The sequence below is a fragment of the Aegilops tauschii genome, chromosome 3 (assembly GCF_002575655.3).
Source record: "Aegilops tauschii subsp. strangulata cultivar AL8/78 chromosome 3, Aet v6.0, whole genome shotgun sequence".
Taxonomy (NCBI): Eukaryota; Viridiplantae; Streptophyta; class Magnoliopsida; order Poales; family Poaceae; genus Aegilops; species Aegilops tauschii.
In genome coordinates, this window is record NC_053037.3 from 564,560,290 (window position 1) to 564,632,378 (window position 72,089).

The window sequence follows — 72,089 nt, forward strand, 5'->3', positions numbered from 1 at the left end:
GTAGCTCTTGCGTTATCCGTCTGCTTGAGAAGCAGCTATTGAATATGAGGGTCCTGCACCCAGCCCATCGATGGTCCATCGTCGTCTGCTCCGCCGGCATCTTCATCTTCATGATCATGCCCTTCGTCTGCTCCCGCATCTTCCTCATCATCATGTCCGGCATCTTCTACATGATGACTGTGTACAGCATCACCGTCATGATCATGTCCTGGAGATTCTTCGTCTTCTCGCCCGCCCGAGCCGCGGTGGTTGTCTTGCTGCCCATCCTCATTTCTTGCCCGACCCCCATGGACGACTTCATAGTCATCTTCATCACCTTGCCACCGATAGCCATCCATGAAACCACGCAAGAGCAGGTGGTCCCACACCTGCCCGGAATCCGGGTCCGCAATAAGGCTCTTCAGCTTGCATCTTCGACACGGACATCTTATCTCCGTCTCGTTCTTTTCAAGCATCTCGGCCTTCGCGGAGCTCAAAACCTATTCACGATGCCTTCGGTCATCGTGCAGACCATGGTCGCCTGCGGGGTAGAGAAAAACGATATTTTAGAACCAAGAAAAAATTTGGCATGACTTTCCCTAAAAATAGGACCAAAAAGAATGCATAGTGCCAAAATTCTCGCCGAAACGGAAATGAATCAACATTCCGGCAAAATATTGGCAACTATCGCATTTCAAATACCAGTACCTGCAAACACAAACATATATGCAACACCACAAACATATACAACACCACAAACATACATAGATCTAGCTAGGCCATAAAAAGTGCATGTGCACGTTGTTCGAGAGGGAGAACAACATAAAGATAGCTTCCCCCTTACTTACCTATCAAAAAAGGTAATTTAACAACTTAATTTGGATGAATTTATGGTGCAAATGAGGTGAGGAGGAGGAGGCAGCCGAGACAAGCTTGGAGTAGGAGGTGGAGAGAATGAAGTGGGTAAAGTGAGTGGGTAGGTGTGGCTGTCCAAAATATCTAGCTCGTCCCAGGTTACTAATGGCGCACCACCACCTAATGCGCCATTAGTAACCCTGGTTACTAATGGCGCACCTGCTGGTGGTGCACCATTAGTAGTTTTGCAAAAAAAATATCTAGCTCGTCCCAGGTTAAACTAGTAATGGCGCACTGTTCCCTGGTGCGCCATTAGTAGTTTTGCAAAAGAATAAAAAATAAAAAAAATTAGTAGTGGCGCACTATCTGGCTGGTGCGCCATTAGTATGTTTGAAAAAAAAATTTGTTACTAATGGCGCACCGTGTGGCTAGTGCGCCATTAGTGTCTTTCACACTAATGGCGCACCAACACATGGTGCGCCACTGCTATATAGCAATGGCGCACCACGTGTCTGGTGCGCCATTAGTGGCCATTCCATCTATAGCCCTTTTCCTAGTAGTGTTAGGACGATCTCTAAGCAAAAAAGGAAATAGCTTCAATTTAACAATATCATTGTCCACATCTTTCTTCTTTTGCATATCACATAAATCAACGAAGCTATTTAGATGGGAAGCGGCATCTTCACTAGGAAGGCCGGCGAATTGATCTTTCATGGCAAGATTCAATAAAGCAGTATTGATTTCACAAGATTCAGTATCGGTAAGTGGAGCAATCCGAGTGCTAAGAAAATGATTGTTGTTGGTATTGGTACAGTCACACAATTTAGTATTATCTTGAGCCATCATGAGAAGCAAGCAATCCACCACACGAGCAAACAAGAAGCAAGCAAAGAAAAAGAGGCGAACGGAAAGAGAGGTCGAATTAAACGGCAAGGGTGAAGTGGGGGAGAGGAAAACGAGAGGCAAATGGCAAATAATATAATGCGGCAGATAAGGGTTTGTGATGGGTACTTGGTATGTTGACTTTTGCGTAGACTCCCTGGCAACGGCGCCAGAAATCCTTCTTGCTACCTCTTGACCACTGCGTTGGTTTTCCCTTGAAGAGGAAAGGGTGATGCAGTAAAGCAGCGTAAGTATTTCCCTTAGTTTTTGAGAACCAAGGTATCAATCCAGTAGGACGCCACGCACGAGTCCCTCGCACCTACACAAACAAATAAAATCCTCGCAACCAACGCAATAAAGGGGTTGTCAATCCCTTCACGGTCACTTACGAAAGTGAGATCTGATAGATATGATAAGATAATATTTTTTCTATTTTTATGATAAAGATGCAAAGTAAAATAAAAGGCAATAAAAATAGCTAAGTGTTGGAAGATTAGTATGATGGAAAATAGACCCGGGGGCCATAGGTTTCACTAGTGGCTTCTCTCGAGAGCATAAGTATTACGGTGGGTGAACAAATTACAGTTGAGCAATTGATAGAATTGAGTATAGTTATGAGAATATCTAGGTATGATCATCTATATAGGCATCACGTCCGCGACAAGTAGACCGACTCCTGCCTGCATCTACTACTATTACTCCACACATCGACCGCTATCCAACATGCATCTAGAGTATTAAGTTCAAAAGAACAGAGTAACGCTTTAAGTAAGATGACATGATGTAGAGGGATAAACTCATGAATTATGATATAAACCCCATCTTGTTATCCTTGATGGCAACAATACAATACGTGCCTTGCTGCCCCTGCTGTCACTGGGAAAGGACATCGCAAGATTGAACCCAAAGCTAAGCACTTCTCCCATTGCAAGAAAGATAAATCTAGTAGGCCAAACCAAACTGATAATTCGAAGAGACTTGCAAAGATAACCAATCATACATAAAATAATTCAGAGAAGATTCAAATATTGTTCATAGATAAACTTGATCATAAACCCACAATTCATCGGTCTCAAAAAACACAACGCAAAAGAAGATTACATCGAATAGATCTCCACGAGAATCGTGGAGAACTTTGTATTGAGAACCAAAGAGAGAGAAGAAGCCATCTAGCTAATAACTATGGACCTGAAGGTCTGAGGTAAACTACTCATACATCATCGGAGAGGCTATGGTGTTGATGTAGGAGCCCTCCGTGATCAATTCCCCCTCCGGCGGAGCTCCGAAAAAGGCCCGAAGATGGGATCTCACGAGTATAGAAGGTTGCGGCGGTGGAATTAGGTTTTTGGCTCCGTATATGGTAGTTTGGGGTACGTAGGTATATATAGGAGGAAGAAGTACGTCGGTGGAGCAACATGGGCCCCACGAGGGTGGAGGGCGCGCCCAGGGGGGTAGGCGCCCCCTACCTCGTGCTCTCCTGATTGCTTTCTTGACATAGGGTCCAAGTCCTCTGGATCACGTTTGTTCCAAAAATCACGTTCCCGAAGGTTTCATTCCGTTTGGACTCCGTTTGATATTCTTTTTCTGCGAAACTCTGAAATAGGCAAAAAACAACAATTCTGGGCTGGGCCTCCGGTTAATAGGTTAGTCCCAAAATAATATAAAAGTGTATAATAAATCCCATTAAACATCCAAAACAGAATATAATATAGCATGGAACAACAAAAAATTATAGATACGTTAGAGACATATCACGTCTCTCTGTTCCTTCCCGTCCTTTCTTTTGGTTCACAGGATGTGCGGGCATTTCTGCTGAGCTATTTGGGGGAAAGGAAACATGCCGACGCCCCAACCCTGGCAAACCAAGGTTGCCGGGGGCTGCAGATCCAGAGATCTGACCACGGCAAGCCAAGGTTGCCGGGGGGGGCTGCAGAGTCCGATAAGTCTTTCATCCCCCACTCTACACTTCCGTATGGAACTTGAACGTACGAAGCTTCGCTCACTCTTATACCGCCGTGCTCCCTCTTTCCCGTGCCCAAGAACCTTTCTTTGGGCCGGAACTTGGTTGTAGTGCGATGGAAAGGGAAAAAACCAAGGGCCTAAACCTACTTTGCCCCTACCTCCGCCAAGGGCGTGAGTGTAATCGGGCTATAGAGCAGGAGGATGGCAAGGTCTGTTGCCGGGTAACGATGTTTATTTTAAGATAACAAGGATTCGATCCTTGGTGTGGGCCTCGCTCGTGCACAAAAGAACCCGGCAAACACCCCTTTTCTTCATTAATACGTTGTTAACAAGTACAATTCATACGGAGTGTGAGCTTGAGCAAGGGGATTACAAGGTTTAAATCTGACAAATGCTCGCGGGCTTAAAAACTAAAAAAAGATAAGATGCCCGTAATCCCTTTATTGTCCCCTCTCCTCAGGAAGCGGATCGGGATGACAGGGGGCAAAAGGAGCGCCTAGGCGAGGTACGAGCAGCAAAAGACACCAAGAGAACGTCCCCGCGGCCGCCCAGAAGAAGGCTGGTGACGACGGTGCCGGGGAAGAGGCCGAAAGACGAGGCAGCGTGCCGGCAATACGTGACGAAAGCGTCGACGCCATCGTACTCTGACTTGACGGCCCGCCACCCGCCTTCTTCGTATTCTCAAGTGTGGCACCCCGGCTCAGAGAAACCGGAACGCCCCGTATTCTAGCCCAGAGATCGAGGAGAAGTCTTCTGGAATACGGCACTGCTTAGCATAGAACAAATCAACTCTCTATTACAATCTATGTGGGTACAAGGGGATTACATCGGCACGGCGACACTACGCCTGCCACGCTTGCTCTATGCAAGCAGCGGAGCAACTTGACGCAGCGGAACAGCGACAACGGTGATGAACTCCACTCCGCAGGGACTCTGGCTGGAACGCTTATCCTAGCTTGCAAACAAAGGATCCACGGCAAACAAGCAATCAAATCTGGCATGACCTGCAAACTGGCATGACACGCTAGGTCAGTACATTGAATGTACTTGCAAGCTCACATCAACCAAAGCAATCAAGACAGACAACAACATGGCAATTACAGGTTAACAAGGATTAACATAATACTATCAGATCAATCATAGCATGAACAAGATGATACAACTAGAAGAATACGAGCATGGCATGAACATATGAACATGATAATACTAGCATGCAACATGATAACGCTATCATGCACCAACTGACTCTGCTCGGGTTACCTCGTAACCATCACCTGCACAAGCTTACCATCACGGACATCACACTATCATCTTAGGATCCAATCAAGCTTGGTATTAAAAATACCCTAGTAATCCTTCATGACCACAAGGAGCTTGACTTTTACCCTTGACTCTCGCATAACACCACAAATATCCACAACTCGGTATCCACGATACCATAGTGATCCTCTCACGATCACATAAATATCAACCAACTTCTTTCATCATCGAACCGGGGTTGTTATTAAGCAAATTATTATTATTACTGTTGACCCATAGTGTGACCAACTACGAACTAGGACCTTATCCGCGGGCACGGCTATCGATAGATTAAACACACACTCTGCAGAGGTTAGTACACTGTACCCACACCAGGGAACCCATGGCCTCGCACTCCCATTCGGGTGGACCAATGGCGTTCCGACAAAACCGATCTACTGCCATGACACTCTCCCGGCCACTCCGACCAACTCCCCTTTGGGCTAAGTCCTGGGTGGCCCCGTGCCTACCAAAGGCACCAACGACCACCGTCGTGGCAAAACGGTCCCAAACGGGGACAAGGCTTATGCCGTCCTACCTGATCAGGGTAGCGCCCGCGCATAATCTTCCCTCGATGGAGGCACCGGCGAGAGGCATGACAATAGACCCAGCTAGGACCTTCCCACAAAGGTAAGCGTGGTTGCACTGGTCAGCTCGATATGGTGGCACCATGACTCAGCCAACAGTTGTTCAAGTACAATTTAATCCGGTTAAACTTGAATGCAATATGCCGAGTCATGATAAAATAACATGATGCATTTACAATGCATGAGCATGATATCAACATAATCATGGGGATGCAACATAATCAATGAGCATAACAACAACATTTAATCATTTATCCAGATGAGCCTGGCATACTGACGAGCATGAATATCACAACTAGAACACTACCCATAGCATAACATGACTACTAGCATCAACAATAAATACCATGCAATAACACCTCAATAACATTATCGAGTAAACACTAAATCAACTAACAACAAAGGAACAATGCATAACAACGGTACTCGGTAACTGACGACAGTCATGCACCGAAGAACATGACCAAACCAACATGTACTACTATCTAGCATGACCAATATGAAAGTAATACTAGTAGGTAGAACATGATAACAGAGTGCAACAAAATATATGACGGTAACCACCGATCCATAAGCATAACCGAAATAACGACAGCAGTAGTAAAACGAACAGATAGTTATTAAAGATTCAAGTTGAAAACTAATGCTACTGCATGGCTATCATGCAAATGGTGGTTGTGGCTTGCCTGGGGTGAAGGAGGCTCCAGGAAGAAGTGCGGTGAAGCCGCGGAAAGATTCGCCGGAAAAGATTCTCTCTCGGAGGGGGCTGATTAGGGGCAAGGGCAAAATGGTCATTTCTAGTATGTCAAACAAAAATTTCAGGCTCGAAGAGATGAAGATGTGGGCGTTGGATTCACCTCAATCGGAGTTACGGGTAAAAAGTTGTGAAGAGATGAAGATCAGGGACTTTTCTGCAAAAATATCATCACAAACAAGTCCCTGAGTGGATAAGGCGGAAGCGCTTTTGAGAAAATACGCTTTCCAGAGAGGAAAGCGCATTCCTCACCTAAGCCTCAAGGAAATATGCCTTTGGAAAGGGAGAACGCATTCACACGAATGCGCTTCCACTTATCCACGTCAGCGTGGGCTGGGCCGGCCAGCTGGGTCGCTTATAGGTGGGGCCCGCGCTGCTTCTCTCTCCTCCCTTCTCCTTCTTCCTCTCCTCCCGACGCCGCACGCAGAGCAGAGGTGGGGCAGAGCGCTCCGACGACGATGGCCGGCGGCACGGGCCATCTCAGGCGGCGCCCGACCTAGCAGCATGACCAGGGGACCAAGGCGGTCCCGTCCAGGTAGGTTTCAGCCACCGTCGAGCTTGGAGAAGGGAGGGGCACTGGCCGGGGCGGACGGAGGGCTCGGCCAACTCCGGGCACGGTGCCCCGACCACGGAGAGAGAGCGGAGAGCTACGGGAAAGGAACTAGGGTGGGAGTGGAGGCTCTGGGTGGTGCTGGAACGGTGAGAATGACTCGGGCACGACCGAATATAAGAGGAGGAGGCCGGCGGCCATGGCCTCGATGGAGGTCAGAGAGGGGCTCTCGTTCTTCGGCAAGTACCAGGCATGACCAGAGGAGGGTGGGGAGGCTGGTGATGAGGAAAGGAGGGGCTCGGGGTGGCTATATATAGCCGAGCGGCGAGGGGGTGAGGTGGCACGTGCGCGGCTGCGTGTCCGTGTTCCGGCGACGGGCACGCGCGGCCAAGGGTCACGGGGAGGGGTGGCAAGGCAATGAGGGAGGACGCGGACAAGGCACAGAGGTCACGGACCAGGCAGAGCTCGGGGACAAGGGAAGGAAGAGGACACAGAGGTGGAAGACGATGCGGTCATGGGCGCGCTCTGTTTCTCGACGGGGATGGGTCGCCGGGGAAGCAAACGGAGGGGGCAATGGCTCCAGAGGAACGGCGACAATGCGGGAAACATGCTAGACATGCACGGGCGAGCGAACGGGATGACCACAAGCCGTGCCCGAGCAAAACGACGCTCTGGACGCGACCAATGCTGCTAGAGCGCGTGCAAACGACGTGGTCACCACTGTGCCCGGCAAGGAGGGGACGCAAGAGACTGCCGCGAGTTGCCTAGTGATGAGTCCTTGCATCATATAAGCTGAGGGAGGTGATGGATCGACAAAAGAAGCTCTGGAGCTGAGTTAGTCTTCGATTAAAGCTTGCTGTATCAAACTTTATCAAGCCACTGTGCTCAACAGAGAACTGATTGGGTCAAATGGTGTTGTCTGGGATGATTAGGGTATGAAGGACTATGATCCTGGAAAGTTTGAAAGGAAATGGACCAAGATTTACTAGAGTTGCTTCACAACTGCTTAAATGGGTCCAGAATCAAAATGATGAAGTGGAACTCACTAGGAGTAACCACTTGAGCTGAAATTTGGCAAGGATAGATGATTTGGGCATAAGAGACTGCCATAAAAATTTCATGCCATTTGGCCAAGCCAAAATGGTACTTCCTTCATAGTTATCCTCTTTGTCCAGAAAATTGGGAAAAATCCTGAGGGAAAATGGCTAGATGAAATGAGCCCATATTTTGTGGAGCTGGGTTATATAGATAGGACAAGGCCTAGAAAAACTTTCAGACATAATGGAGCAAGATAAAATATACTTGCGTCATTAACTGAAAATTTGGACAAAACCAACGAATTGATGCTCATCTCACATGGATGCATTGCATGAGCTCAAGTCTTGAGGAGGGCTTTGATTTGATAAAATGAAAGACCATGCAAAAATTCAACTCAATTGGATTATCCTAGCTAGTACTTCCTTCACAACCAATTCCCTCAGACAGGAACTTTGAAAAATTGCTCAGGAATATTTACTAGGCAAATGAGGTTGCATTTTGTCAGGTGGCAATGATATGGACAAGAAAAGGTGTCCAAGGGGTTTGAGGTCAACTGGGCAAAGATCAATGGCACTTGCTTCACAAACTGCCATTCAGGACAGAATAGGAAAGGAATTAATTGAGCATGACACTACTAGGGAAAACCTTATACACAGCATCTTAGCAGTAGCGCTGGACAAAAAATTCGCTACTGCTACTTAGTAGCAGCGCCCGAAAATAAACCGCGCTACTGCTATAACTTTAGCAGTAGCGCCTACTAGCAAAAAGCGCTGCTGCTATGTTTGAACTGGGCGCACATGCCTAGCCCAACTTAGCAGTAGCGCGTATCCCCGTCCGGCGTTACTGCTATTCTCCTTAGCTGTAGCGCTTTTCTCGCACACGCGCTACTACTAACCCTACCTTATCCTCCCCCGCGGCCGACCCTTCTCTCACTCACTCTCCCTCTCAGTCACTCTCGCCCGCGCCGATACCCGTCGTCTGCCGCCGCCGCCGCCGTCGTCCGTCCTCCGCCGAGGTACTCCCTCCTCCTCCCACCGCGCCCTCCTCCCTCCGCCTCCGGCCGCCCCTCCTCCCTCCTCCTCCGGCCGCCCCTCCTCCCTCCTCCCTCCTTCGCCGGCAGCCCTCCTCCCACCGCCCCTCCCTCCTCCTCCTCCGGCCGGCCCCTCCCCCTCCTCCTCCGGACTCCCCCTCCCCCTCCTCTCTCCTCCCTCCCTCCCTTGTCTCTGTTCTTGCAAATTGTAGGTAATTTAAATGTAGATAATTAGTAAGTGTTTAAAATAATTAGTAAGTAAATTAATAAACTAGTTGAACTAGTTGAATTAATAGAACTAATGTATTTTTAGTAAGAAAATTAATATAACTAGTTGAACTACTTTATTTTTAGAAAGAACTAGTTTTTTTCTATTTATAGTAAGTTTATATTTAGTAAGAACTAGTTGAATTAATAGAACTAGTTGAACATGTCATATTTGTTGTTATTTTTTTATTTTAGTAAGAACTAGTTTATATTTAGTAAGAACTAGTTTATATTTAGTAAGAACTAGTTTATATTTAGTAAGTACTAGTCGAATTAACAGAATTAATAGGGTCTTTGCTTTTGCAGAAATCAAGGAGCCCCTCCATCATCCCCGCCGTCGTCCCCGTCACCGACCCCCTCCGACCTCGAGGTGAGACCAGCCAAATCTCCATGTCAATATGAGTCCTATAAGATATATATGATGTAGATAAAAACATGTATATCCTGTGTTGCTCAAATAGGATATGTGGTTGCCCAAGTGGTCGGTCATGTTCAGGTTACACCTCCGAGTGGCCTATGTTTTGCCGGAGTGTTGACTAATTTCCGTTCCGGCAAATTTCAGGCGCTCGATATGTCCTTTTTTAGCAAAGGTCATGCCGGATTTTTCCGTGAATTGTGGTATGACTTGTGCTAGAATATGTAGGAAATATCGAGTGGCCTGGATTTTCTCGAAAAATAATGATCTAATTTAGGTTTTTTAGTACATATATTTAATTGTACAAGTTTAATCTTTGAATTATGAACGTAGGAAATGTCGTACTCGGATGATGAAAGTCTCCCGGGGGAGTGCGGCTGGTGCCACGACGATCGAGGTCTGTGCAACAGGTGCCCTCACCTGGACGATGATCGGCGCTTCAGCATTAAGCTCGTGGAGACCTTCGATGTTGAAACAGTATGCAACGACGACAAGTGTTTTTTTCGTAATTAAGCACGACTTCAACTATTTCAACGTCTAATTTTCATCTTTTACAATTCGACTAGCTTATCCCATGCCATGCAAGACGCTATGTCTTAGAGAGGATGGGTTTTGAAGACCATGAACATTTTGAAACAAAGAAAATACACCTAAGGACCCATAATGAAATGGATTTTGAAGTAAATCTGTACAATTCTCAGAGCGTAACCCATTTTGGTTGCCAAAATTGGGAAGCACTTTGGAAAATGTATGGTTTTTATGAGGGTATGATTGTCACCATGGATCTTGGTGATTCTGATATCGAGCAAAACAATATGGACATTTGGGTCCTTGTTGATACGCTTCCGATTCTACCGCTATGTGAGTTTCTCAAACATAGTTATTAACTAATTTATATTGTTTATTTCAAAATAGTTGACAGCTTATTTCCATTGACAGCTTATTTTCATTCTTCAAAGAATGTGCGGAAGATGGTAGACAAAACCCACTACACCGATGGCTCCGAATTAACTTATAAGGAGAAAAATCATATGATCGCATTTTGTACTTTCTTTGAGAATTACAATACCTATTATCGAACTCCTCCAAATTATGTTGAATACGTGCCACTAGTGCACGTGTTGAACCACGATAACTTCTATGGAGATACCCTTGTAAGATTTTTTACTATTACGACATCCGTGCATCTTTTGCATACTTCTAAAACTAGTACATCATTGCTAACTACGAAGTTATTACTATGTTTTTGAACAGAAAATCCCGATGGATTGTGTGCCTCATCTGATGTATTACAATGGCCGCCTTGCAGTTCTGAACCTAGAGCCAGGTCATCCTACGGATCTCACCTGCGCATATCGGATTTCTGAAACCGGTGAACACATGCTAATCAAAGAGTGGAAAAAATGTTTGGACATTCGTAAGGAGGTTCTTGGAAGCAACATTAAGCGAAAGGCAAGAATTGGAGACAGGATAATCTGCATTCTCCATAATGGAGAGCCAGGGGCTATCTTGTTTTTTGCTATTTTACCTTAGAGAATATAGTAGGTCCTAAGAGAATGTAGTAGGTCCTATGAGGTACAATATGTTTATTATGTGGTACAATGTGTTAGAGTTGATGATGAGGAGTAGTTGTGATTATGACTAGTGACCAACTTGCTATGTGATGTCTCATCGATGAAAACGATGATCATGAGGAGGTGTTATATGACAATGATGTATTATGATGATAAGTTGTTAATGATATGATGATGATGATATTTATTATATCATTGCGTGAAAGAACCGCAGATTAGTTTCAAGTGGATGTCCATCCACTTGAAACTAGTCCACGGTTCTTTCACCCAATGATGTAATAACTCATTATGATGTAAAAACAATCTCTAAATTTCTGCTGTATTAAAACTTTTATAGAGGTGTATGAATACAACATGAAATAAAAAAGAAATAAAATACGGAATAACAGTAGTAGCGCGGGCTGGGAGAAGCGCTACTAGTAATTACCAGTAGCGCCGCTCCGAGAAAGCGCTACTACTAAGTCGGTGTAGCAGTAGCGTTGGTTAACCAACGCTACTGCTAACCTTTAGCTGTAGCGCCGTACCAGTAGCGCTCCTGGCCGCGCTACTGATAGGCCTAAAACCCGCGCTGCTGCTAGGCTTTTCCCTAGTAGTGTGATGGGAATCATGGCCAATGAAATATTTTCCATATTTGAGGAAGATATGACCCAAACAATTTATGAGAATTATTTTTGGGAGTGATAGAGATATAGGTTGCTTCACAACCTAGGGCAAAAATGATTATTCCTTAATAGAAAAAAGGAATATTCCCAAGGAAAATAATATTGGGGTTGGTCCAAGATGGAAATGGCCAGGTCTTGGGAGGTTTGAGGATGACAAGCCACTCTGGAAATAAAGAAGAGGGCATCTTCTTCAGTTTCCAGACCACAAAGCCACGAAAAAAGAAAACTCAAGCAAAAACCTCAGAAAAACAAACGAAAAAGAAAGGGTCAAAAATCAGGCTGTGACATCCAGCCCTCCAGCTCCAGCCGCCAGAGCGACAGCCCCAAGAAGTTCAAGGAGCTGGCTCGAGGAGCCACCACCAAGAATTGCCTCCCCCAGACAAACTTCTTGCTGGGGAGAGGGCCAGGTGCAGATGGTGCTGCTGCCGGCTCCACCTGGGGACGGGGCATCCGACGCCTAGTCGGAACCGTCCCTGTTGTCCTCCCCGCTGGTTCCCTCCTCATCGCTGCTCGAGGAGGAGCTCTCGTCGTCGGTCGAGCTCTCCGTGTAGGACCCTAGCCTGTGTCCCGAGCGCCAGAAGACCTTGACGGAGAGCAAGTCGCTCTCCACTAGTTTGAAGAGGAGAATGTGCCCCTTCATCAAGCAGTGGGCACGTGCGAAAGTATTCCAACCCCGATGAAGGAACATCGCATGAGGAGCGGGGAACCCTGTGTTCACCCACATATCGCCATTGCAACACCCCTTCATGTGAAGCCTTATACTCGGCCGCCGGTCGATCTCCAGCACCCTCGGGAATGCCTCGGGAAGGCAAAGGCGGCTACGTGGTGGCTCACGCAGCTGCAGGATGAACTCCAGCGCCATGTCCCCAACATGGCCGCTCGACGAAGCAGGAGGAGACGGTGGCGGAGATGGTGACGGAGATGGCGATGACGTGGGTGTTCCCCTTCCGCGACCGCCTCTACCTCGACCACCTCGCCGACCGCGGCCCCGTCCGGCACCTCCACCTCGAGCATGGCCTTCGCCTTGGACGGCTGGGTCTTCCTTGACCGCCGCGGTTCTCTGGCGGGAGGAAGACCTAGTCGCCTCCGCAGAAGGACGGCCACGACCGCGCCCTCTCGCCATGACAAGGGAAGGAAAGGGATCAAACTGGAAGAGGATGGATGCGGGAAGGCGATGTCCCTCTCCCCTTTTTATAGGGGGACGGGGCCAAGCAAGCCTAAGGGCGGCCGCCCCAATAAACCAATCCAGCCGCCGGGGGCGCGAGGAAACAGGACCGACCCGCTGCTCCAATCAGCGGCGCCCGGCGCCCCGGCCCGGCATTAAAGCCCGTGCCCTCTGTGTCCACCTCCTGCCCTCCCTGAGGCATGGGGGACACGTGGCGCGCGAGCCAGGATTCAGATGGCAAGTGGAACGGCCATTTCGCGCCCCGCGATCGTGCGGGACGGATGGCATGATGGCCACGACCCGAATCCTCCTAGTAAATGAGCCGCGCCCCTGCAACTTCCTCTATTTTTATGGGGGGAGGGACGCGGGCCGCCTCTTTACTATTAAAACCGCGATGTGATGCAAGCGTGCGGCAACCTCCCCACGCACGACCCCCACATCACCCATTCAATGCAGGTCGTGGGGAAGCGCAACTCGCGAGGAAAGTTATTGTGGTAAGACTCAGCCCCGCGTGCCCGCGCACCGTTCTGGGCCTAGCCCAACAACGCGTCGCACTTATGTGTGGCCCAGGCCCGGGGGCTCCTGTCGATGTACAAAAGCAGAGGCCCTCTTTGTACCCCTTTACTTGTGCACGGGCAGTTAGAGACGCACCTACGACCACACTTAGCAGGGCAGAGGAAGGACGCAAAAGTACAAGACCACCAGAGCAGCGCCAAGCCAGAGGCACGAGGAGCAAAGGGACAAGGTGGGCTTTCCCCGGCAAGAGCCTTGCCGGGGCAGCTTACGTAGCCACAGCAAGAGCCTTGCCGGGGAAACTTGCCCAACACCAGCGAGGCCGCGACCCTTGAGCCTAAGAGTTCCAACACCATCAACGACATTGGAACAAAGACTCGGGAGGCGCCTGCATGGTGGCATGTAGATCTTTGTGAAGACAAAGGGCCCGCGAGGCCTAGATAGGAACTAGAGAACAGGACAATAGCGAGGCTCCTTGCCGAGGATGCCCACGAGGCCCCGGCAAGGTTCCTGCCGAAGATACCCGCGAGGCCCTGGCAAGACCCTTGCTGGGAATATCAGCAAGACCGCAACAAGGCCTTGCCGCCCCGTTACCGCCCCAGCTCAGCGGCCGACCCACCATCTAAGAGAGTACCCACATGGCAGTACGTGGCTCCTAAGCCAACTTGTCAAGCACCTGCGTGGTGGCATGCAGATCTTCGTGAAGACCCTGCCACCACACCAGCTCAGCAGGCTGCCAGCCTACATGGCGCTGCATGCCTCGTTGGCCTGGACGCGTGTCGGAGCAAGGCGAAGCAGCGACGGACGGGACGGGCTTCGTTGCCGTCCCCGATAAAGCAAGAGGACACCTAAGTAGCGCATTTAATGTGTTTTGTCCTGTGATGTCAGGCGATAAGCTTGTACACTGTACAACTTTCCACCTCGTGTGTGCCACTGTGGCAGCCCCTTTGACTATAAAAGGAGGCCCGCAGCGTACTGAGAGAGGATTCGGACTTTTTGGACTCTGCACGCTTTGTAGGTAGTCCAAGAACACCAGATAAACACAAACCGGCAGGAGTAGGGTATTAGGCGTCACTCGCGGCGCGAACCTGGATAAACCCCCGCGTTGATCTTCTAAATCCGCTCTTTCCACAGCCCTGCGCCCGCCAACCGTAGAAAGGATTCCCCGTGATCTCATAGGCGTCGTTTCCACCGATAGTGACAAATCCATGACATAAGTAATGTAGAATTTTCTGGAAAGCATAAAGGAGTGTTTGAAAGAAGTTTTTCAAAGAAAGACCTCGGTGAAGCTGCTTACATATTGGGCATCAAGATCTATAAAGATAGATCAAGACGCTTGATAAGACATCCGATGAGTACATACCTTGATAAGATTTTTAAGGAGTTCAAAATGGATCAGTCAAAGAAGGAGTTCTTGCCTGAGTTGTAAGGTGTGAAGTTGAGTAAGACTCAAAACCCGACCACGGCAGAAAATAGAAAGAGAATGAAAATTCATTCCCTATGCATCAGCCATAGGTTCTATGAAATATGCTATGCTATGTACCAGACCTATTGTGAACCTCACCATGAGTTTGGCAAGAGGGTACAATAGTGATCCAGGAGTGGATCACTGGACATCGGTCAAAATTATCCTTAGTGGAATAAGGAAATATTTCTCGGTTATGGAGGTCATAAAGAGTTCGTCGTAAAGAGTTACGTCGATGCATGCTTTGACACCGATCTGGATGACTCTGAGTCTCGATCTGGATACATATTGAAAGTGGGAGCATTTAGCTAGAGTAGCTCCGTGCAGAGCAATTTAGACATAGAAATTTGCAAAATACATACGGATCTGAATGTGGCAGACCCATTGACTAAACCTCTCTCACAAGCAAAACATGATCACACCTTAGTAATCTTTTGGTGTTAATCACATGGCAATGTGAACTAGATTATTGAATCTAGTAAACCCTTTGGGTATTGGTCACATGGCGATGTGAACTATAGAGTGTTAAATCACATGACAATGTGAACTAGATTATTGACTCTAGTGCAAGTGGGAGACTAAAGGAAATATGCCCTAGAGGCAATAATAAAGTTAATATTTATTTCCTTATTTCATGATAAATGTTTATTATTCATGCTAGCATTGTATTAACCGGAAACTTAGTACATGTGTGAATACATAGACAAAACATAAGTGTCCCTAGTATGCCTCTACTTGACTAGCTCGTTTATCAAAGATGGTTATGTTTCCTAACCATAGACATGTGTTGTCATTTGATGAACGGGATCACACCATTAGGAGAATGATGTGATGGACAAGACCCATTTGTTAGCTTAGCATTATGATCGTTACAGTTTCACTGCTACTGCTTTCTTCATGACTTATACATGTTCCTCAGACTATGAGATTATGCAACTCCCGAATATCGGAGGAACACTTTGTGTGCTATCAAACGTCACAACGTAAATGGGTGATTATAAAGATGCTCTACATGTGTCTCCGAAGGTATTTGTTGGGTTGGCATGGATCGAGATTAAGATTTGTTACTTCGTGTTTCGGAGAGGTATCTCTGGGCCCTCTTGGTAATGCTCATCACTATAATCTTGCAAGCAATGTGACTAATGAGTTAGTTGCGGGGTGAAGTATTACGGAACGAGTAAAGAGACTTGCCGGTAATGATATTGAACTAGGTATGATGATATCGACGATCGAATCTCGGGCAAGTAACATACCGATGACAAAGGGAACAAAGTATGTTGTTATGCGGTTTGACCGATAAAGATCTTCGTAGAATATGTAGGAGCCAATATGAGCATCTAGGTTCCGCTATTGGTTATTGACCGGAGATGTGTCTCGGTCATGTCTACATAGTTCTCGAGCACGCTTAACGTTTGATGACGATTTGTATTATGAGTTATGTGATTTGATCTACCGAAGTTTGTTCGGGGTCCCATGAGATCACGGACATGACCAGGAGTCTCGAAATGGTCGAGAGGTAAAGATTCATATATTGGAAGGTTACATTTGGACATCGGAATGGTTCCGAGTGATTCGGGCATTTTTTCGGAGTACCGGGAGGTTACCGGAACCCCTCGGGAGAAGTTATGGGCCCTATGGGCCATAAGAGGGAAGCACACCAGCCCACAAGGGGCTAGTGCGCCCCCCTTGGTCAGGAGGTCGATAGGACTAGGAGAAGGGGGCCGGGCCCCCCTTTCCTTCACCTTCTCCCTTCCCCCTTTCCTACTCTGTGTGGGAGGTGGAATCCTACTAGGACTAGGAAGTCCTAGTAGAACTCCACACCTTGGCGCGCCCCCTAGGGCCGGCTGCCTCTCCCTCTCCCTCCCTTATATACGGGGGCAGGGGGCACCCCAAAGACACACAAGTGGATCTTTTAGTCGTGTGCGGTGCCCCCTCCACAGTTACACACCCCGGTCATATCGTCGAAGTGCTTAGGCGAAGCCCTACGCCGGTAACTTCATCATCACCGTCACCACACCGTCGTGCTGATGGAACTCTCCCTCGACCTCAACTGGATCAAGAGTTCGAGGGACGTCACCGAGCTGAACGTGTGCTGATCGTGGAGGTGCCGTATGTTCGGTACTTGGATCGGTTAGATCGCGAAGACGTTTGACTATATCAACCGCGTTACTAAACACTTCCGCTTTCGGTCTACGAGGGTACGAGGACACACTCTCCCCGCTCGTTGCTGTGCTTCTCCTATATAGATCTTGCGTGATCGTAGGAAATTTTTTGAAATACTACTTTCCCCAACATAGACGTCTACCTATGCATTTGTTCTCATCAAGATGAAGGGAACTGCATAGTGTTGTCCATATGAAAAAACCAAGTCAATGTGATTAATCAAGTACATTCACAAGCAGTCTGGTATAAAACTGACCTTCATGTTATCATGTAGATGCTTATTATTTTTCATTTTGCCTTACTATAAAGGTGCATATTGATGATCTCATAGATGTTGTTACTTATATGAAAGGGCAAAAAAGTAGCATAGATAGTAGTACTGCAAATCTTAGAGTTGTTGCTATGTTGAAGCTAATATTCTGAACCTGAGGTGACAAGATGTAGGATCTTTGTTGGTTGCAACAAGCCCCATTTGAGAGGTCCATCATATTGGTGAAGGAAAATTGATAGCTCATTGCTCAGGTCTTACCCTTTTTAGAAGATAGTCAGCGATGTCAGTACAACAAATTCAGAGATGGCATATTTATCGTATGTAACTTATGGTAATCTAGAAAAAAACATCATGACAACTACCCATTGGTAAGTCTCTATGCTCTATTTTTTCCCTTCTACTAGGCATCAAGGTGAGTAAAATATCTTCATGCTTCTCCAATCAGTATTTCTTTCACTTTTCTGTATAATCCATTGTGCACACAATAGTGGGTTGGATGATTGATTTCCCTAGAATTTGCGCGTACTTAAGTCATGGCTGATGCAAAGTTAATTTACAGTTTTATTTTGTTGCTATTAAATACTTCAAAAATCTGTGTTTTGTGTAATTGATTGAATGGTTCTTTTGTGGTTTCATATGATGAGTTTGTCAAGATCGGGATTAAGTATAGGCATGTGGTATTAGGTATCACCTGCTATTAAATAACATTCATGGTTCAAATGTAGTGATATTAATTCATTTCTTAATACTTCATCAATTTGGCAAATCTCAGAGATAATTGAAGGTGACACATATGTCCGCTATATAACCACTATGACACAAATATACTATTAGAGATGTGTTCTCCGAAGGACAAAGGGCATGTTGATGCAAGATGGGAGGCTTAGAATTATTTCTAAGAAGATTACACGTGCGTTGCACGTGCAAACTTACTAGTCAAAATAAACAGATGGAGGATGAGGCGGGTCTGCTTGTGAGATGTACAGGAAGGATAAATCTGGCGGGCATAACGAAGAAAGCAATTAAGAGAAATATAGAATATGGCCTGCCCTAAGAAAGGAAAGAGCGCCTATGGAAGGAAAGCAATTAAGTGAAAAAGAGAACTGGCATATGCTTAAGGAAGGAAAATATGTTCCTACGAAGAAAAGAGGGGCTAAGGCAGGAAAGAAATTAAGAAGAATAAACTCTCATGTCGGAGAAGGAAAGAATAAACTTGTGCCTAAGATGGAATAAAAGAAGCCGGTACATATACGATCATAATTTATGATCTCTACTCCTAATGGAGCAGTTGGTAGTCTCCGCCGGTCAATTTTCGTCCCACCTATCATGGTTTTTTTGTCCCACCTTCGCTGGTTTTTTTCGTAGATTTTTTTCGTCCCCTTCCCCCACTTCATCGGTTTATATCAGGTAATAATTCTTGCGCTTTCTTTGGTAGGTTCTCATTTAATTCTTGGGTAATTAAGGATTCAGAAATCACATCATGATTTGCTTACCTTCTTACGTGAGATCACCTTCCCACCAAAAACCGAATTGGTTTCCCATTTGGTTTTTATATCCATAATATTTACCGAATTACGGATTAAATACTTGCATTATAATTTCCGATCACCTTGTACGTGCAATGGGGCATGAAAATATATTTCCGATCAAATCAGGATCCTCCTCTAAAGCCACACAACAAACTGTACACGGGATAATCAGGATCCTCCGATCAAATCAATTTAAACATATCTTACCGTCTATGTTACGATCAATGGTCTGTGATTTAAATTAACGTCTAAGATTAAATGTTCTGCCTGGCAGACGCATGGTCTGGTACCGCTCCGCGTCCCCGATCCCGGCGGCCCCGCCCGCAACTCCCTTATTTTCGGAATGATTCCACCCAATCATGCCCCAGATCAAGGAAAACAGATTCGCAGCAAGCTTGTGCCGCCGATCCTCCCTTATCCTCCTGCGACCCGAGTCCACCCCGCCTCCGGTCGCCACCCGTGCTCAGCCGGCGCCGGCCTCCTCGGCCGGTCAGCCGCGCAAGCGCCCTCCTCCTCCCTTCTCTCTCCCTCTCCTCTCCTCCCTTCTCACTCCCTCTCCTCACTAATATCTCTCTCTGCTCTCTCTGCACTGCAGGATGCCATGGCCATGGACCAAAGCTCGAATTGGATGTTGGTGATAGCTTCCCTCACGACTGCCTGGAGGTGGGATGAGCAAATCCCGAATCTCCTTACTGCATGGACTGGAGAGGTGGAGGCGTGGAGCACAGGAGCATACAACTGATTCTTTGGAACACCTGATTCCGGTACACGTGCAATCATTTGTAGTGTTTGCTTACTGATTTTTGGGACACCTGATTCCATTACATGTGCAATCATATTTGTTAGGTACTTTCTGGATAAGTACACACCCAGATTTTGGGGATTTGTAATACGAGTGAGTTCATGTGTTACTAGAATTGTTGTACCTAATCTAGTTTTGTTGGGGCTTGGTTTTGCTCTGAAAAATATAGGACATCGGGCATCAAATTGTTAAATCTTGTTCATATTTTAGTATCGCGTTTCACATGAACTATTGAAATTGTTCTATACACACAAAATAATTGCTTATTAGGATCTAAGTCGCTGTTGTTCATGTGGAATTTATAATTCAGCATCTTGAGAACTATGACATGTGTAGTCCTGTAAAATGCAAGAAGATTTAAATTCCTAGAACTTAATCAACTTATAAAGTGAGAAGAATATGGTTCCGGTAATGTGACCGAGGAGAAAAACTGGCCTCTTTTTCAACCTGCACCAACATTAATAATGGTGAAGTGTTACATTAGGAGCCTATCATGGTCGGTTTATCTTTTATGTTAATGATATGCGCTGCCTAGAACTTATGCTATAAATTATCAATACCATGTTTCTAGATAGTACCAAATTTTGTTAAATTGTGAGTCTTTTCTTTTCTAAAATCAATCATTCATGCATTTGCAATGTGTCAATCCTGGATATACTTTGGATGTAATTGCTATTGTCGAGTTGGATTAGATTTGGATTTAATTGCTAATGGTGAGTTGGCTTAGATTTTCTAAGTCTCAAACTAGAAGCAGTACTACTTTACTAGAAGCAGTAATACTTTAATTTACACCACTTTTTAACAATAGGCCGTTACTAAAGCCTCCCCCTTTAGTCCCGGTTCTTACACGAACCGGGACTAAAGGCTCCAGCCTGAGCACGCTTAACTTCTGGATTCTATTCTCCCTCGTTTCCAAGTCTGCACTTGTTGTTTTCCTGACAATAGTAAGATGTCAATCTTATTAACCCTCAGGAATTTAGCTTGAGCATGAAGTCACACATTTCACTGTTTGAGTTTGAAACTATTGTTTTAAAAAACAATAATTATTTAGTAACACTAATATTTCTTGAATAAGTAGTTTGACCATAGTTTGACCACAGTTTGACCAGATTTTGACCATAGTTTGACCAGATTTGACCAAAATTCAAAAAAAGAAATAATTATTTAGTAACACTAATATTTCTTGAATAATTAGTTTGACCGTTGTTTGACCATAGTTTGACCATAGTTTGAACAGATTTGACCAAAATTCAAAAAACTGAAATAATTATTTAGTAACACTAATATTCTTGAATAATTATTTGGTAACACTAATACTTCTTGAAATAAGTAGTTTGACCAGATTTAACAAAAATTAAAAAAAAACTGAAATTTGAGCATAACTTTTTTTTCTTTTAGAATTTGAGGATTCTAAAAATTTGCAAACAGGCCATAGGCTGTCAAAATCAGATGCGAATTTTTGTGCTGAACATTTTGATATATTATACATTTTTTTCTGACATCGTATGCAAAAGTTATAGCCGTTTTACATTTTCCCTACACCTTTTGCAAAACATGTCCAAATTTAAGTTTTTAAATTTTCCTAACTAGTACATGTAGTAACATAACTACATCTGGAAGGATTGAAAATGAGCCCATGAACCGGTACTAATGCCTCAAACCCCATTAGTATCGGTTGGTGGCTCGAACCGGGACTAAAGGTCTAACCTTTAGTACCGGTTGGTGCCACGAACCGGTACTAATGAGCATCGCACCCTTTAATCCCGGTTCGTGGCACCAACCGGGACTAAAGGTCCCATTTGAACCGGGACTAATGCCTTAGCCGCACGAACCGGGACCAATGCTCACATTAGTCCCGGTTCGTGACTGAACCGGGACCAATGCTCACATTAGTCCCGGTTTGTGACTGAACCGGGACTAATGTGAATATTGCCCTGTGACAAAGCCCTGTTTTCTACTAGTGCAACGCACGGGCATTCTACTAGTGTTGGTAAGGCGCAACAATACCAATTAATATTCTTCATGCCTTTTACTTTTTTAATGTCGTGTAATTTTTAAAAATTGTTCATGCATTTTAATTTATTTCGTGAAGTTTTAAGAAAATGTTACACGTATTAAAATAATATTCATACAATTTTAAAAAAATCACCCTTTTCTAAAAGAAAAAACTCATGTAATTCTAAAAAATGTCACGTGCTTATTTTTTCATTAATTTAGATAATACCCATTCTGTTTTAATAAGTACATGTGATTTTAGAAAATGTTTATGTATTATAAAAATAATGTTGATGCATTTTGAAAAACAAATATACAATTTAAAATTGAGTGAGCGTCCGAGGGATGGTGTATGAACGGCCAACTCATCGAGATTAGTTGTAAAAACAACTGGACATTCACTTGTGAGGGCGTGCTTCAGTGGCAAGTGTGAGTGGGTTTAGGTTGGCGGTGGAGAGATCGTCACCTTGAGATTGGACACAATACCATCAGGTGGACACCGTGATCATGGTTTATCAAGGCGGGAATAAGGATAAGCAATAATACAGACGATACATTATGATGAAATAGATAACATGGACTGGACCTGTACAGGGGTCTAGAGTCGTGTTTATTGTGCTGGAGACGATTTTTCTCCCGTTGCAACACACGGGCATGTTTGCTAATATATATAGAGAGAGGGTGGATATATTGTACTAACACCCTTAAGATCTTATTCTACTAACAAAATCTTATTTTACTAACTCTTCGGCATTGCAAAAACCCATCAGTCCGAACCTACCCCTCAAACCCGACCGAACTGCACAAACAAAATAGAACTCCTAGCCCCACCACCCAACACACGACCACCCCCCCCCCCCCCCACCCCAATCCCCACCAACCCCTCAATATTCTCCGCCTTCCCCCTATAGAGATCCCCCGAGCCGCCCATTCTTTCTCCCGCCTTCTTCCTCCCCACGTCGTGCCCACGCACAACCATGCGACACCGGAGCCCCGCACCACCATGCGCCGCTCGAGGCCCGCACCACCTCGTGCCGCCGGAGCCCCGTACCACCACGTGTCACCGAAGCCTCGCCTCACCACGCGCCAGGACTCCACCACCCACAGTCGGGGGGCCCTTAGTCACCGCGGTGCTCACCCAACCTCCCCCCGCCACCCGCCACCTCCCAAGCTCCGCGACCCCGTTGCTGCTCCCCACGGCACACCCAACCACGGAACCACCTCCCATGGTGTCGGCAGCCTGCATCCATCTCATCCCTGCAAGACTCGCCTCTCCATGGTCTGTTAGCGCGGTCGTTGGATTTCGTCCAGCTCGCGTGAGCCTGCAACTCCTAGGCGAGCCCAACGAACCACATCTCTAGAGATTTATATCATAGACCCATCAAATTTATATCATACATACATCTCTAGAGATTTACACACATGATACATGAATTTATTTCAAATAAAGTCATTTTTGTTCCAATTTAGTAAATATTTAAGCTATTCGCTATCTTGACTAGGACATCACATAGCTCCTTGGGCTTGGAGATCATGATGGCGTGGTCAGCTCCTGCGATCTCCTCGACTTCCGTGCCAGGGCTCAGAACCACCATCCAGCGTTGCATCTCCTCGGTGCTGGAGACATCCGCCTTGGCAACCACGTATAGCTTCTTCACCGACCCATAGTTGCCTTTGGTGAGCAGCCCTGCGTCCTTCATCACTGGATCATACACGAACTGGTTTCCAGGCCTCACCAACATTTGTGCGAGGGCCAAATCCTGCAACAACATTGTTGAAATGAATCGCATTATGTGCCAATGCAATACTCGGTTGTTCTGAAGTGGGTAAGGAGGTTAGTATATTATAGGAGATCAAGAGGATGTTATGTTGTGCTATGCACCTCAGGTGGACTTTGTTGGTAACCCTTGTGAGCTAAGAAGTTTGGCCCCATTATGATTGCAACGCCTACACCCTGGTTGTTGTTGATTGCCAGCATCTCGCAGTCCATGAGTAGTCCTTCCGATGATGTTCTTCTGATGAACTAATCACATCCCATCACAAGATAAGATAGAAAGTAGCATTAATATTGGAATTATTAGAGTCGGAGACCACGGTTTATAATGTACTCCCTTCCAATCAAAGATTAATAAATTTCCTACGAGTAGTAGAGTACCGTTTTGTATATTATTATTGGATAATTAAAAATCATGCATAGCTATTCATTTTGGAAGATATATTCATCATGTTGTAATTTTATCGAGTACTATACAATTATATATGTTTCTACAAGAACTAGTTGTGAAAGTTACATATTCAAAGCATATAATATATGAGTTTTGCTACATCTACGTAATAAGTCTTACGAAACTTACGTAGAAGCTTATGTGGCCAGATTTGGTTGGAAGTAAAAACAGCCCCGGCCCACCTCGTGAAAAATCAGGGGGGGCTGATCAGTTTATAGGAAGGAAGGTTACGTAACATTAAGTAAGAGCCTACGTAGGTGCAGCATTTTTGATAAAATATTGAGCTCCCTTGTGTCCGAATTAATTGAAGTAACTTATATAATGTTGACATGGCCTCTATCCAATGTTAGATATTGTATAGATGTTCCGTCAATTAATTCGGATTAGAGGAAGTATATTATACGACTGAGACGAGATGTGATGTGATAAGTCTTCTCTATTTTTTCGCATATACACGGCAGTGAAATACAGAGTGAAACTTTGAGTCAACGGAGAATAAGAAACCCTTGAACAATTGACATACCTCCTCGGTTGTGACGCCCATGTGCTTGCCAACGCACGGCATCGCGGCTGCCACGAACACGGCCGTGGCGACCTTGCCGGGGAACCTCTCCATTGTTAGCGCGATGCTGAGGCCGCCGTGGCTGTGCCCGACCAGGACCAGCCTCTCGCTGCCACCTTCAGGAGCCGCGGCCACCGCGTCGAGCAGCGGCCGAGAGTACTCTTCGAACGAGTGCACCTCGTCGATGCGCGCTGGGTGGGCGCCGGACGCGGCGAGGTCAACCGCCGTGACGCGGTGCCCCGCGGCCTCGAGCGCCACGATCACCTTGTACCAGCACCACGCCCCGTGGCAGAGGCCGTGAACCAGGATGAAATGGTTCCTCACGCTGTTGCTCTTGCTGCTCTGAGTGCTCTCCATTTCTTGTGTAAAATTTGTTTGGTTTTGTGTTGGATGTCTGTTGCCGCGCGCATGGCCTGATATTTATAACGCAAATTGGTCTTTGCCGATAGCTTGTAACTATCAGCTGACATAATTTGTCTGGTGAGGTTCATTTGACGCGTAGTGTCTCTATCAGCTTCTGGTGAAGTTTTTGGACGTTCGTACAGCGGGTTTCAAGGAAACAATAATATATCCAGGATCGAGTAGTAAATTGCATCGGATTCGCTTGACCAGCAAGATAGCTAGTAGACAAGCCACGAGCGTTTGATTGATGGTGACGCAAGGCAGAGACACACTTAAAACTCCGGCTTAACAAACGAGGAGGCATGTTCAGTTCTACTTCTACACGCCGGTGCAAAAGATTTCCAATTCCTTTATCAATAAATAAACGGAGAAGCTAATTTGAGGAGGCTATTTGTAAGCTGAAGTAACTACTCTCAGGTTCATCCAAGATGTGCGAACTAATATCTCCCGAGTGTCAACAAAGATAGCTGGTACTCCCTACGTCCGAGAAAGCTTGTCCCAAACTTGTCTCTCAAATAGATGTATCTCACACTAACTTGATGCTAGATACATTTATTTGAGGGCCAAAAATTTTCGGATGGAGGAAGAATGTTTTGAGATGACATTTTTTTTGTTTGCCACCACATCCTCCATTCTATTTGAAGAGTTGATAAGTGCGGTCCAAACATATTTAAGTTCGCTGCAATTATGCCGAACCTTTTTTGTTTGTGAAATGCAATTATACTCATGCATATTTTTTTTCGATAAAGGGTGGATTTTATTTGCTCAAAATGAAGCATCAAGAAGATACATAACACAATGAGCACACACCCGGCCTCTGCATAGCTAGGATGCACACAGCCAACACAAACGCGAAAACATGCTGGCAAATAGCAAAGTCATATAAGACCAAAGCTATGTGTAGGCGAGAAAAAAGAAAAAAAAACCCAAAAGCGATCAGATATGTGGTCGGCAAACTACAGCAATGACCATATCCGCACCAACTATCTCATGACATTACATGGACGACGAGGTTCTTCAACAGCAACGCCTTCAAGAAGGGAGCGACACTCAAGCGCCGCCGTCACCGGATCCAAGCACATGGCCAGAATCTAGGTTTTCACCCTGAAAAATCGGTTCAAACATATCCGAGCAATGTCTTCAATAAGGTAACGACATAAGAAAAATATCGCCATTGCCAGGTAGAACCGCTCTGTTCAGACCTAGGCTTTCACCCCGGAGCTCGAGACCGGGTGCTGAGTAACACCACCATCGAAGTCACTTATGTTTTGTCGCCACCACTTTTCCACGATCCTAGCAGCTACGTGTAACGCCTGCCACCGCCGCACAACCATCCCTTTGCGTAAATGCACATGCATGTGCGGATGAACTGAAGCAATTTTTGGGACACAGTAGGTTCATGTCCTCAATGATTACGTAAGTACTCTTTTTTGCTGTCCCCCATTGGCCAAACATTCTCCTTATTGCAAGCATAATCCTGTGAGCAGGGAAAATATTCCCTTTGACTTTAGAAAAACATAAACATCTGCTCCCTCCATCTTAAAATAAGTGTCTCAAGCTTAGTTCAATTTTATACTAAAATAGTAAAAAGTTGAGACACTTATTTTGGGAAGGGGGGAGTACAACACTAAATCATTATCATTTGATCCATTTTAAAATATTTATTTATTGAAGATGCTATTCTCTTTAATGTACGCCAATTTGTTGTACAGTTGGTAAAAAATGCCTAAAAGCTAAATATGGACATATACAAACAGTATATTTTACCAATGGTAAATAACCAATCTTTCTTTAATATTTTGGGCTTGCCCTTCGTGCTTCCCCCATGTGTCGCTCCGTTGGCCTGCCAATGGCGGCGATGTTGTTCCGGCACCATGCACGGTGGCAAACACGTGCGAGCGAAACTGCTTCTAGTTTGTTTTTCATGAAAATACGATTTGTGTATCTTTTCAATGATAGAGAGAAAAAGTACACGATAATCAGCCCGTGCAGGACGTACACATCAGATTGGAGTGCACTTTCCCTCAAAAAAAAAAAAGATTGGTGTGCACTTGGGTGGGTGTGACCGTGTGAGCAGCCTAAGTCTATTGGAGGGTGCTATCCAGGACACTGGCCCCAGCCCGTGCCCAAAGAAGAGCCTCTCATCGCGGATAATCTGAGTCAGGCGAGAGAGATGGAGGGCTGCTCGGCAGCCGTTGCCAGCCCCAACTCCACCATGTCGTGAGAATGACCAGTGTGGAAAGGCCCTTGTGCTGTTAAGTGCGCAACATATTGAAGGCCGAGGCCACTAGGCGAGGAAGTCTTTACCCATGTCGGATGGTCAAACAACACAACGAAAGCATGTCGTGCCAAAATGAGTATAATTTTGCAATAATTTTTACTCATGATTAAACCTAGTAATCTCAAATTTTCCGTGAGAACTAATTAATAACTAATGAATGCAAAAGATTGCAAATCTCTTTGTTTATTTCTGCCCCCTGCAGGGATGGACTATTTTAGGTGCAAAATCAAGCTATACATGGAAGATAATAGTCACAATGATCTTTTTTGCGGTAAAGTCACAGTGATCAATCCCAATTAATAGGAGGCACACAGTTTATTCCAGAGGAGAAGATGATGCCTGGTATGACAGTGAGCACCAGTACCAGCGGTTGTATCTGTGACAACGACATTTTCTGTGAAGGCGCCTAAGGTCAATTCGCACCGAAGGTGCAGAGAAACCATATTCTGCCAACCAGCAGTACATAAAGGCGAGAAAACCCTTTGTCGAGAAGATTCGCTCGTCCAACAAGCCATCCCTTCATGGTCGCCATCAAGATTCCCATCTGCAATAGCAGTTGCCATTTCCATAGCCATCTCCATTAGCCACAATACTTGTAATCAGGAATACATAGCAATCGTAAGGCGTGTAAGCATTCCTGTTAAAGTACCACTTTCTACCATGTCTCTTATTTGTGATTCATCTGCGGTGTGCGAGTAGTCCCCTCACGATAAGGGCTGAGGCCTAGACACGCAGCCCCATGTACTTGTGCTAAGTGATTTTTTGTTTACTTTGAAAATAACGTTATTCGATGTGTTACACAACAGTTTTTGCCTCCTGTCTCTATCTACTTCTAAGGCCCTGTAGGTACCTGAGATACCGAGGATCGATCAGGAAGAGGTTAAGTGCAGAGAGAAGTAGAAGGCTATGCCAAACTTCGATAACAATAAGATTAGTACGGTAGTTGTAACTTTTTCTCTGGGGTACATAAGGTGCAACCATTAAACATCCAATGCATTAGTCTGGTTAATCTCTTAATAACAAATGTAACCCCACGATACGGTAAGGACCTTGGTTAGACAGTAGAACCTCGATGCGGCAACAGTTCGTGGGGGGTTATTTGGACGCATCTCCCACAAACTACGTGTTCAAAACAGATAAGTAACAATGTTAACTAGTCCCATGTGTTGATTATCTAGATAGGATATCGAGCGCATGCATACAATTGCAAGGGAGACCTCTAGCCATGGCCTATTTACTTATTATTGTTTCTTCCTATAAACTGTGTGATTTGATAACAAGCTCTTGTAGAAATTACCTTCCCAAGACATGAATTATCGTGGTTTGATAACCTAGGTCTACGTTAGGGAGAAACGGAACTATTCACATCTTAAACCAGATCGAAGGTAATCAACCATTTTTCCGGTGCTGTTGCCGATGAAGATTAATTGTTATCCTTGTAAGGTGACTAGATTCTTTGTTTTATTTTAGTTTCAATGTTTAGTCTATTTTCGTCCCAAGTTTATTTCTCAAATGTTTAGAAGAACTTCAATTTTTTTATTATTATGGCTACCAAAAAGTTTTGGGAGTTTGCAACTCCCAATGAAGATTTTATGCGTGCACCAATTACACAACTTAAGTCGCAACAAACAGCATGAGATAAAATCGGTTTATTTACCATGTCTCAGCAAAATCAATTTGAGACTCTGCTATTGAGGACGCTAGTATGTATTTTTACACTTTCACCAAGCTATCTGATATGGTGGCGGCGGCAGCGTGAGCAGGTAAAATTTGGGGGAGGGAGAGAAATGAACGGCGCACGCGGGGAAATTTATGACTTTTATGAAACCCATTTCAAGGAGGTGCACGGGGAGGAGGCTGAACCTATGTGACAGCCCGAGACCGACTTTCTAGATGCCTTCCATGTTTTCGTGATAGCCGCATTATTTATTTGCTTGTTGCATTCATCATCACATCATTTCGCATTGCATTGGCACTCCGTTACCGTCATTTTTACAAACTTGCATCCGTTCATAGCTGTCGCTTCTCTCCGTTGTCTTCGTTGACCGTTCCGAGACAAACCACACTTGCACACGACCACCTAACATCTCCGCACATCCCACATACCCCCCTAGCTACCTCTCCGAAATTGCCTCCGAACATGAACCGCTCGATCATGACCGATGGGTTTGGATCATCCCCGAACATCCCCAGATATTTTTAGTTTCTTTACTGCACTCCCCGAATATCCCCGAACATCACCGAAATTGCACACTGTAAGGGTGTGTGTGTGTTTTTTTTTTTGAGAAATAATGGTGTGTGATAGGTGTGTCCTAATAGCACCATTCTGCACTAGTGATTTAAGACACAAATAGGGGTTTCAACAAATGATTAAAGTAGTCATGGTTCAGTACTAGGGTGTTACATCTACATTTTTTTTGGAAATGGGGGAGAACCTGGCCTTTGCATCATCATGATGCACACAGCCATATGGTGTTACAGCTACATGGGTTGCTAATACACACATCTACACAACACAAGCAAAGTTAGTATCTTGTTAACTGCAACATCTAGCCACTTAAACTTAGGTGCATGAGTGCGCTCAGTCACACCAACGAAAACGTTCACAACTTCATATAGGTCTATCCAAGTCATTGATATAAGTGTTCTAGACCTATCTCCAAGTTCATTAAAAAGATAAACAGTTGTTCCATTTCGGAGAAAAGAGATACAATTTTGAAGTCGCACTACATAACTAAACTTCTAGTGCCCATCTGCTAATGAATCTGAGAACAAGGGGGCATATGGAAGATAAGGAGTCCCGCAACCCCATGTCAAATTAAATACAAAACACAGCTCCCTAGAATCTATTTCATATGACATTAGTTCCGCTAATCGACGACTCTTCTTGCGTACATTATATATCAAATTGTATTCAGGGTGGATTGAGATAACTTCGTACTTATTTATAATCAATGGGTAGCGGTTCATATTGTAGGTTTGGTAGAAGATGCTGATGAGGGTCGACTGAGGCAGATTCTTGCGGTGGTCGGGGTGAGAAACGAGGTCACGCCATCGCGTGCAGACACACTTGCAGCGGCGGGTGGACTTGTATGGCACCCGGGAGATGATCTCGACGAGGAGGTCGTCCGAGAGCTCGGACACCGGGCTCCTCTCAGCGCCCCTCTTCTTCTTGGAGCCGCGAGCCATCACCGGTCAACCTGCAGATCAGCAGAGAGGAGAAAGATTAGAGGATCCATCCACGATGATGGACAGCGTGAGGAGAGAGAGGAACTACCACGTGCGAAGCTAGAGACGGCCAGGGAGGGTTTGGGCGTGGCGACGAGAGAGGTGGACGATGAAAGACGAGGCGGTGCATATATATACTGGCTTTATTTGGGCCACACAGTATGGGTCGTAGACCGGAAGTAGATACACGTCATCTCCAGCCCAAAAGAAAAGATACACGTAATCTCCGAAGAGTATACCACATTACACGTGTCTGGATTTTGCACTATCAGAGCATCTACAACCGGACTTGACAAATCCGCCCCATATATCCGCAGGTGCGCCTGGACCTGTCCGTGGGCAGTGGCCGATCACACCTCAACTTTTCTTTTGCACAACCATACACCTCAATTACCCCAAAAAAACAGACACCTCAATTAACAAACCTCAAATCCATACAAAATACATGCTACGTATGTAAACGATGCAACCCAGATCGGACGGCTACTACATCACGACATGTCATTGGAGTACCAAAATTTAGCATATTCTACCTACATATATGCTAGAGAGAAGATCATCCACAACTGCCCTTGCTCTTCCGACGCCTTTGTTGTCTTTCCCACGAAAGTAGCGTTCGAAAACGCAAAATGGATCCAGCCGTATCTACTCATCGCGGGAGCTCTCCAACCTGTCGCTGTTGGGAACGTAGTAATTTCAAAAAAATTCCTACGCACACGCAAGATCATGGTGATGCATAGCAACGAGAGGGGAGAGTGTTGTCCACGTACCCTCGTAGACCGACAGCGGAAGCGTTATCACAACGCGGTTGATGTAGTCGTACGTCTTCACGATCCGACCGATCAAGTACCGAACGCACGGCACCTCTGAGTTCTACACACGTTCAGCTCGATGACGTCCCTCGAACTCCGATCCAGCCGAGTGTTGAGGGAGAGTTTCGTCAGCACGACGGCGTGGTGACGATGATGATGTTCCACCGACGCAGGGCTTCGCCTAAGCTCCGCAACGGTATTATCGAGGTGTAATATGGTGGAGGGGGGCACCGCACACGGCTAAGAGATCTCAAGGATCAATTGTTGTGTATCTGGGGTGCCCCCTGCCCCCGTATATAAAGGAGCAAGGGAGGAGGAGGCCGGCCCTAGGAGGGGGCGCACCAAGTGTGGAGTCCTACTAGGACTCCCTAGTCCTAGTAGGATTCCACCTCCCATATGGAATAGGGAAAGAGGAAGGAAAAAAGAGAAGGAAGGAAGGGGCGCCCCCCCTTCCCTAGTCCAATTCAGACCAGACCAAGGGGAGGGGTGCAGCCACCCTTGAGGCCCTTTTTCTTCTTTCCCGTATGGCCCAATAAGGCCCAATACGTATTCCCGTAACTCTCCCGTACTCCGAAAAATATCCGAATCACTCGGAACCTTTCCGAAGTCCGAATATAGTCGTCCAATATATCGATCTTTACGTCTCTACCATTTCGAGACTCCTCGTCATGTCCCCGATCTCATCCGGGACTCCGAACTCCTTCGGTACATCAACATACATAAACTCATAATAAAACTGTCATCGTAACTTTAAGCGTGCGGACCCTACGGGTTCGAGAACTATGTAGACATGACCGAGACACGTCTCCGGTCAATAATCAATAGCGGGACCTGGATGCCCATATTGGCTCCCACATATTCTACGAAGATCTTTATCGGTCAGACCGCATAACAACATACGTTGTTCCCTTTGTCATCAGTATGTTACTTGCCCGAGATTCGATCGTCGGTATCTCGATACCTAGTTCAATCTCGTTACCGGCAAGTCTCTTTACTCGTTCCGTAACACATCATCCCGCAACTAACTTATTAGTCACAATGCTTGCAAGGCTTATAGTGATGTGCATTACCGAGTGGGCCCAGAGATACCTCTCCGACAATCGGAGTGACAAATCCTAATCTCGAAATACGCCAACCCAACAAGTACCTTTGGAGACACCTGTAGAGCACCTTTATAATCACCCATTTACGTTGTGACGTTTGGTAGCACACAAAGTGTTCCTCCGGTAAACGGGAGTTGCATAATCTCATAGTCATAGGAACATGTATAAGTCATGAAGAAAGCAATAGCAACATACTAAACGATCGGGTGCTAAGCTAACGGAATGGGTCAAGTCAATCACGTCATTCTCCTAATGAGGTGAACTCGTTAATCAAATGACAACTCATGTCTATGGCTAGGAAACATAACCATCTTTGATTAACGAGCTAGTCAAGTAGAGGCATACTAGTGACACTCTGTTTGTCTATGTATTCACACATGTATTATGTTTCCGGTTAATACAATTCTAGCATGAATAATAAACATTTATCATGATATAAGGAAATAAATAATACTTTATTATTGCCTCTAGGGCATATTTCCTTCAGTCTCCCACTTGCACTAGAGTCAATAATCTAGTTCACATCGCCATGTGATTTAACATCAATAATTCACATCACCATGTGATTAACACCCATAGTTCACATCTCTATGTGACCAACACTCAAAGGGTTTACTAGAGTCAATAATCTAGTTCACATCGCTTATGTGTTTAACACCCAAAGAGTACTAAGGTGTGATCATGTTTTGATTATGAGATAATTTTAGTCAACGGGTCTGTCACATTCAGATCCGTAAGTATTTTGCAAATTTCTATGTCTACAATGCTCTGCACGGAGCTACTCTAGCTAATTGCTCACACTTTCAATATGTATCTAGACCGAGACTTAGAGTCATCTAGATTTAGTGTCAAAACTTGCATCGACGTAACCCTTTACGATGAACCTTTTGTCACTTCCATAATCGAGAAACATATCCTTATTCCACTAAGGATAATTTTGACCGCTGTCCAGTGATCTACTCCTAGATCACTATTGTACTCCCTTGCCAAAATTAGTGTAGGGTATACAATAGATCTGGTACACAGCATGGCATACTTTATAGAACCTATGGTCAAGGCATAGGGAATGACTTTCATTCTCTTTCTGTCTTCTGCCGTGGTCGGGCTTTGAGTCTTACTCAATTTCACACCTTGTAACACAGGCAAGAACTCTTTCTTTGACTGTTCTATTTTGAACTACTTCAAAATATTGTTAAGGTATGTATTCATTGAAAAAATTTATCAAGCGTCTTGATCTATCTCTATAGATCTTGATGCTCAATATGTAAGCAGCTTCACCGAGGTCTTTCTTTGAAAAACTCATTTCAAACACTCCTTTATGCTTTGCAGAATAATTCTACATTATTTTCGATCAACAATATGTCATTCACATATACTTATCAGAAATGCTGTAGTGCTCCCACTCACTTTCTTGTAAATACAGGCTTCACCGCAAGTCTGTATAAAACTATATCCTTTGATCAACTTATCAAAGTGTATATTCCAACTCCGAGATGCTTGCACCAGTCCATAGATGGATCGCTGGAGCTTGCATATTTTGTTAGCACCTTTAGGATTGACAAAACCTCCTGGTTGCATCATATACAACTCTTCTTTAATAAATCCATTAAGGAATGCAGTTTTGTTTATCCATTTGCCATATTTCATAAAATGCGGCAATTGCTAACATGATTCGGACAGACTTAAGCATAGATACGAGTGAGAAACTCTCATCGTAGTCAACATCTTGAACTTGTCGAAAACCTTTTTGCGACAATTCTAGCTTTGTAGATAGTGATACTACTATCAGCGTCCGTCTTCCTCTTGACAATCCATTTATTCTCAATTACTTGCCGATCATCGGGCAAGTCAACCAAAGTCCACACTTTGTTCTCATACATGGATCTCATCTCAGATTTCATGGCCTCAAGCCATTTTGCGGAATCTGGACTCACCATCGCTTCTTCATAGTTCGTAGGTTCGTCATGGTCTAGTAACATAACCTCCAGAACAGGATTACCGTACCACTCTAGTGCGGATCTTACTCTGGTTGACCTACAAGGTTTAGTACCTACTTGATCTGAAGTGTCATGATCATCATCATTAACTTCCTCACTCATTGGTATAGACGTCACAGGAACCGTTTCTTGTGATGAACTACTTTCCAATAAGGGAGCAGGTATAGTTACCTCATCAAGTTCTACTTTCCTCCCACTCACTTCTTTCGAGAGAAACTCCTTCTCTAGAAAGGATCCATACTAAGCAACGAATGTCTTGCCTTCGGATCTGTGATAGAAGGTGTACACAACTGTCTCCTTTGGGTATCCTATGAAGACACATTTCTCCGATTTGGGTTTGAGCTTATCAGGATGAAACTTTTTCACATAAGCATCGCAACCCCAAACTTTAAGAAACGACAACTTTGGTTTCTTGCCAAACCACAGTTCATAAGGCGTCGTCTCAACGGACTTTGATGGTGCCCTATTTAACGTGAATGTAGATGTCTCTAATGCATAACCCCAAAACGATAGTGGTAAATTGGTAAGAGACATCATAGATTGCACTATATCCAATAAAGTACGGTTATAACGTTCGGACACACCATTACATTGTGGTGTTCCAGGTGTCGTGAGTAGTGAAACTATTTCACATTGTTTTAACTGAAGGCCAAACTCGTAACTCAAATATTTTACCTCTGCGATCATATCGTAGAAACTTTTATTTTCTTGTTACGATGATTCTTCACTTCACTCTGAAATTCTTTGAACTTTTCAAATGTTTCAGACTTTGTGTTTCATCAAGTAGATATACCCATATCTGCTCAAATCATCTGTGAAGATCAGAAAATAATGATACCTGCTACGAGCCTCAATATTCATCGGACCACATACATCTGTATGTATGATTTCCAACAAATATGTTGCTCTCTCCATAGTTCCGGAGAACGGCGTTTTAGTCATCTTGCCCATGAGGCACGGTTCGCAAGCATCAAGTGATTCATAATCAAGCGATTTCAAAATCCCATCAGTATGGAGTTTCTTCATGCGCTTTACACCAATATGACCTAAACGGCAGTACCACAAATAAGTTGCACTATCATTATTAACTTTGCATCTTTTGGCTTCAATATTATGAATATGTCTATCACTACGATCGAGATCCAACAAACCATTTTTCGTTGGTGTGTATGACAATAGAAGGTTTTTATTCATGTAAACAGAACAACAATTGTTCTCTAACTTAAATGAATAACCGTATTGCAATAAACATGATCAAATCATATTCATGCTCAACGCAAACACCAAATAACACTTATTTAGTTTCAACACTAATCCCGAAAGTACAGGGAGTGTGCGATGATGATCATATCAATCTTGGAACTACTTCCAACACACATCGTCACCTCGCCTTTTTACTAGTCTCTGTTTATTCTGCAACTCCCATTTAGAGTTACTACTCTTTAGCAACTGAACCAGTATCAATTACCGAGGGGTTGCTATAAACATTAGTAAAGTACACATCAATAATCTGTATATCAAATATACCTTTGTTCACTTTTACTAGTCTCTGTTTATTTTGCAACTCCCGTTTTGAGTTACCACTCTTAGCAACTGAACCAGTGTCAATTACCGAGGGGTTGCTATAAACACTAGTAAAGTACACATCAATAATCTATATATCAAATATACCTTTGTTCACTTTGCCATCCTTCTTATCCACCAAATAGTTGGGGTAGTTCCGCTTCCAGTGACCAGTCCCTTTGCAGTAGAAGCACTTAGTCTCAGGCTTAGGACCAGACTTAGGCTTCTTCACTTGAGCAGCAACTTGCTTGCCGTTCTTCTTGAAGTTCCCCTTCTTCCCTTTGCCCTTTTCTTGAAACTAGTGGTCTCGTCAACCATCAACACTTGATGTTTTTCTTGATTTTTACCTTCGTCGATTTCAGCATCACGAAGAGCTCGGGAATTACTTTCGTCATCCCTTGCATACTATAGTTCATCACGAAGTTCTACTAACTTGGTGATGGTGACTAGAGAATTCTGTCAATCACTATTTTATCTGGAAGATTAACTCCCACTTGATTCAAGCGATTGTAGTACCTAGACAATCTGAGCACATGCTCACTAGTTGAGCGATTCTCCTCCATATTTTAGCTATAGAACTTGTTGGAGACTTCATATCTCTTAACTCGGGTATTTGCTTGAAATATTAACTTCAACTCCTGGAACATCTCATATGGTCCATGACGTTCAAAACGTCTTTGAAGTCCCGATTCTAAGCCGTTAAGCATGGTGCACTAAACTATCAAGTAGTCATCATATTGAGCTAGCCAAACGTTCATAACGTCTGCATCTGCTCCTGCAATAGGTCTGTCACCTAGCGGTGCATCAAAGACATAATTTTTCTGTGCAGCAATGAGGATAATCCTCAGATCACGGATCCAATCCGCATCTTTGCTACTAACATCTTTCAACATAATTTTCTCTAGGAACATATCAAAAATAAAACAGGGAAGCAACAACGCGAGCTATTGATCTACAACATAATTTGCAAAATACTATCAGGACTAAGTTCATGATAAATTTAAGTTCAATTAATCATATTACTTAAGAACTCCCACTTAGATAGACATCCCTCTAATCATCTAAGTGATTACGTGATCCAAAGCAACTAAACCATGTCCGATTAACACGTGAGATGGAGTAGTTTCAATGGTGAACATCACTATGTTGATCATATCTACTATATGATTCACACTCGACCTTTCGGTCTCTGTGTTCCGAGGCCATATCTGTATATGCTAGGCTCGTCAAGTTTAACCTGAGTATTCCGCGTGTGCAACTGTTTTGCACCCGTTGTATTTGAACGTAGAGCCTATCACACCCGATTAACACGTGGTGTCTCAGCACGAAGAACTTTTGCAACGGTGCATACTCAGGGAGAACACTTTTATCTTGAAATTTTAGTGAGAGATCATCTTATAATGCTACCGTCAATCAAAGCAAGATAAGATGCATAAAGGATTAACATCACATGCAATCAATATAAGTGATATGATATGGCCATCATCATCTTGTGCTTGTGATCTCCATCCCCGAAGCACCGTGCTCGTGATCACCATCTCCGAAGCACCGTCATGATTACCATCGTCACCGGCACGACACCTTGATCTTCATCGTAGTATCGTTGTCGTCTCGCCAACTTATTGCTTTTACGACTATCGCTACCGCTTAGTGATAAAGTAAAACTATTACATGGCGATTGCATCTCATACAATAAAGCGACAACCATATGGCTCCTGCCATTTGCCGATAACTTGGTTACAAAACATGATCATCTCATACAACACATTAAATCACATCATGTCTTGACCATATCACATCACAACATGCCCTGCAAAAACAAGTTAGACGTCCTCTACTTTGTTGTTGCAAGTTTTACGTGGCTGCTACGGGCTTAGCAAGAACCGTTCTTACCTACGCATCAAAACCACAACGATAGTTTGTCAAGTTGGTGTTGTTTTAACCTTCGCAAGGACCGGGCGTAGCCACACTCGGTTCAACTAAAGTGAGAGAGACAGACACCCGCCAGTCACCTTTAAGCAACGAGTGCTCCGAATGGTGAAACCAGTCTCGCGTAAGCGTACGCGTAATGTCGGTCCGGGCCGCTTCATCTCACAATACCGCTGAACCAAAGTATGACATGCTGGTAAGCAGTATGACTTATATCGCCCACAACTCACTTGTGTTCTACTCGTGCATAGCATCAACGCATAAAAACAGGCTCGGATGCCACTGTTGGGGAACGTAGTAATTTCAAAAAAATTCCTACGCACACGCAAGATCATGGTGATGCATAGCAACGAGAGGGGAGAGTGTTGTCCACGTACCCAGGTAGACCGACAGCGGAAGCGTTATCACAACGCGGTTGATGTAGTCGTACGTCTTCACGATCCGACCGATCAAGTACCGAACGCACGGCACCTCCGGGTTCTACACACGTTCAGCTCGATGACGTCCCTCGAACTTCGATCCAGCCGAGTGTTGAGGGAGAGTTTCGTCAGCACGACGGCGTGGTGACGATGATGATGTTCCACCGACGCAGGGCTTCGCCTAAGCTCCGCAACGGTATTATCGAGGTGTAATATGGTGGAGGGGGGCACCGCACACGGCTAAGAGATCTCAAGTATCAATTGTTGTGTATCTGGGGTGCCCCCCTGCCCCCGTATATAAAGGAGCAAGGGAGGAGGAGGCCGGCCCTAGGAGGGGGCGCACCAAGTGTGGAGTCCTACTAGGACTCCCTAGTCCTAGTAGGATTCCACCTCCCATATGGAATAGGGAAAGAGGAAGGAAAAAAGAGAAGGAAGGAAGGGGGCGCCCCCCTTCCCTAGTCCAATTCGGACCAGACCAAGGGGAGGGGTGCGGAGGCCCTTTTTCTTCTTTCCCGTATGGCCCAATAAGGCCCAATACGTATTCCCGTAACTCTCCAGTACTCCAAAAATACCCGAATCACTCGGAACCTTTCCGAAGTCCGAATATAGTCGTCCAATATATCGATCTTTACGTCTCGACCATTTCGAGACTCCTCGTCATGTCCCCGATCTCATCCGGGAATCCGAACTCCTTCGGTACATCAACATACATAAACTCATAATAAAACTGTCATCGTAACTTTAAGCGTGCGGACCCTACGGGTTCGAGAACTATGTAGACATGACCGAGACACGTCTCCGGTCAATAACCAATAGCGGGACCTGGATGCCCATATTGGCTCCCACATATTCTATGAAGATCTTTATCGGTCAGACCGCATAACAACATACGTTGTTCCCTTTGTCATCAGTATGTTACTTGCCCGAGATTCGATCGTCGGTATCTCGATACCTAGTTCAATCTCGTTACCGGCAAGTCTCTTTACTCGTTCCGTAACACATCATCCCGCAACTAACTTATTAGTCACAATGCTTGCAAGGCTTATAGTGATGTGCATTACCGAGTGGGCCCAGAGATACCTCTCCGACAATCGGAGTGACAAATCCTAATCTCGAAATACGCCAACCCAACAAGTACCTTTGGAGACACCTGTAGAGCACCTTTATAACCACCCATTTACGTTGTGACGTTTGGTAGCACACAAAGTGTTCCTCCGGTAAACGGGAGTTGCATAATCTCATAGTCATAGGAACATGTATAAGTCATGAAGAAAGCAATAGCAACATACTAAACGATCGGGTGCTAAGCTAACGGAATGGGTCAAGTCAATCACGTCATTCTCCTAATGAGGTGATCTCGTTAATCAAATGAAAACTCATGTCTATGGCTAGGAAACATAACCATCTTTGATTAACGAGCTAGTCAAGTAGAGGCATACTAGTGACACTCTGTTTGTCTATGTATTCACACATGTATTATGTTTCCGGTTAATACAATTCTAGCATGAATAATAAACATTTATCATGATATAAGAAAATAAATAATACTTTATTATTGCCTCTAGGGCATATTTCCTTCAGTCGCTGTCCTCCTTCTCCTCTTTGGCGGGCAGCCCAGCATGGGCCGCCACAGACGGCCCGATTTTGCTCTCGGGCGAGGGAGCTCGTGTTTCTCCACTACTGCCCGGTTTACAGTTAGGGTTTAGTGGACTGGAGCGGTTTGGACTTGGTACGGGGAGTTGAATCAGGACGAATATACATGTGGTCGGGGTGGTACGGCATGGGCCGGCTCCAACGTGGCAGAAGCGCCCGGTTGTACCCCGGGCCACCCTATATCCGTCCCAGATTTCGGCTACATATGAGGGATGCTGGCCAACCCAGGCGTTTGAGGCTGATATGAGGCGCCCATCTGGGTCGCATTTTCTTTGACCTATCACTGACCGTGCCGCCCGCCTGGACGTTTGAGGGGGGTTTGAGGCGCCCGGCTGTAAATGCTTTTACTGCATCAGATTGGAATAGCATTGATCAGGGCTCGTAGTGCATTACTCATGCGAATTAGTCTGCGTGGAACTGGTTCAAATGTGCGGTTAAAAGTTTTCCCCAAACTCAAATCTCATGACATTACTCTCTTGTCATAGGTTGCGATCTGCATTGCTTACTACAGTAAACAAAAATAATTAGTTGCGCTCCCATCTCTCCTCTTCCTCAACCTGAAAAAAGTAAGGCACTTCCTTGTCTCTTTTCCTACACACTGTCTATTGTTCAACTTGTGTAGATGGGTTCGACAGCTCTTGGGCATTCGGATTTGCCCGAAAATTCATGTTAAAAATATTTTGCGTTTTCAAATTTAACCCCTGTAATTTGTCCAAAAACATGCTACCTTAAATTTCGGGTCTGGGTAATCCTCAAATACAAAATAAGTTGGCATAGTCCACGACTTTTGAGGGACGGTTGGCGGACAATGTGCTTCCATGCTCGGGACAAAGAGCTCCGGCATGGCTGGTCACCTGCACCCTGTAGCGCGGCGGCGGGTGACGCGCATCTAGTCAGAGGAGCCTAGTTGGGGGTGGCGGCGCGGTAAGGAGAGCGAGTCTACAAGGGGAAAGAGGAGAGAGGAGGGCACCGCAAGTGGCGGGCATGCAAACGGCCAAAAGCGAAGGCTTACAAGGATGACATCGCATGGATCAGTGGTGCTGCGAAGAGCGGTTGGGTAGTGGAGACTGTGGATGCGGAGTGTGGCGTCTAGTAGTTTGCATGGAGGAATGGAGAATTGAGGATGGGGGCACCACGCAGGAAACGTCGATTTTGCGTGGTGATTTTGGGTTGGACTTGGGTTGTCACCTCTCAGTGGGATTTTTTTTACTGGATCACAATATTTTATTTTGGGCTATTCGGGTAATATGGGTGCCGTGACTTATAACCCGAATTTTGTAATTACAATTTGGGTTTCCAGAACTGCTACCCGATGTTGTGCTCGGGTTTTTCCGGTTCAGGTTATGCGGGTTCAAGTTTTCAGGTTCGGGCATCAGGTATCGAATTTTATCCCCATCATGTGTATGTCTCGCCGTGATAGGTGATAGTTGGCGGCGGGGGAGGGGGGGGGCAAAATAAAATTTCTCCAATCCTACCTCCTTGCTAGTTGCAATGGGTCTCTGGCATTTCTTCTCTGCTGTTCTCATGTACTCCCTCCGTTCCTAAATTGTAGATTCACTCATTTTGCTCCATATGTAATCACTTGTTGAAATCTCAAGAAAGACAAATATCTAGGAACGGAGGGAATAGTAGATATAGGGTTTCCATATGATATTTGCGATGTGCCATAGGTGTATAGGGACTTGGCCTGTGGTGGTCGCTCTGCTCCATGATTGCAAGGATAGGTGGAGCAAGGCAGGGTCGCCAGATCAAGAAGGCAAATTTGGTGATTTTCCTTCAAGGCATTGGGCCGAACGAGTTGGGTCTAAGACCAAGAAGCACAAGGATGTTTCCCAGTTGATGTGACACGAGGATAATGGCCTTGCTGGCGACACACCGCTTCTGCAGTGACACAAAAAGTTACATGGAGACAAAGAGCTCTCGACTACGGGGATTATCACAACCCGGTTCTCTGCCCCGTGTTCGTCATAGCGGCAGTGGTGGACGATAACTTCTAGTTATTCCAGCTAGACGCCATGGACATAGGTGTTACTTTTGTTATGCAGGGGTGTTTTCAGCTATTGTACTAGAGATACATGTCCTTTCTTTTGTTCTTTGGTTGTTATGGACCTAGGTGTGAGGTACTGAGGTGTAATGTCTATTATGGATAATGGTACATGATAAAATTCTCAAAAAGGTCTTAATAATAATTAGGCAACATCTAAAAGCATGTATCTTCAAAGGGAATGTGATCAAATGTTTATCCATGATTAAGTAATCAACACATTTCTCCCGCAAAAAAAAGCAATCAACACATTCAATGCAAAAAGCAAGTAATCAACTTGGGAGATAGACATCTTTCTGAGTGACATATGGAAGTGTTACGGGTCTGGCAATGCCAGCCATTTCAATGCATGTTGAACATTGTTGTGCAACCATCAAACACAATTCTAGGAATACGATTAGGTGCCGTACGATGTTCTCTGCAAAATACTAGTGATGAATTTCACCGGCGCTGCATACACTGTCAAATGTCTTTGACGCAACCACGAAACACTCAGCGAAAAGGGCTCTCACCTCGCTTTACGGATAAGCACCGACAATAAAAACCAGCACATAGAACTCTACACCACACCACACACATCGAAGGAAAGATATACCGGTGTAGAAGAATGACTACACATCTACATCGCCCCAAACCACTACAAGCACTGGGAAGAGTCACTCTTGAAAATCGTCGGAGTCCTCCACCGTGACTGAACATCACGAAGAGCCGAAGTCGCGCCTGACAGACCGAGGACTCCAAGATGGTGCCTTCAAGAATGATATGGCACCGTAGTGTCGCCATCGCTTGATCTGAACGATCAAGGTCAGCACTCGGAGCTACCCGAAGGCAGGAGTCTCGCTGCGACGACACCTTCGAAAAGGGAACGACGCCCATGACTGCCGCCGCCAGTGGTCTTTCAAAAGCCAGACATGGATTGAATTCTCCACCTCCGAAATGTTATCTGACCAGTCGCGAGGACACATACACACCAACTACCTAGCAACGACCACCATGCCACCTTCACTTGCATGGCATCCAACCCGTATCTGAGCCGTGAGCTCTGCCCGCGAGCCCCGCGGCTCACAAGGCCACTCCACCGCTGCCACCATGGAACACGGACGCCATGGACCGAGGATTGGCAAAAGGCGCCTCCTTTCGCCACAAATCGCACCCGCTAGTATGAAGGAGGCCCAGCCAGCCAGAATCAGGTAGGGAAATGTGATGATCTAGTATGATATAAATGTATCATGTAGTACACTAATGCATACAAAAATATCCTATCTAGGAACCACATGAATCCAGTTTGAATTTCGATTGGCTACCCATATTAGAGAAGGAATACAATGCCGACTATTATATTATTGATAAGAGAAAGACAAAATCTTGCAGGCAAATTGCTCAATAAGAAAATGTGATTGAAACTTTTAAGGCATAAGAAAGCAAAAGGAGATTAATATTCGTGTACATACTAGCTATAATCCTCAAAATGACAAAGCACAAATTTTGAACCCAGAAGTGGCAATAAGAATAAACCACTCAAAAATTATATTAGAATCTAGATAGATTGAAATCGTTACTGATGGTTTCAACAAATCAATGGGAGTATCGATTGTTAAGTATTAGGGTGCTACAGTAATTGGATGGTGCCAATTTAAATAACTATACAAGCGCAAGGAGGTCTACTCAGGCTGTCAGGCACAGGCAAAAACTATCAAAACATCATAAATGGTTCACCCAAGTCGATCCTTGTGTTCAACAGATACATAATTGTGAGGCTGACCTACCCAGGTAAGAGTACTAGTGCCAATATGCCAATGAACAGAGGAACATATGAAATATAAGGAGCTCTACAGTTTGATCCAAGATCACATATAAAACGGCGCTCCTTAGAATCCACTGTGTATGACATTAGTTTTGTACTTGATTGGTGACTCGTGCCGGGGGATGCGGAATAATTCAATACTATAAATATCACACTTTTTTCTGGGTGGACGAAAGCATCGTAATTCCACACAAACGATGAGAACTCTATTCCCAATAGTTGCAAGTAGGTGACATTGTGCTTCAAGGTCCAGTTTTCACCATTAGAACCTTCAAGAGCCCCTATTGATTGTTCAGAAGCACCCTTATTTGCGAAATGCAATTGCCCTTGTGATAGATAAACATTATGAACATCACCATCAGAATGTGTCATCGGGGCACGGATGACCCTACGGTTTCCCTCCACGCCAACACCTATAACCAAACCAGCATTCGTACACAGATGCAGCATCCCCCTGAAAAACACGCTTTCTGAAGTGCGGCGTACCGATATTGGACTCTTCCAAGCAGCTCGACGTGCCCAAACTGCAGCTTGGGATGAGTAGATCCCCACTGATTTGATGTCTGTAGTAGCACCAGCAATCGTCGGTCTATTCGCACCCGCAAAACCGGCAGGCGCAAACTCGAACACATGGAAGTGGGAGGAGACGGCCGGGTCGAACCCCAGGCGAGCGATCGAGGCGTTGCTGGAGCAGTTGGTGGCACGCACAACCACCCATCTTTCAGTGACGGGATTGCACACCACGTAGTCTGCTATATTCTTGGGACCAAGGTGCGTCCTGCGTCGGCAAAGGAGGAGGAAGCCATTGCAGCCGTCTAACAAGTGCATCTCAAATCTATCGTGTTTGGGCAGCATGAACGAGAGCGACGGGTCCATGCTAGCGCACCAGTTCCCCGATAGGCTTTGGTAACCTGTATTCTTGTTGCGGATTTGGTAGAAGATGCCGGCGAGGGTCGACTGGGGCAGCTTCTTGCGGTGGTCCGGGTGGGAGACGAGGTCGCGCCATCGCCTGGAAACGCACTTGCAGCAGCATGTGGACTTGTAGGGCACGCGAGAGAAGATCTCGACGAGGAGGTCGTCGGAGAGCTCGGACACCGGGCTACTCTCCGTGTCTCTCTTCTTCTTGCAGCTCCCTGTGACTGGCGCCATCGCCGGCAGCCGGCAGTTTGGGACTTGTCCACCGGTGGCGGTGATGGAGAGCGTGAGGATCAGCCGCGAATTGCTCGCTTGGCACGCGAACTGCGACGCGAGAGTTTGAGGGTTTCGTTCGTGTTGGCGGCGGCGAGAGACGGATCGAGGTGGAACAGTGGAAGGTCGGTATGCCCGCCGGTCTATGTGGTGATGAGTCGGACGAGGCCTGTATCTGGGCTTTTGTCAAAAAAATCTGGGCCGTATATGACTCGGAACCTACAAGTAGACAGACTTCAATTTCTATTTTTTTTTTTTGCAACTCTCCCTCTCTTCCCTTTTCCTCCTCCTCTCTTCTCCTTTTGTTGCAACCGGCGACAGGCCAAACGCCGGGAAGACCGAGGTGCCCGTGCTACAACCATGGCCACGGGGAGGAGCTGCAACTATGGTACTGGGAGAGTTGCAAACGGCGTTTTCCCGTGCTACAACCATGGACACAAAAAGCTACATCCAGTAGATAAAAAAGCTTCAACCAAAGAACAAAATACAGAAAAAGTTACAACCGTTTGACAAAAAGCTTCAACCCGCAGATGAAAAAGCTTCAACCAGAGATTGAGAAATCTTTCTCGACGACGGCAATGGCGTCTCTCTGTGTTTTTGCTGCAACCATAGAGTAAAAAGCTGCAACCCGCAATGTACAAAGCTTCAACCGGCCTTTGCAAAAAAAAGCTTCAACGGCGAGGCTATGACGACGAGGTTGAAAAAAGCTTCAACAATGAGGCTGCTATGATGGTGAGGGGGGCTGCGACCACGGAAGCATGCCATGGTGCAACCGCAGGGCGTGGTGCTACAACCGTGTGCAGTGGTGCGACGAGCGGCGACGGCGGAGCTGCATCGGCGCACGATGGTCGGGGATGCTACCAACGGCGTTTGGTTTTGCTACAACCGAGAAAAACAAAGCTACAATAGCTGGTGAGGGGAGTTGCATGCTAGCAGCGACGGCCGACGTTGAAATGCAACCGGCGACGACGAGAGCACCGGCCCCCGGGCCGTGAGGAGAGGAGAGCACCGGCCACCGGGCCGCGAGAAGCGAAGGACTAGTCGCCGAGAGGTAGGGGTTGTAGGGGAGCGGTAGGTGAGGGGGGAGGGGAGGAAGAGATGCGAACGTAGAGGAGGAAGACGATCGGCGGTGAGGGCGGCGACCGGCGGTGAGGGCGGCGACCGGCGGTGAGGGAAGACGAGGAGGCGAGGCGGTCGGCGCGTGCGGGGGCGTCGGCGCTTGCGAGGCGGGCCTCTCCCTTTCCCACGCGGGAGGTTGAAGATGGGAGGTTGGGGACGAAGGGATCTAATGGCTCGGGAGGGAGGGGGGGCAGATCTGATGGCTAGGGCTCGACCGGCCCAACAGGTTGGCCGGTGTGCCGGCGCAGATCGCTGCGGCATTGACGTCTCCCCCTCAACGCAACAACCAGAAATTGACATAAAGATCATATGATGCTCGTGCCGAATTGTCCTTCATTATCCAATCTGAACTTTCTCTGGATAGACTATCAGAATTCCAGGATGGAGCAAACAATAAAAAGTTTCTATGTTTGGTAAATCTACAACGTACGTTAGACCATAAATTCCCAGCAACAATAGGATGCAGTTACATGTACCCATGCCTCAACTAACTAAACCAACTCATCTGTTGGAAATTCAACCGGGGAATACGTTTTTAATATAGGCCAGTGATGGTGAGTTGGTGACACAAAGATAATCAAACCAGAATGGCGAAAATCTCTTGATGTTCAGAGTTAAATTGCAACAGCAGTTCGTATATCATAAAGCCTTAACAATAGTTAGTGTTAAACTACTACATTCTTTTCGAAAAGAAGGAAAGCCCCCGGCCTCTCCATCAGAATGATGCATACAACCATTTTATTAAATGAAAGTATGGATATAGTATGAGGCTCAGTATTGGCTCATAAAAGGAGCGGAAACGAAGTAAATAAAGTAAAAGATGCCACGGCCGGCGAAAAACAGGCTACGATAACTAAACACCTAGTCTATTATTAGCTCCCATCCAAATCGGTTGAAGATAACACATGCCACCATCTCCGAACGGTTGCACCCAGTAAGAAAAAGCTCACTTGAGTCCGGATGAGTGAGTGACGAACACGTATGGATCCAAGCAGTGGCTCTGTAGATAACCTGCAAAAAGTTGGTAAATTTTTTTCCCGTTAAAGATCACATCATTTCTGCAGTTTCATATAGCCGAAAATAGTGCACATATCCCTATCCGAATATGTCTCACAATATTTGATTCAACTCCATTTAACCACGTCTCAAATGACGTGTTAATACTACTTGGAGGATTAACGTTGAAGGCTATATGAATCGTACGCCAAAGCAGTTTGGCTAGCGGACAATTGAGAAAGAGGTGTTGTATATTTTCATCCTGGTTGCAAAAACAACATCGAGAACTGAACTACGAACCCATCTTTGCTTTGGCAAGTTATCCTTAGTTAAAATCACTTCCCTCTGGACAAACTACATGAAAATTTCAATTCTCAGCGGAACTTTAATCTTCCAGATATGAAGTGATCTCGAGATTGGCCCAGACTAAATTAGATCCAAGTACATAGATTTCACCACGAAACAACCGTTCCTAGATAATTTCGAGTGAATGGCATCTGGTTGGTCCGAAAGTTGAACATTCATCAACCTGCGCACCAAGTGTACCAAGGAGTTCCAATGTTCCCCCACCAGAGACCTCCTGAATTGGATATTAAGAGGGACCGGTTTAATAGTGTAGCGACATAAGCTTCCTTACATTGTACGATATTATATAAAGTGGTATATTGCAAGGCGAAAGGCATCTCCCCTAATCATGCATCTTCCCAGAATCTAGTCGTGTTGCCGTTACCAATGATAATTTCACCCTCTGAAAAAGGGTTTCTTTCATCCTCATTAACCCCTTCAAAAATGGCGAATCGTTAGGTCTAGGGGTAACATGGGCCAATATATTAGATTATAGGTACTTGTTATGCAAACTTTGTACCCACGTACCTCTGTCTGAACAGATAACCGAAATAAACATTTGCTAAGTATCATCTATTTTTAACTTCTAAGTTCTCGACCTCTAACCCACCTTCGTCTTTGGGTCTACAAATTATATCTTATCTGGTCAATTTGTGTTTCATCTTAACTTCATCACATTGCTAGAAAAGGCGAGATCGATAAAAGTCTAGTCTTTTTCGTACCCCTACCGGTACTTCAAAAAAAGATAAAAGGAGCATTGGCAAACTAGTCAGAACTGAGTTTATGAACACAAGCCGCCCCCATAAGGCATAAGCTTGCCCATCCAGTAGCTTAGCTTTTTTTCAAATCGATCTTCAATGCACTTCCACTCCTTATTCGATAATTTGCGATGATGAATTGGTATCCCTAGGTAACTGAACGATAGGGAGCCCATTTCACATCTCAGCAATTGTCTGTATGCATCTTATTCCTCTCCGGCCCTCCCAAAACAGTACAATTCTTTCGTTAAAGTTAATTTTCAGTCCCGACAATTGTTCAAATAAGCAAAGTTTAGCTTCATATTTCTAGCTTTTGCGAGATCATGTTCCATGAAAATAATTGTGTCATCCGCGTATTGTAGTATGGACACTCCCCCATCCACAACATGCAGAACTAGACCTCCTACTTGGTTATTCTATTTAGCCCGACCGATAAGAACTGCCAACATATCCACAACTATGTTGAATAGAACGTTAAACTACTACTATTATATATTACTATATCGCAGCTTCAACGGACATGAAAATACAGAACAAAGATGGAACGACAAACATAACTGAATCTCCATGGCATGTGATCCTCAAACACTCTTGAAATGTAACTGGAGTCATGTACTCATGACCATTCCAGATCCACCCCAACACTAGGATCTTAAGTTCTAGGCTTGCGCTGAGAACAAGAAAATAACCCTAAAATTCGATATGGCTCATATAGCCATATGCTATGGCCCACATCCGCAACTCATTTATTTTGAATTGTGGGACTTGGCTTTTGATCATGTACGACTGCGAAGCCCCTAATCGATTTCTCTAGCGCACCCATGGAAGGACTAGGCTTTTGGCCCTGTACCATCAGGGCACCGAGTGTATTTTGCCTGTGTGAGAGGTGGGATCCTGCAATATTCCTCGCGTGCCGGCTTCATTTCACAAACGGGAGGACGTTCCGGGCGGTGGACCGGAGGACCTGGGGCTCGAAGCTAAGGGGTTGGGAGCTGGCTTGTAGGGGTCGTGGATAATAACAGGCTCAGCCAACGGATGTAACGACCAGCGGCATGATGAGTCTCATGGCCGCAGTGATGGTGGCTAGTTCATAGCAGAGAGATCTGGGAGATGAACCGGGACCAGGAGAGATCAGAACATGGGACGGGTGGGTTTGGAGCAGGTGAAATTAATGCAGGAGGGATTATAGGTGGGACGTGGCGAGAGAATCGGTCTGGTATGAAAACACAACGACGTAATTTTGGAAGCAATCTCACATGTGAGATGAAAAATGCATCGATGTCTCACCATTGGTCCGACAAATGCCATATGTAGGATGTCTGATAGGAAGTGTTTTCCCTTGAGATAAAGCTATCTGATTGGTTTGGCTATTAAGATAAGAAATGAACAGAACAACACGATGAATGATCAATAACGTTCCTCGTGGCCAATATACCGATTCATGTGTGGTAACTCAGAGTTTAGCGTAACAGCTTATGCTTTCTGTGGGAAGCACATAGAGCCAAGTGGTGGGGCAGATAAATATATATCTATGTCATTTTAACTAACTAGTGTAATTCAAATGGAGAAACTATCATCTATGGTAGTATATATTGGAAAATTGCAACAGTTTCTTTAGACCACTGCAATAAGCCTAGCGCCAATCAGTCAAACATTTAAAGTGGACCATGTCACCTCCACTCAGATCACTCCAAATCAGTATTCATCTCTTGAATAGCATGCCCATGCACGTTCGCTTTGAAGGAACAAGAATGTTCAGCTAAACTTGATGACTCCACGCCTACCTTTTTTATTTAGAAAAGGAGCATATACCCCCGGCCTCTACATCTGAGCGATGCATGCAACCATTTTATTAATTATTCACAAAGACATTACAAAGAAATACATCAGTAAGCCTGAAGTCACCATCTTGGCAACACCTATCTCTACTGCTATCCCCTTGGTGAAGGGGAGCCGAATGTTCGAGCCAAATACAAATACCAAACGGACATCGCAAGAAAGCCTAACATCTAAGGCCGGATGCCCCAGCCAAGCCACAATGCCGGACTGGGTCACATACCGGTCCGGTGCACTATCAGAGCCGCAGCCAGCGTCATCCACCGATCCATCTCCAGAGTAAGTACCGAAGTACCGACCTTACCAGGCCTGTCGTCGACGCCACCACGGTGCCAGACAACGCCACCATCCTGCACATATCCATCCACACGCGCCCGTTGCTGAAACACCACAGGGGCGGCGCCAGCGTGGGGTCATGTAGGGGCGGCCGCCCCGGGTAAAATTTTGCGATGTAGGGTACCTCCCCTGCTAGTTTGGCTCGTGCACACCATGGGAGGGAGCCGAGCTCTGTTCCAACCGTTATGTTCCGTCGTAAGTTCGGTCGAGAAGAAGACGACGAGAGAGATAACGATTTGCATAACAAATGGGCCAGCTAGTGAGTCACAGATAGTAAAGGCCCAGTTAAACAGGAGCCCACTATTTGCGTATGACGTACACCCTTGAGCCTTGACGTTCCCAATTCCTCCAACCTCCCCAATCACGATCGATCGAGAAAACGAATCAACACATCAGGAGAACGACATCAAAGGCGCTGTCATCGTCTGATCTGGTAGACCAAGATCTAGGGTTTCCCTCAGAACATCTGATCGAGTTGACATGACCTCCAATGATGATGACTCGCGAAGGAAAGAACGTTAGAGATGCGGCCATCGTCCACCGAGACCGCAGTTAGGCGCTTTTCACTGGAAGCCGCGTCTTCCCGATCTCGCGGTTGGCTGGAACCGCATGGAGCTTTGCCATGAAGACGTATGTCGCCGTCGGTACTTCGGTAGTGATCCTCCATCCCCTCACTGGAGCCCTCATCAAGACACAAGATGGGCCAAATAAGTACTAGAGGGTTGCGCCGAGGGGGGCACAACCCACCTGGGCGCGCCTGAGGGCCTAGGCGCGCCCTAGTGGGTTATGCCCACCTCGGTGGCCTCCGGCACCACCTGTTCGCTCTATAAATACCCAAATATTCCAGAAACCCTGGGGGATTCGACAAAAATCAATTCCAGTCGTCGCAAGTTCCAGAAACCACAGATCCAATCTAGGCACCATCACGGAGGGGTTCATCGTCCTCATTGGTGCCTCTCCGATGATGCGTGAGTAGTTCATTGTAGACCTACGGGTCCGTAGCTAGTAGCTATCACTACAGGAATCAGCTACTTTGCCGTCTGCCGCGGACGGCAAAAGGCTCTTGCAAAGTAGGCATCGGTAAAGAGCTTCTTTTCCATCTGCTTTTTGAAGCGGACGCAAAGGGGCCTTTGCCATCAGCGGCGGACGGCAAAGAAAGCCGACGGCAATAAATTCGCTGTTAGTCCGTTAGGTGGCTAACGGCAGTCTTTGCCATCCATGGCTGACGGCAAAGAGCATCAAGCCTTTGCCGTCTGCCACTGTAGGCAAACTGACCAAATGGGTCAGCTGCCAGGAAGCACAGGTGGTTGCCGCGTGGCTTCTTTGCCGTCCGCCGCGGACGGCAAAGAGCCTGTTGCCGTCGGTGGCAGACAGCAAAGAGCCTGCATTGCCTCTTTTTTTCTGTTTTTTCTTATACCCAACCATTTTCACAGCAAATAGATGATACATATATATTTTTCACATGGCAAGTTCACAGCAAACATATGAGATATCCAACACATATAATTTCATCATACATGCATAGTTCCATCAACCATACATAGCAAGTTCCACATACATGCATCCAACCATACATATTACAATAGTGTCATCCTACCATACATGCATAGTTCATCGATACAAAAGAAACATAGTTCATCCAAACAAGCACTCCATCTATGCTAGCTTCCGTGAAGCGAATGAATTCTGCAAAATGGGAAATAAGAAAGTTAGAAGAAGAAGATTAGAAGAAGAAGAAGAAGAAAATGAAGAAGCAGAAGAAGAATATATGACATTTATGAGCTAATTTAGGTGAAATTGATCGTTTGTGATATAAGTTAGGTGAAATGGATCGTTTATGAGCTAACCTAGGTGAAATGGATCGCTTATGAGCTAACTTAGGTAAAATGCATCATTTTAGAGCTAACCTAGGTAAGATGGATCATTTTGGAGCTAACCTAGGTAAAATGGGTCATTTTAGAGCTAACTTGGGTAAAATGGATCATTTATGAGCTAAGTAAGGTAAAATGGGTCATTTTAGAGCTAACTTGGGTAAAATGGATCGTTTATGAGCTAACTAAGGTAAAATGGATCATTTTAGAACTAACTTAGGTAAAATGGATCGTTTATGAGCTAACTAAGCTAATTATGCCATTTTTGACATAAGTAAGCTAAGTACATGTCATTATTGAGCAAACCTAGTTAACTAAGCATATTAGAGCTAACTTTGGTCATTTTGGAGGAAACAAAGCTAAGTATAGATCGTTTTAGAGCTAACTTAGGTAAAATGGATGGTTTTGGAGGTCAGTAAGCTTATTAAGCCATTTCGGAGGAAATAAAGCTAAGTCTAGGTCATTGTGGTAAGCATTTTGGAGGAAATAAGGCTAAGTCTAGGTCTTTATGCATTTGTTAAGCAAAACACTAGAGAAACTTACCATGATCATGGAGGTATAGGAGCGGGCAGGCTCGTGCCGGTAGCAGGAGAAGGATCGTGTGATGCTTGTCTGGAGTTATGCTGCACCAAAGATCATTTCCAATGTCTCGTTAGCATGATGACACTCAAATGTTAAGACTAGCAAGTAATGTCCATTCAAATTAAACTCGCCGTGGTCCCACGAGCAATCACTGGCATCGGCGGAGCGGTCTGACCGGTCTTCTCGCACACAGACTGCACATTTGGTTTTGACGACTCAGTCATACTAGTTAGTAATGAGACAAACACTACATGAATGTTTTGGCTAATCTGCAGAAGAAACTTACCACAAGGAGCTCGTACATGGCCCTTGCCTGCATGTCATTCCGTGCCCTCTCCTCCTGCAACATCGTTGTCGTCCTCTCCTCCAACTCCCGCTACCTCTCCGCCGCCTCCGCCAGAAGTTTCTCCGTTCTATCTCTCTCACTCTGTATAGCAGCCTGCAACACCACTCCTCGTTACCATTTGTAATCATTGATGGAAGCACAGACAATGTAATGGAGAAAGATAACTGAGTACGTATAACTAACCTTGATGGCGAGTTGGACTGGCCGTTCACGAGGCCTTATCTCAGGAGCGGAGCTCGACTAGCGCGCCTTGATCTCCGGGAGAGTGCTAGGACAACAGATAAGTCCATCTCCAATGGCTATGGAGCCATGGGACCTCCCGCCACCAGATATCATCACCAGCTCTGGATCAATGGGACCCTGGCTCGGGTTAAAGTCCTCCCCTTTCCTCGCCTTCCCCTCATCTCTATATTTCACGAGCTTGTCGTGGGAGGAGATGTTGGTGAAGTTGTTTGCATCATCGAGGTCAGACGGAGAGAATGCCTTGACTTTCTTGAAAGAGGCAGTGTGGGCCATGGCATACAGGTCGTACACCTCTGGCACCTTATCCGCCTTATTGTAGCGTGCCTGAAAGAGAGAAACAAAGTAAATTAGTAATTAAAGGACTTAAGCTAGCATGATGAATGAATTGCATGAATCACGAAGCAAACCACATACCCAGTTCCGTCCGAACTGATATAAGTTGGAGCTGCCTTGATGGTGTGGCACACCTTCCATTTGGGCACGTTTGTCCTTGGCCGCGTTATGGACGGCTAGCCATTCTTTTGAGCACCACTCATTGACCAACACCTCCCAACAATCCATCCGATCCGCACACCATCTCGGAGGCGCCTAAGTTAGCAAATAGAAACTTGAGCGCTACGGCTATGAATTACTAAATGAAGGAAGTAAGTACAAGGCCTTAAGAATTACCTTCATGTACCGCTCCTTACTCAGGAACTTATCGCGGCACGCCGCCTTGGGCTTCTTGATACCACGCAAGGCGTAGTAGTCTCGAACAGCCTGCACCCGAGCCTCGTGCCGTAAGTTCTGTAGTAGGCGCTTGCAGACGTTCTCGATAACATTTGCCGCCTCCTCCTCGTATCCCTCCTCACACCTATAGAATGTCTGCAATCAAATGAGACAATATTGATTAGTACAATTAATAACTAGCTAGTTGAAGATTTTTAAATGTGTAAAGGAGAAATTACCCAGAACTTTCTGATCACCACATCTACCCCCGTGTCGCACAAGACACCGTCGATAATCTCACCCGGCGGGGCCGGGGCAGCCAAGTAGTGCTCCCAGCTCAATCCAAGCTCTGGAAGCCAACCCTCACCAGGCAACGTGACAAACCCCGGGAAGTTTTGCCGGCAAAGCACTCCAAGGACGGAGTTGGGCCGGCGGACACTATGATGGTGGTCCCAACCCCTACAGCATGACAAGGCCAACGCATTAGATATTTGAAGAAACGTGAATGCAGAAGGTACAAAAGGATTAAATGCACTTACCTCTCCCCATCAGGGAAAATCAACCACCTCTGCTCGCGGGTCGCCGGCACGGACGGGAGCCGTGTACAACCACGCTGGTAGACGGTGCCCCCCTCCTCCTCAATATCAGTCGGCTCCCCGCCATCATCAGCATGGCCACTCGGCCCCTCAGGCTCATCCGGCCAAGTACCCCATCCAGACGTGTGCTCCTCTGGGGTCTCGTGGCTCGAAGGCGCGTCGACCCAAAGCTCGTGGGCCGAAGGCCCGTCGACCCGAGGCTCGTGGACCGGAGTCCGTGTAGCCTCCTCCTCGGACGAGTCCACCCTAGCAGTCTCGTGCTCGGGTGAAACAGCTGGGGGTGGCTGCGAGGAAGGCGCCCTAGCAGTCACCCTACCTCCTCTCCCGCGACCACGTGCTCCAACTCCTCTCTTCTTCCCTCCCTCACCTCGTCCCCTACTGGGCACCGTTGTCGACGAAGAAGGGCCCGGCGGTGTCGCCATACTGTCCAGGAACGCTCGGCGGAGAGGTGCGTGTGGAATGGAAGACCTCCCACCACGCGCCGACGAAGAAGGGGCCTCGAGCTCTCCCGACCAGGGCCCACAACCTTTCAACACCTGCCATGACAAAGAGTAAACGAAATTAGTACAACATAAAAAAATACCGACATGAATAATAATATGTATATCACTTATGTATCATCATCAAGTACAACATAAAAAAATTGAATACCTGACACTACTAATAATCTCGATCACTATCATCAATAAATGCATAATCATCATCATCACTATAATCAATGACGGGTTCATAGGGTTCAGTGGCATCAAATATATGACCTAACTCATAATTCACAAATATATGACCTCGTCGGCCTCTGGTGTCGTGGGTGTCGTGTCGGGGTCGGGGTGCCGTGTCGGGGTCGGGGTGCTGTTTCGGAGTCGGGGTCGGGGTCGGGGTCGGGGTGTGGTGTCAGGGTGTCGGGGGTCGGGGGTCGGGGTGTCGTGCCGGGGTGTCGGGGTGGCGTGTCGGGGTCGGGGTGTCAGGGTCGTGGTCGGGGTGTGGGTCGGGGTGTGGTGTCAGGCTGTCGGGGTGTCGGGGTCGGGGTGTCGGGGTGTCAGGGTATCTTTTTCTTCTTCTTCTTCTTTTTTCCTTTTTTTCTTTTTCTTCTTCTTCTCTTCTTCTTCTTCTCTTCTTCTTCTTCTCCTTTTTCCTCTTCTTCTTCTTCTTCTTCTTCTTTTCTTCTTCTTCTTCTTCTCCTCCTCTTCCTCCCTCCTCCTCTTCCTCTTCCTCCCTCCTCCTCTTCCTCTTCCTCTTCTTTCTTCCTCCTCCTCTTCTTCTTCTTCTTCTTCTTCTTCTTCTTCTTCTTCATCTTCTTCTTTCTTCTTCTTCTTTTCTTTCTTCTTCTCCCTCCACCTCTTCCTCCCTCCTCCTCCTCCTTCTACTCTTCTTATTCTTATAAACTAAAACTAAAACTAATCTAAAATAAACTGAACTAAAAATAAAACTAAAACTAAACTGAAACTAAAACTAAAGTAAAACTATAACTAAAACAGAAACTAAATTAACTAAAAGTAACTAAAACAAACTAAACTAAAAAAAGGGGGAAGATCACTCACCTGCGCAGGGGATCGCTGGTGGAGGGGGAGGCAGCGGCCCGGTGGAGGGGGAGGCCACGGCGGGTGGGGGCGGCGGCGGCCCGGTGGAGGGGAGTCCGCAGCGGGTGGGGGCAGCGGCGGCCTGGTGGAGGGGGAGGCCGCAGCGGGTGGGGGCGGCGGCGGCCCGGTGGAGGGGGAGGCCGTGGCGGGACGGGGCGGGGACGGCCACGCAGGGGAGGGGAGGGGGCGGCTGGCCGGCGCGGAAGGGGCGCCGCAGGGGAGGGGTGCGGGGCGACGGGGCGAGGGGCGGCGGGGCAAGGGGGGCGGCGGGTGGTCGGGGCGACGGGGCGAGAGGCGGTGGGTGGGCGGGTGGCGGCGGCGGGTGGTGGGGGTGGCGGCGGGTGGCTGGTGGCGGGGGCGGCGGCGGGTGGCGATGGTCGTCGGGGTGGGGAGGACAGAAAGAGAGAGAGAGAGGGAGGGAGCGGGGTGTGGGGACGGCCGTTAGTTAGGTTGTCTCTTTGCCGTCCGCTTTTTTGCTCTTTGCCGTCTGCTAGCAGACGACAAAGAGGGGGGCCGTTAGGTTTTTTTCTAAGGAGCTCGCTAGTGGGGCCCACCTCTCTCTTTGCCGTCCGCCAGCAGACGGCAAAGAATTGGCTGATGGCAAAGACATTCTTTGCCATCAGCCAGTTCTTTGCCGTCCGTTTTTTGCAAGCTGACGGCAAAGACCTTCTTTGCCGTCCGCCAGCAGACGGCAAAGAATAGGCAGACGGCAAATAAGCAAATTCCAGTAGTGTATATGGCTTTCTCTCTCTCTATTGGTTCTCAATACAATGGTCTCTTGGAGATGTATTTGGTGTAACTCTTTTTGCGGTGTGTTTGTTGGGATCCGATGATCTTTGAGTTTATGATCAGATCTATGTTTTTATCCATGAAAATTATTTGAGTATTTTGATCTCTTATATGCATGATTACTCATAGTCTCATATTTCTTCTTCGAATCTTTGGTTTAGTTAGGCTGACTAGATCGATTTTTCTTGCCATGGAAAGAGGTGCTTTGTGATGGGTTCGATCTTATGGTGCTTGATCCCAGTGACAGAAGGAGAAACGACACATATGTATCATTGCTATTAAGGATAAAAAGATGGAGTCTATTTATACATAAATAGATCATGTCTACGTCATGTCATCGTTCTTATTGCATTACTCCGTTTCTCCATGAACTTAATACACTAGATGCATGCTGGATAGCAGTCGATGTGTGGACTAATAGTAGTAGATGCAGGCAGGAGTCGGTCTATTAATCTTGGACATGATGCCTATATAATGTTCATTGCCTGGATATCGTCATGGTTATTTGAAGTTCTATCAATTGCCCAACAGTAATTTGTTTACACGCCGTATGCCATTTTTCTCGAGAGAAGCCACTAGTGAAATCTACGGCCCCCGGGTCTCTTCTTTATCATATTTGCCTTCAAGATCTATTTTCATTTGCTTTTATTTTTAAATCCATTAATCCAAAATCACAAAAATACCTTGCTGCAATTTATTGTTATTTATTTGATCTCGCATTCCCGCGAGATCTATTTATCCAATCTACTACAGATTTTACCTATCTTTTACCCGGGAGGGATTGGCAACCCCTCTTTACGTCGGGTTGCAAGTATTTGTTTTTTTTTTGTGCAGGTACCGTTCACGTAGTGTTGTGTTCTCCTACTGGTTCGACAACGTTGGTCTCATCACTGAGGGAATACCTACCGTAGTTGTGCTGCATCATCCCTTCCTCTTTGGTGAAATACCGACGTAGTTCAAGCCGCATCATTCTGACATCCAGAAATGTCCACAATGTACTGAAATGCATCACGTTTTCCAGCTATAGCATCAACAACCTCAAAGGCTATTCTACAACTATCTTGTCTCAATTAATGACATTGATGCTGGTTGACCTCACATCTTCACCATTGGCTGGACAACTGTCGCCATAATGTGCAGTGGTTGTGCCCTTCGCCTCTATGTTTTCCATGCTTTGGGTGATGGCAGAGAGTTCTTTGACAAAATATATGAGCAATCGTTTATCAGATAAGTGACTTTTTCTCCATGAGAAAATCTATCACCAAAATCATTAAAAAACCTATTATCAGAATCCAACATTTTTCTTGGCTCTTCTTCTCTGGGATTAACTCAAAGATTTTCACCTGTTTGCCTTCAAGAAGCAACCGAGAGAATGGTAAATAAAAAACCAGAAGTTCGTCACAATCTGGATCCAAACTAACTAAAGGTACGAATTTAGCATTACAGCAGGAGAACATACCGGGAAACACGAAGGATAAGTGGATTGGGAGCCACCCTGAGTGGCCACCTGTGAGTTGGAGGAGAGTCCATGCAAGTGGCGAGAGGTCGTGAGGGGAAGGAGAAGCGGCGCATTAGGGCAGGAGAGATGGATTTGCATCTGAGCGTGGGGCGGCAGCTGCAATGCGCCTCAGGCGGGGTATAGGGGGGACTAGGGAGTTGACAAGATGGTTATAGGACCACATATTGTGCGCACTGTCACCATTTCTTCTAACCCTCGAAACATTTTCAGATGGGATCATCATGCTTGAGACTTATTATTGGACATTCAATTTTGTTGAATTGAGCCGTTCTAATTCTTTTTTTTTGCGTTGCACTGAACTAACTTGATAACATCAACAAGAACTCAAACATGTTGTGACATGGGCAAGCAAAACCATTTCGTAGTGGGCATGTGCTTAATCCCACATACTAAGTAATGAAACAAAGAGAAATTAACAAAAAGAATGCCAATACCAGGAGGAATTAACAGAGCATGTCATCTAGCCCCCACGTCGCTCCTAGAGTGGCACGGTCCGAGCCCCATTCCGCCGCCGACGGAGCCTCTCCTGTTCCTCTTCTCTCGTCGCCATTGCTAATCGGTGCCGCTGGGTGGCTTCGGTCCACCGCCTCAGGACCACGCTCGAAAACCAACCGATGATGTCAGAGAATATCAGCTTCCACGCCGATCAACATTGGCGGCAGCGGGTCCATTCCTCTCAAATGTTATGGGCATGGAAGCTAACATTCTCTGACAGCAAGGGGGGGGGGGGGGGGGGGGGGGGGGGTTCGGGCGCGGTCCTGAGGCGGTGGATCAAAGCCTCTATGCCCAGATACGGTCGGCACCACCCTCAATCTGGCCGGTGTCGTTCGAGAGTGGTGGGTGGCTGCCATGTGAGGCTTTGATGATTTGGCGCTCCCCCAGGATCCAGCCTATAGCTTCGTTCCGTAGCAGCAAATGGATCCCAGGCATGACACTCGGTAATCTCGGCCTCCTCTACCCGCGACAATGGATGGAGGCTCGGGGTGTTGTTTCAGCAGACATGGAAGGCCATGGCTGCATGTCAGGCAGACTAGTGATGTTGCGTACGTCGGGTCTCCGGGATGCCCTAATCTGGTGTTGGTGCCGACGGTTCCCGGTTCTTTCCACCTAGAAGACTATCCTCACTGGTGGGATCCCAGTGGGTTAAGGTCCTTCATGGCTCCCGGATCCTAGGGTGGTGGCCTTGGGCGATGGTCTGGCGACTGTTGCCATTGTCCGAGGATGGGCGTGGTGGTCATCAGTGGTGGTTATTAGGTCAGTGTCTAACCATCTCAGCAGGAAGGGTTTAGGCATCGATGGTAATTCTCATGGGCCAGCCGTCAATGGATCTAGGGTTTGAGAGCCAATGACGATGATACTCGTCCGGGTGCCATCAGAATGGACGATGACGTAACATGTGTCTCCCTATGCTCTTGGGGGCATCATTTTGGAGATGGTGCTAACTAGAAGGATTTGTTATTGTTGGTGAGGCATGCACTACAGTCAGACTCTCCAAGGCCCTCACCTGGCGGCAGAGGCACGGGGCAGGGGCACCGGGCAGTGTGTGGTGGTATGTTGCAGTGATCCATCACGACGGTGTGGTGTTGAGGAGGTGGTGTGCAGAAGCAGTGCCGATGCTTATGTCTCTTCTCGCCAATTTAGTTATGACAGGAGACACGGGGATGTTCCTTGTTCCACGGACGGCTTTTGTCGTTTGGGCAACTTGCCTAGTTTGTTCACGGTTTCTAGTTTGTGCGGTCCATGTCTGGATCCTGTGCACTGCACCATCTTCGTTGACTCAGGACTTGCTTTGTGTGGATCAACGTTGCTCTTTTTCTTTTTCTCTTTGTTTTTTAATCTGTCTAGCCATAGTTTTGGTCTTTTATGACTTCGTTTTTCCTCCACGTGATCTTTTCTGAGTGTGTGCGTTGCTGTTGATTGTGTGCATCAAGTCTTGCAGAAGCTGGTTGTGTACTCATAGTGTTATGTATTCCCTTGATCCTTCAATTTGAGTTAATAAAAAACACTCTTTATGGAAAAGAAAAATGTTTATACCTGGACGAGCATTTCCTGATTGCCAACACAAAATGTTAAGACAAACAATTCGAACAAGAAGTTGGGATAGAAATAAATTAATAAGAACAAGTTATACTAGATATGAAGGAGAGGTTTCAACAAATCAATCATTGTATCCATGGTTCATTCTAGGGTGCTATAGCTGCAAGGGCTGCTAATACATGTGTGAAATAACTGTCCACATAAACTCGGGATACATGCAAAAAGATCTGCGAAAGCATATGCGCCGGTACCTCCCTATCACAGCTATCTGTTGTCCTTGGGATTGTCAGTGTCGCAACATGGGCAAAGGCCAGGGTGCTCAGAATTAATCTTGTTTGTGTTTGCAGGTGACTGTGATGAACCCACCAAGCCGTAGGCTTCTACGCTACCCCACCGCTGAATATGCGTTGTGCGACAGTGGCACACGAACAAATGCACGGGTTGCACTGTTCCTGACCCGCCGAGGCATTTTTCTTTTTTGGAAAAGTAGGTTAAGATGGCGACCTCTGCATCAATCGATGTATATGGTCATCTTTGTTTATTATTCAACAAAGATCTAACAAAAAACTACATCAATCTACCCGAAGCCATCACTCACACCTACAAAACTTGATAATGTGGAGTGCTCTCACTCCCCATATCTAAATCCGGTGTCGTCGCCGATCCATCCACATAACATATCGGAACCAACAGCCGGTACAGTGGAACTAAAGCATACACCACATGCATATGTTCTAGAAGACGCCACCCATCTTCATTAGACCGCTGATCCATCTTCAGGAGAGAGATCCGCATCATCCTTGCCAGTTCGTCCATCCGTCGACGCCACCACGGCGCCCAACGACGCCACCGCCCCGCGCTCGTCCATCCAGACGCGAAGATTCTGGAAGATCTGTCGTGCGTAGCACCTGCCAATCAGGCATTACATAGCGTAGCACCTGTCAGCTAGGCATGACTTGACATCTCCACGGAAAGCTTCATGCAAGACGAAGCCGCAACACCTTCTACCTCTATCTTCCAGCGCAACTCCACAAACGATGCTCCCAAGAGAAAAACGACATCACAGTACCACCACTGTCCGATCTGGAAGACCAAATGCTAGGGTTTCCCCCGGAGCAGCAAGAGTGGGTCGACAGTAGTTACATGACGATGCCTTCATCAAGGTAACGACGCAGAATGCCGCCATCGCCTGCCATCGGCTTGGTTTTCACCGGCAACTATGTCTTCGCGACTCGCAGCCGGAGTTAGATGACGGATCTCGAGATCTGACAATCCAGCGTCAGCCCGACCACCTCCGACGGAGGAGATGGCCATCACCGTCAGCTGCACCGGTGAGATCAGATCTGACCGGAGGCTCCGCCGACCAGTCCACCATGGCCTCCACGCCGTCGCCGCCTATCCGACACTCGATGGCACACCGACCACAGCCGCCGCCCTTCCCGGTACAGGGTTGCGCCGCGCCTGCAGCTACTGCCGCCCGAGACAGGGCCGGCCACCACGCCGCCGCAGCCATCGCCGTCGCGCCGCATAGATTGAATCGGCCGCCGAACTCGCATCCTAGCACTACTAGGAAAAAGCCTAGTAGTAGCGCGGGTGCCCGCGCTACTACTACGTCGCTACAACTAACTTGTAGTAGTAGCGCGGGCGCTACTACTACGCCTGTTAGTAGTAGCGTAGGTGCTACCCACGCTACTACTATTAATTTCAAAAACAAAAAAAATTCTTGATCCCATGCGTGCTGTCAATGGCAGCAATGGTTCGATCCAGCGCCGGCAAGGGTCGCCGGAGGTGCGGAAGGGCGTCGGCAGACCAGATCAAGCAGCGGCTGCTGCGGAGGGCCCGGATCCATGGCCGAGCAAGGCGGTGGCATGGGGCTTCGCAGCCAAGGCAGTGAGCTCCTGGTCGTCCATGGCGACGACCTGCACGGGCAAGGACATGGGAGGGCGAGTCAATCCAGAGGGAGAGCGAGAGAAAGAAAACGAGGGAGAGAGGAAGGAGATGGAGGTAGCAGCAGGGATGGTCGCCGGTGGTGAGGTGCTCCATCATGGTGGCATAGAGGCGAGGGGGAAGACGAGCGAGCTCCTGGACGCCAGTGACACGGGAAGGTGAACTCGTTGGGCGCCATGGAGGAGGAGGTGTGCTTGGGCAAAAGCACCATAGGAGAGCCTATGGAGAGAGGGGGAGAGTGAGGGAGAGAGGAGGGATTCGGCCGAGGATATGGAAACTTCACCTACCTCGTACTTAGTAGTAGCGAGGGGTATAAAACCGCGCTACTACTGGGTTTATACCCCTCACTACTACTATGGCATGTCTCTGGGGGCACGGTAGAGACCGCTTAGCAGTAGCGAGGGTTAAAAACCCACGCTACTACTATCAACTTAGTAGTAGCGAGGGGTGAAACCCACGCTACTAGTTAGTAGCAGTAGCGAGGGGTATAAACCCGCGCTACTAGTAAGCATCTGCCTATAAGCTTTTCCCTAGTAGTGTAGACGCCGCCGCCAAGAGTTGCCGCCCGGCGCCTCCTCGCGATTTAGCCATCCAGCGCTGGCCGTGATGCTTGAATGGTGTATAAGCCAAGGCATTTGTCTCATAGAAATGTAGAAGCCGGCCGTATGTGTGTTGCCTTTGCCTTCTCTCTCTCAGAAATTTACAAGCAGTATGCATGGACTGCAGAGTCCATAGGTGACTGAGAGAGCACGAGCTCTCAAGGGTGAGAAGATTGAAGGACTGAGGCTTGAGGGGATCTGGAGAAGATGAGAGGTTGAGGGCAGAGCGCGTGGGCCTAGATAGCCGTCGCAATCCGCCCCAGCGATCTGTTAGATAAGAGTGACAGATGCTGACCGACTTCCCCGAACCAAGGAGCGCAAGATCGAATCAAACCCATAGATCGGTGGAGAAAGGGGCGAAGGGCCATTTATGTGAACGGAAGCCTCTGACCTAACCCTGTCTTCACGAATCTTGAGACCATGGGCCTAAGACAAATTCCACGATAACGGGTCTTGACATATATGCTTAAAAAATCTGCGTTCAGGGTAAATAAGGGCATTCAAGGGTAAATAAGGGCATTCAAGCGCCAATAAAAACAATTACAACTTGACAAAGGTCTACTGAACACATCTATATTATTTAGAAGCATTACTCTGTTAAGAATTCTAGTGCGCATCTGCCAGTGACTCTGAGAACAAAGGAACATATGAAAGATAAGGAATCCTGCAATACCATCCAAGATCTGTCATAAAATGCTGCTCCCTAGAATCCACATTGTATGACAAAACTTTTGTCAATGATTGGCCCCCGATGTGCAATTGTGTACATAGTACTATAATGCCATTGTCTTCCGGGTGTATGATAACATTGTAATCATGCATTGATAGATACTCTTTTTCGAACAGTTGCAAGTGGCTGACCTTGTTCTTCAAGGTCCAGTTTCCTGTACTAGAATCATCAAGAGCCCAGATTGATACTTCAGAATCACCATGATTTGCCAAATACAACCGCCCCTGTGATTGAGAAATATCATAAGCACCGCAACCATCGCGTGGTGCAGGAGTACGAATGACCTTACATTTTCCCTCCATGTCGAGTGCTATAACCAAATCATTATAAGAAGATAAATACATCACTCCGCCAAAAAATACGCTGGGTGAAAAGATGCATATATCAACTAGATGGTTCCCAGTACTTTCATGTGTCCAAACTCCAGCTTTGGAAGAGTAGACCCCCACCACTTTAATGTGTCTACGACGGTCAGCTGCATCCAAGACAAAAGCATCTACGAACTCAAAAACATGGAAGTGGGATGAGACGGCCGGATCGAACCCCAAGCGAATGGCCCACAGCTTGCTGGACCAGTTGGTGGCAGGCACGACCACCCATTTTTCAGTGGCCGGATTGCACACCACGTAATCTATCATCTTGCCATCAGTGCTCTTCCAGCAGCGACAGAGGAGGAGACCATTGCAGCTGTCCATAATGTCTAGTCTCTCGCATTTGGGCAGGAACGAGAGGGAGGCGTTGATGCGAGGGCACCAGTTCCCCGAGACACTTTGGTAGCGGCGAGAGCGAGACACCTGACGGCTAGTTATGTCGTATGTTTCAAAGAAGAAGCCGGCGAGGGTCGACTGGGGCAGCTTCTTGCGGTGGTCGGGGTGGGAGACGAGGTCGCGCCATCGCCTAGACACGTGCAGCAGCAGGTGGACTTGTACGGCAAGAGGGACATGATCTCAACCAGGAGGTCGTCGGAGAGTTCGGACACCGGGCTCTTCTCCGTGTCCCTCTTCTTCTTGGAGCTCCCTGGCATCATCGCCGGCCAGCCTGCAGTTTGGGATGGAGGACGTACGGAATTGGAGACCGGCGCCCACCGGTGAGCGTCAGATCCTACCAATTGCTTGCTTGGCGGCTAAGGGTCTTGTCCGCGGCGGCAAGAAACGGAGGTGGAACTAGAAAGACGAGGTCGTATGCCTTTCTGTTTAGGAGGGATAGGTCGTATGCCTCGATAAGGCCTGTATCTTTTTTGCATCGATAAGGCCTGTATCAAGGGTTTTATCTTTAAAAAACTGGGCCGTATATGAGTCGAAACGTACAAGTAGACGGACTTCTATTTCAATTCGTACGTCGTCTATGGATTTGTAGACGCAGATTGTGTCACAGCAGGAAACCACGAGCCACTGTAGAGATCGTACGTGAATCCGGGATTCCGAGCACAAGCAGCGCCGTTCCTCTCGTCCCTCGCGGCGACAACCCTAGCCGCCGCCAGGAGACGCCAATTTTCCAGCGGCGTCCTCCGGCGGCTCCCCTCCGCCGGCAACCTCGGTCGTCGGTGGTGAGCGGGGTCGCCGGATCCATGCGTGTGGATCATTTTTACTTCCTCGTAGTATAGGTTTTTAAACTGTTCATCGTCTTAGCTTCGGTGCGTTGATGACGGTGTTGAATAAAGATTCTTTGGGTCATTCCCTGACGAGGCCATCAGCCCTAGGGATGAAAACGGAGCGGAAACGGACGGAACTGAGTGCTATCATATTCGTTTTCATTTTTTTTTTGCAGAAGTGGAAACGAATACAGAAATCCCGGAAATGAATACGGAAACAGATATTATCGAAAACGACACGGAGCGAATACAAAGCAGATACGGAAACAGAAATAGGCATTGATCGGAACTTAAAACCCCTTGAATCATAGAGAAATACACACAAAAACAAACAAATTTAATGAGTTGTTAACATGGCTACAAAATAATATCATTATGTTAGCAACTTAGCGTAGTATTGTACTAGTACCGAACAATTGCGTATAGGGTCAAGCAGAATACATGTGTGGTAGTAGAAGTTGGGCCTTAGATCCATTCTACTAATTGTGGCATTGTGTTCTCTTTGGTGGTTGGGCTACAAAGCAGCTATAGGTCTATAGTAAAAACAGAAATTCCATATTCACGGAAACGGAAAGTTCCATTTCCATGCCTGTTCCACCGGAAAACACCGTTCCGTTTTTGTTTCCGTTTCCGCATAAAACATTCCATTTCCACTTTCGTTTTGCAAATTTCCGTTTCCATTTTCATATTTCCTCTCCGTTTCCATTCTTCCTCCGGAAAAAGGAAAGTTTCCACTCCATTTTCATCCCTAATCAGCCCTATGGTTGGAGATGGATTTGGGAACCAGTCTGTTCAAGCAAGGATGGCATGGCGGCGGCGGCATCCTCGTGGTGGACCTGTGTCCTCGGGCTCCGCCGTTGCGACGGCGTTTGCTCCAGTGTCGGCGCGGAGCTTGGGAGGTAGTCCAAGAGCGGATGCCGATTGTGGTCTGCATCGACGACACTAGAAGACGAAACGTGTGATGAGTTCGTGGTTCGTGGATGGCAGGTATGGTTTCCTTTTTGGCGTCTTAGTGGTGGTTGGGTGCTAGATCTGGAGTTCGATTGTGTGTCCAGGGTGTTGCCCCGGTCTGTTTCGCTCAACGGCAATGGCTTCACTTTTGGTGAGCCACCTTGGAGGTCTGCAAAGCTGCATATCGGCGATAGAGCCACGTCGAGCTCGGGTGAGGAGGTGATCTGTCATTCTTTTCTTCGGTGGCTTCTGTGGTGGTGCCGAAGGCAGGTAACGGGCGTTGGTGTCAAGCTCAGAGATGTTCTGCAATCTTTTCAGTTTTGTCATGTCGGTCATTACATGACTTGTACTTTGATCTTTATGATCTGAATGAGACACGTATTACCATGCAAAAAAAGAAAACCATCAGCCCCTGACCAAAACAAAAGAAATAAACATGGGATTTTTTACTTTATTTACGAAAACCCTTTCAATCAATTCATCAAACAACATGATAGTACAAAGAACATGAGAAGTAACAAAATGACATCCAAGTCCGTAGACCACCTAACGACGACTACAATCACTGAAACGAGCCGAGGGCGCGCCGCTGTCATCGCCTTCCCTTGTCGGAGCTGGGGGAACCTTGTTGTAGTAGATAGTTGGGAAGTCATCATGCTAAGACCTCAAGGACCAGCGCAGCCGAACAGCAACCGTCGCTGATGAAGAGAAGCATGGATCGGAAGGATCCAAGCGGTAGACACACGGACGCAGACAAAGAAAGACCTGACACAAGGAGATCCACCGAAGACAAACGCCAACCGAATCTCGCGTGATCTGCCGGATGCACCTCCACACGCCCTCCAAAAATGCTTGATGCACCATTCCATCTTCAAAGATCCGCCGCCACCTCGTCTTCCTAAGAAAGACACAAACCCTAATGAGACTTCAAAAGACATCTAGAAACGAAGGAGGAGCCCTCCACTAGCAAGGGCAAAGATCCACCACGCACCCATGGTCGTAAGGGCACAGGAGGTGAGGCAGATCTAGCGCCGACAGGAGGCGGCTAGGAACCCTCCGCTAGGAGCTCTCGTCCCTAAGAGTCATAGGGAAATAGGCCGCACGTCCAGAATAGCGAGTTTTTGTTGTAGATGTACAATCGATCGATGGGTAGCCAAGTCAATTTCACCGTACAATGGATCTTCTCAAATGCATTGCCTTCTACCTTCGGAAGAAACCATTGGAATGTTTTACTCGTGAATTTAATGAAATCAACACAAAGATAATATGCACTCGTTTTTACTTTAAGTGAGATTTCGATGGAATTCAATGAAATTCATTAATTTGAACAAACAGTGAAATATTTATGTTTCAGCCAAAATATTTCGGCAATTTCAGTAGTACACAAAATTCAAATATATTTCAAAATATTTTAAAAATAGTTCCAAATTCAATTGAATTCAAGTGAATATTTCAGCCATTTTGGCCGAAATGCAAACCGAAATCACTGAAATTCAATGAATTTCGGTGATTTTGGTTGGCGCTGAAATTTTTCTGAAACTGAAATTGAAAACCATCTGCTCATGCCAACCACAATCTGTATGGCCGTGCAGGAAAATCTATCCTCCATTGTCCAATCTGAACTTCCTCCCAGAAATTATTATTTTTTTGCGGGAAAACTTCCAGAAGCCCAGGATGGAGCATATGATAGGAAGTTTCTATGTTGACAGATCTACTAGTTTTGTCCAGTGCAGGATGGAACATATGATAAATTCCCAGCAGCAACAGTATGCAGTTGCAATTGTTAGTATGAGTACGGTGCCTCAACAAACTGAACTCGCAACTCATCTATTGGAAATTGCAGCCGGGCGAATACTTTTTGTCCAGTGATGGCGACACAAAGATAATCAAGCTAGAATGGCAAAAATCACATGAGGTTCGAGTTGAATTGAAACATCAGTTCATATATTAGAAAGCCATGCAAATAGATCATGTTAAACTACTACTATCACATTAATATACCACATTTTTAGAAGGCAAGAAAATACAACACACAAATCTATCTCAATGGCATGTGATCCTCGGGCACTCTATAAATGCAACAGTAGTCGGCCATTCCAGGTCCACCGAAACAACAAGATCTCCAGTTCTTGGCTAGGGCGGTAGACTTAAGAACAAGAAACTGACATTTCATGTATTGCCGGAAACACAAGTTGGTATATAGATAAACTATTCGCAAACAGATAAATATGCAGAGACATGAATCTAGATATTAGAATATTTATAATTCCAACAAAATAGTCAAGTACCCCTAGCAAGCACTAGTGCAGAACAGGGCTTTAGCGTCGGATCGTAAGGGCCTTTAGTGCCGGTTCTACAACCGGCACTAAAGAGTGGAGACTAAAGCCCCCCCCCCCCCCTTAACTACCGGTTCGGCACGAACCGGCGCTAAAGTGCCACCACGTGGCACGAGCGAGGCCCGGGTGCTGGTAGACCATTAGTAACGGTTGGTAGTACCAACCGGTACTAAATGTTTGGGGGTTTTGGTTTTATTTTTTATTTTTCCATTAGTTTTGTGTTTTTCATTTAATTCTTTTTTGTTTGCTGGTATTTTACGATACTACATATTGTACACGTTATGCATATATATAAATAGATTTTCTCGTAGAACCGCATATATATATAAATATATATCATCGAATGTCTCATAACCACCACCATTAATTAGTCACACATACACATGTATATATATATATATACAATTTCTCCTATATGTTGCCTTGGTGCCTTCGGAGCACGATGACAAGTGGTTCATGGGGGCGGTAGCGGGTAATAGTATTCTCCTTTGGAATCTATGACCTGGTCGAGCAAAAATCCCGCTATTTCCTCTTGAAGTGCTAGTATGCGCTCCGTTGGTAGGAGCTGCTCCCGCACCTCTCTGAACTGTTAAGAAGGAGATCAATATGAATGTGTATTAGTTGTGTCACTAGATATCAATAATGGTGTAAAAATTTGTGAATAGTTTTCTGACAAACGTACCCAGTCCTGTCTTTGAGATCTGCTCCTTTCGGACGCCATCATGCGAATGTTCTCGCAAACGTAGAATGCACACAGATCAGTCCCCGGCGCTTGCTTCAGGGCCTTTACGAGAATTGAATTTAATCAGATAATAATTAATCAAGCATGATAATTAATTAATGGTATTGAAACAAGAATTAAAGAGATGGTAGCTAGCTAGCTAGTACTACTTAATTACTTACCTTGGGTCGATACCAAAACATCTTTTCTAGCCATTTGCTTGGAGTCACCTTGATGAACTTTGCCCAAGCCCTGCCCGCCTGCAAAGAAAATTAATAAAGGGGTTATTAAATAGTTCATAACAGGAAATGACGAACTAAATAGGCCGAGATATAGTTAATAATGAATGAAATTACCTGTTGACTATCCCCTTCACGATGTTGTAGTCACTTTCTTTTTTGAGTAGTGAGTCTAGTACTTCAACTTTTCCTTCTTCAACTTTAATGTCTAACAAGATCCAGTGATACCTGCATGCGCATACGTTTGCATGTATAAATTAAGCGGGCATGTGCATAACACTAATCAACTAACCCTAAACCCTGTACACTTATTAACATCTAGCTAGTAAGCAAAAACAGAATTTGTAGTACAAGACAGTGTGACTCACTCGAAGTTGTAAGGAAGTAGTATATCTTCATTGGAATTGAGGCGCTTCAAGAACTCTAGCATTTTATTCTCTACATCTTGTCTATACCATTCCAATTTCCATGTGTATTCATTAACGGTATTTGGGTCAATGAACCCAATGCCATAGCGTCCAGCTTTTTTTATTTCATAGATCTTCATCCTGCATAATACCACAGAAAAGAATATAGTGAGGATAATTACAGGTAATGATCGATCAATGAGCACTAAAACTAGCTTGAGACTTAAATTATAGAAAGAAATCACTTACAGACAATAGCAACCGACGAGAGATTTGTCGAGTGCATCTTGATTGAATAACTGAAATAGTTCTGAATACTCAACGGACACAGCTAGCTTATGGAAGTCATGATCTTCCTCGACTTTCACCATGAGGGACTCTCGATTGGAAATCTTGGTAATGTTCATGTACCATTGATGCAATTCATACATTCTCGTTGGGAGGTTCTTGACCTCGTCTGGCTTGACCAAAGGTTGGCCCCGGGCATATTTCCGTTTTATTTCCTCCTCTCTAAGCGGAGACATGGGCTCGATATCGAGGAGTTGTCCAACAGTGATCTTGAGCATTTCAGCCTGCATTATATGCTCCTCGGTTATTACCACATCGACCAGCTGGGGAACGTTAACGGTTTTCCCACAATAATATTGGGCGCGCGTACTCTCATGTGTTGTTGGCACAACAAGCGGGGGGATCGATTGCGCCGCCTGTTCTCCCAGCTGGGGAACGGTTTTCCCGCATTTTTTGACAGCTGCTTGTTGGCTCGAGCTCGAGCTCGCTTCCTTCTTTAGTCGTGCTTGATGTAGCTTCCTGAGTTGGCGCTCATAGTCTGAGTCAACAGGCTTGGGAGCTGGTTTTCTTGCCATATGAATAAAGTGGTCCATAACTTTCTCAGGCACTTTCTCCCTTGGCGGCGGTGCCGGTTTCGGTCCAAAATGGGCGTCCACTTGGGCCCGCACTATGGCTGCGTTTTGCTCCTTGGTCATGTCGTAAGGCCTCTGAGGAAGAGGAGCGAGGCTTGGACCATATTTATATCGCTTGTCTCCGCCTGTACTTCCTGTACTACCTCGACTCGTACCGCTACGCACCATAGCTGTGGCGTGTCTCTTCTACGATTGCTGAGACGGCGGAGGCGGCTGACGTGGCTGAGTTGGAGCTGGAGGAGTGGCCTGACGTTGTGCCGGACTTGAAGAAGGAGGTGTGGGCTGACACGGTGTCGGACTTGAAACAGGAGGAGTAGCCTGACGCTGTGCCGGACTTGAAGCAGGAGTCTGCTCATGCGTTCGTGGACTTGGAGGAGCGGGAGTCTGCTGACACGGTGGCGGACTTCGAGGAGGAGTCGGCTCACGCGTTCGTGGACTTGGAGGAGCGGGAGTCTGCTGACCGGTACTAAAGGTCTGTTTTGGCCAGGCCAAGCGGCGGGAAGCGCCCCCCCTTTAGTACCGGGTGGTGGCACCAACCGGTACTAAAGACCCACCCTTTAGTACCAGGTGGTGGCACCAACCGGTACTAAAGGGTGTGCGCTGCCAGGCGAGGGGCACAGAAGTTTAGTCCCACCTCGCTAGTTGAGGAGCGCCAAGACCAGTTTATAAGCCCCGGTGCGGGCACTGCATTGAGCTCCTCTCAAAAGCAGGCCTTCTGGGCCTACCTCTCCTACTCTGCCTGTGGGCCTACTAGGCTTGCGGGCCTGCATCTTGGCCCAACTACAGGTTGGGTTTCTAGTCGTATGCAGGCCGCTCTGGCCCTGTAGGTGGGCTTTTTTATTTTCTTATTTTTTTGCTTTATTTATTTTTGGTTTATTTATTTTTGAGTTGTTTTTTGCTGTATTTAGAGTTTCTTTGTGAATATTTTTGCTTTAGGTACAAAAAATTACAAACTTTCTGTTAGTGCCGATAGTTTTCGAATTTGAATAGTTTAAATTTTGAATTATTTGAAATTTGTGTGAA

The 72,089-nt window shown here is 46.3% G+C and overlaps 3 protein-coding genes across 3 annotated transcripts; all 3 read right to left on the bottom strand.

The window, feature by feature from the left end:
- Window positions 1-23,166: 23,166 nt before the first annotated feature.
- LOC109749611 (esterase PIR7B-like) lies at window positions 23,167-26,008 on the bottom strand. Its single transcript, XM_020308560.4, has 3 exons — window positions 24,506-26,008; window positions 23,640-23,780; window positions 23,167-23,517 (listed from the first exon to the last, which is right to left on the bottom strand). Exons 1-3 carry the CDS (start codon window positions 24,899-24,901, stop codon window positions 23,224-23,226), a joined length of 831 nt encoding a protein of 276 aa, XP_020164149.1. The 5' UTR covers window positions 24,902-26,008; the 3' UTR covers window positions 23,167-23,223.
- Window positions 26,009-43,636: 17,628 nt separating this feature from the next.
- On the bottom strand, window positions 43,637-44,928 carry LOC109750452 (putative F-box/kelch-repeat protein At3g17280). The gene is made up of 3 exons (XM_020309411.2): window positions 44,379-44,928; window positions 43,972-44,192; window positions 43,637-43,645 (listed from the first exon to the last, which is right to left on the bottom strand). Exons 1-3 carry the CDS (start codon window positions 44,926-44,928, stop codon window positions 43,637-43,639), a joined length of 780 nt encoding a protein of 259 aa, XP_020165000.2.
- An 18,849-nt stretch (window positions 44,929-63,777) lies between these two features.
- Window positions 63,778-64,928, bottom strand: LOC109750450 (F-box protein At5g07610-like). Its single transcript, XM_073495600.1, has 2 exons — window positions 64,843-64,928; window positions 63,778-64,798 (listed from the first exon to the last, which is right to left on the bottom strand). The coding sequence occupies exons 1-2, from the start codon at window positions 64,926-64,928 to the stop codon at window positions 63,778-63,780; spliced, it is 1,107 nt and encodes a 368-aa protein (XP_073351701.1).
- Window positions 64,929-72,089: the final 7,161 nt, after the last annotated feature.

Coding starts and splice junctions, on each gene's coding strand:
- LOC109750452 (XM_020309411.2), bottom strand. CDS start 44,928: ATGGCGCCAGTCACAGGGAGCTGCAAGAAGAAGAGAGACACGGAGAGT. Junction 44,193..44,378: donor TGCGCCTGCCGGTTTTGCGG/GTGCGAATAGAC, acceptor GTTTGGTTATAG/GTGTTGGCGTGGAGGGAAAC.
- LOC109750450 (XM_073495600.1), bottom strand. CDS start 64,928: ATGATGCCAGGGAGCTCCAAGAAGAAGAGGGACACGGAGAAGAGCCCG. Junction 64,799..64,842: donor GACCTCCTGGTTGAGATCAT/GTCCCTCTTGCC, acceptor GCACGTGTCTAG/GCGATGGCGCGACCTCGTCT.
- LOC109749611 (XM_020308560.4), bottom strand. CDS start 24,901: ATGGAGAGCACTCAGAGCAGCAAGAGCAACAGCGTGAGGAACCATTTC. Junction 23,781..24,505: donor TGGGCGTCACAACCGAGGAG/GTATGTCAATTG, acceptor GGATGTGATTAG/TTCATCAGAAGAACATCATC. Junction 23,518..23,639: donor ACCAACAAAGTCCACCTGAG/GTGCATAGCACA, acceptor ATGTTGTTGCAG/GATTTGGCCCTCGCACAAAT.